At 45.1% G+C, this 72,089-nt stretch overlaps 1 long non-coding RNA gene across 1 annotated transcript; it reads right to left on the bottom strand.

Moving 5' to 3' along the window:
* Positions 1-31,502: 31,502 nt before the first annotated feature.
* LOC138282839 (uncharacterized) lies at positions 31,503-69,812 on the bottom strand. Its single transcript, XR_011201006.1, has 2 exons — positions 69,678-69,812; positions 31,503-32,545 (listed from the first exon to the last, which is right to left on the bottom strand). It is a non-coding gene; the product is annotated as an uncharacterized lncRNA (long non-coding RNA).
* Positions 69,813-72,089: the final 2,277 nt, after the last annotated feature.

Below are 72,089 nucleotides of genomic sequence, written 5' to 3'. Positions count from 1 at the left end.
TCATTTTTTTACACTAAGGAGACATCAGGTAGGCCTTTTCCCCATGCCAGATTTACAAAGTGTTGCAACGCAAGCACCACATTTGTCCTGTGCCAGGCATAATGTGTGCAAGGGGGCCTATCCCAATTGAAGGCCCAGAAAAATGGTGCAGTGAAATTTACGAGATTTCACTGCCCCATTTGTCCTGTCATTTACAGAGACATTCCCATGGTTTCCAATGTGCCTCCTCACGCATTGCTTGATTAGCGCCATAGTTTTAGGTACTAGTCGAGCAATGCACCACAAAAGCATAAAAAATGTTGACGCTATTGTACTAACATGCACCATGGTGCACCATATTGTAAATACAGCTCTACCATGGTGACGTTAAGGCGGGTACAGTGGGTGCAAGGAAAGTGCCACATTATAGTTGATGCGCCACTTTCTTGTAAATATGCCCGTTAGTGTAATAGCAACTCTAAAGGCAGCAGCCAGCAGAGGGCTTTCTGTTTGTGCAGAACCACTTAATACTCTAAAAGTACCAATTGCACTTACACCCTTCGTACACATACACCATTCAGTGATTGTAAGATTGTATAGTATTTTTCTAGTTTTAGTGTTCCTCTAATGTAGGTTTACTCGCTCTACCTCTACATGTAGAAGGACCCCGAATACAAAAGTTTGATGGCTTCAGTCAGGAAGGTTCCTCTTCTAAAAATATGAAGCTGTGACATAACAAAAAGCAAGAATAATGAGTCAAATTATAAACTCAATACATAAAAGAAAATTTTATGCATAGAGAATTCAACTATATACTAACCAAATGCAAGATGAGTGTCTGCAAACATTTTTTAAGCAGAGTAAGAAATTAGGTTATAAGTGGAGGGGGGTGAGAGTCCCACCCAAGTAATAAACACAATCCTTCTCAGGGTGAACCACAAAAGTCACTCAATAAACCGGTGTCTAAACCTCTCCTTGCTTGGCACAAAGGCATTCAGGCATCGCTTAGAGGCAATGTGTATTATGCATCACTCAAGCAGCAATAAGGTGAAAACAGAGCACAGTAAAAGTACTAAACCAATTTAGAAAAATCATTATGTGTGATATCCGATTATTCAATACAACGTCTCAACCATTTGTATATATTGTTAATCTATTTCACAGCCTTGACAAAGTTTAGGAGACGAAACACGTGTCTGCTGTTTGCTGTTTGGACTTGTGTTTGATGTGGTCATTGACTCAACACTGACCTTACATCTTCATCTGTAATAAATATCCGGTGTCACCTGTTCGTTGGACTTCGATTTATTGCTTGAATCAATACTTGGATCCACTACATGGAGTTTTACTTCAGATGTGCCCTGGCCTTTTTTATCACATTGTACAGGCAACCACTCACTGTTTCCAGTGTGTGGTCCTTTGACACCTGAGGTGGCAGGTGTATGGCTAGCCTGGCACCCACAACTAGCTGTTGCTTTAAAAGACTACTATTGATGGGCATTTGATGAAACCTGTGTTGATGTGCGAGCGCCTGTGGCATTTTCCACCGTCTTTCTCTTATACCCTACTAATGACAATCTAATTTACAATTTAGCTGACAGTGGCAGTGTGTCAAATCCTAATGGTGCATGCAAGTATATTCCAAAAATTGAAGCTTACACTAAGAACATTATAGTCCTTGTAGTTCCTAAGTAGAGCTATTCTAATGTTTTACATTGGGAGTGGAAAATTAACGTATGAATTTGAAGGTTTTGGTTGAGGGACCACAGCAAAAGAGTTGGTTGAAAAATGTATCAAATATCTGGTTAGCTTTCACACTTCTGCAGAAATCAACCAATGAAGAAAAAGAAGCAACCAGGAGCATCAAAGAGATATATACCAAAAATATTAAAAATACACTTACAATAACAGATGGAGACCTTATAATGCTGAAAGAAGAATGTATTGAGTTTCAGAATTGGCATCATCTGCTTTTAAAATTATATAGGGATACAATGCAAATTACAAGAAATAGCAGGAACAATATCAACTATTTATAAAATTTGAACCTTATGGAATAGGTGAGCATCAGGGAATGCTGAGTAAATTGGATTCACCTATAGTGTATTCTTGGTACAGCAATTTGAGGTATCTCCATTTATCTGACACGGAAGGCCAAGTTTTCGGTAAACCTAGGTGAAATTTACATTATGCTGGTGTAATTAGAGTAATTATTGTAATTTCACATTAATCTTGTTGCCCAAACTTCCCAAAATGTAAAATATGATGCCATATCACGTTTTTACGTACCATTCGCTGTAAAAAATTGAAACAAGTGTGCTTTTTTGTGGAAAACTGCTTTTAGGTATTTTTTTTGCATATTCTTTAGCTCAAATGCATCCTCACATTCAAAGTGTATTTCACACTATAATACAGTGCTAAATGCCAGTTTAGCATTTGACGGACTTATGCATACTATTGCTGGTTAATTCGTGGATTTGTTATAATACAGATAAATGTTTTGTGGTTTAAGGGTTGTTTCCTTAAAAAAATTATGGGAAGGTATAACCAGCTGGGGAATATTGATCAGAAATCCCATTTTTATTGCGTTGTTTGCTGGACGCAGCATGTATTAGTCCATCGGGTTCTTTTCTAAGATACAAAATGACCAATTTACTCAAGTGCAATTCTACTACTTTGAATGACAGATACACATTGAAGGTGTTCAGTAAGTAAATGACTTCAGAAGAATTCATAGTAATGAACAAATATTCATATCAGAAAAGTAGAAAGATGCTGGTGTTTAAGAGAATCATCTAGGTACTTACTCACTGTGAAAGAAAGAGTTTAATGTTGTGGTTCAGAATTATTTCCACCTCCCGAGGAAGAAAATTGTTATCTTACTGGCTTAATACTAAAAATCTGTCGTAGGCAAACCTTAACAAATTGGCTAGTCTAATTTCACAACTGTTCAAACTTTATATTACACAGTATTGTCAGCAAATGATTGCTGTTCTTTGTAAGTAACCTTAGTTTAAAAGAGATTATACAGATACTAAGGGCAGCTTATCCTCAAGCATTCATTCAGGCTTTACTTGTTTCAAACACAGCAGTACCAGTTGCACCTATAAAGCAGCTGGCAAGGGTATACTAAGCCTTAAACACTCTTTGGGATTCACCTCACAGTCTTCAGGACATTTGACATGTAGTCCTGTTTTCGGATTGACTCCTATAAAAGTAGTGGATAGAACAAATACACCCAGTAGACTAAAGGGTCGTTTTCAGTGAGAATCTCAAAGAACAACTCATGGAACGTACATGAATTGAGCAGAGGTTCTGGTACCATGAAGATATTACCGTTCAGTGGAGCATTTCTGGTTTGAGAAAAGTGCCCTTGGCACACAATTTGGCACTCAAATGTTTCCCTGAGGAATACCAACAAAAAGAAAATGGCCGTCTGAAGGACTGAGAAATACAATAGTGAAAGCCCATTAAGCAATTTTCTGTGATCAAAAGCTATATTCATAGACACAAAACTTAAGCACCAATGGCCAGATGTACTAAACGACTATTCACAAAAAGTAGTTGCACCGAATTTGTACAACCACTCTTTAATTTTGTTATGCAGCGAATAAGCTAATAGGTTGCTCCATTGATAGGCTTCACAGAGTGGCCTGTCGAATTAATACTTAAAAGGCTGCTCTCTATTTATGCCCCTCCCATTCCGCCAGTGATTGGCTACAAATACAGGGATATTGATTGGCCTGCAAAGAACAGCAGTCCGCCATTCCTGTGTTTGCATTCCCAAATGGGAAAGCACCGCATGTTCCTTAAAATGACCGATGCAGTCTAAAAAATAATGTTTCCGGTGGGAAAATCTTTGGGGGCAGGAAGGCTAGGCAGTGGTCCATTGGACCCGTCGCTGCTCCCCCCGAAACTGCCAACATAAATTCACAAAGGGGAAGGTGTTCGGAGGAGACCCTTTTCCCTATGTGAATCAGTCACCACTTCCTATGAGGTGTCAGTAACTAGTTAATGGTTTACAACTTCAACTGTAATTGCAAACCATTGATGCATACCACACCAGCTCCAGAATACCCTTGCAGGGGATGGATGTACAAGTGTACATAACGCGCTAACTCACAGTTAGGAGTGAATGCCACTTTCATGCCCCGTGCTAATTGCGATTCTGTATGAGTTGCTAGAGCCTATGATTTTGTGAGTTACAATTGCTTTTCTGACTTGCAAAATGAGTTTAGTGGATACCGGAAAGTCATATGGTGGTTGCAAATCCTGTGTTTGTCACTGTGAATTGGCTTTGTACATCTGCCCCCTACTCCTCGGCTATTTACCATATACAGCTTATAGTTTAGAAATACAAAAATACAAAATATTCTTAAATTAGTAATATGCAGAGGTAAATGATTGTCAGTCATAACAATCTGGGCCGAAAACAAGGTGGTGATGTGTGTGGCATGGCTTATATGTGTATTGCTATGTGCAATACAGGACTGGTTGTAGGCTAAACTGAACACTGTGCATTACATGTATTGCAATTCCTTGGTGAAAATAACTGCCTAAAAACCAAGCCGCCTGATATTTTCACAAAAAACTATCGAAATTGTGCAGGTAATAAAGTTTGCGCTCTGTCAGCACATATTTCTGAGGCCTGTGTTAACATACGAGTAGGGACATTTTTATTTTCTGGTGCTGTTTCTAAATACACCAGCTGAAACAGGGTTAAAAAAAAAGCTGAGGTGGCCTTGAAGGTAGGGAGAAAAGTAGCAAAAAGCTTCTGCGTACTTCCTGTATTTTGAAAACAAATTACTGTTTGATGTCCTGTATAACAAAACATGAGCCGAGCATTAGCTGATCCCTCTTCACTCCATGTGTGGGACAGGTATATAAGATAGTGATTCAGGGGCAGGGCCAGAGCTAGAGTCATTCTAAGTGGTTACAGGAGTGTTGCTGACACACTTGAGTTATGACTTCAGGCCTGGTAGCACAATAAGGTACGTCGGGAGGCTTTACACGACTATTAGTGTAGACCAATAGTGCAAATAACTGCCCATTCTGGACATATACTGATTTTGAGGTTTGGGGCTGGGATCCATGTGCTACCGGCAGATAAGGGATTCTCTGAGAGGTTTGTGTGAATCTTAACACTATTGTTTACATGAGCATAACTCAAAAAGTAAGGAATGAGAGATGCCTGTCATTTTCCTTTTCTCCCAAAGGTCAAATCAGCCAGGCACAGCTCAAGGGACCATGGAGCTGAATGAGCTCTGGTGACTCCCGTCTGCTCACCCGACTGCCTGTACAGGAGAACACAACAGCCGCCTTGGTTCTAACCAATAGACATGGAGCACGGGCCTTAAGCCAGGCAATGTGTTGTTCAGGCAATGCATAGATCTTTGCTTATGTCTGCTAGACCTCTGTCTCCATGTGAAACTGTGGGAGCAGGGTGAGTCATCTGTGCATCACATTTTTATGTTGTTGGGCAGAGCCAGTGTCCAGCTGGCTGCATGAGGGCCAGTGCTACCCCTCCTCCATCTGGCTATTTGCAAGCCTCCTGATGCTCACGGGGTGGTGGTAGGGGAAGGGCAGGGCAGTGCAATAAGCACCAGTGTGTGGTATAAATTGTGGACGCAAATGGTGAGCACTCGCACCAGAATCTGGGACAGTTAATGCAGGCACTGGTTCTCCCTGATGCCTCACCAATCTTTTCTAGATGACACAGCAGAAGCATTTCCTCTTCCTCCACCAAGGGTCAAGATCATGTTACTGCCCCTCCTCATCTCTGACCAATTGTAGGAGGAGGCAGTTGCTTTTGAGTTCTTTACTTACAGGGAGTGGGGCAGTAAGCATGAAAGTCTTGGTGTCTTTTGGAATGTAGTTCAATGTCTGGTTTACTTTCCGCTAACTCTTCCTTCCTTCTCAGTGTTGCAGTGTCTTAGATAGTGGGATGTGCCGGGCACAGGCAGGAGGAGTAGGCTGTCGCTGGTGGTGAGCCTGGTCTTCCCAGGAACAATGTCATTTGTTTGGACCAATTAGTCATGTATAGTTTAAATCTACTTTCTTCCACACTGACAAAAGGAAATGCAGGTTGCATCAAAGCCATGCTGTGTGCATAATCAGACTTACATACCTGCAGAACTGGAGTGAGAGTATAAGCATCGAGCTGCCTTTTATTTGCAGGGTCAGCTGACTGGTGATGATTGTGAATGAATGGGTGTAGGCAAGTGTAGGGACAGTTCTTCTGGAGAGGGGTGACATGTTCAGATGAGCACTACATGTGATATGAATTAAGATTATGGTAGTGTTTAGCACTGTGGTTTGCAGTTTGTGTCACTACACATTATTATGGGGAGACTGTCTAGCTTTCAGTGTTTATTTTCCTTTGGATTTAAGTGTTGTTTCCCCAGTGTTTTACAAAATAATTTGAAATTAGTGCTTATCAGTGTTTATTCAGCTGCCTAGCCCCTAAAATAGTCAGTCAAAATTGTGTTTTTCTAGTGTTTACAAAATGTGTTTTTTGCAGTGATTTCTATAAAGAACAAAAGAGAAGAATTTCAGGGTATGTAGTGTCTTCCTACTAACAGTGTGTCCAGTGGGCTTATGTTGGGCTATTTTAAGCACAAAAAGTCTGTGTATTGCTGTTGGAAAATGTCCTTCTCTGAATGGCCACCTTAAAGTTGTTGCCTTTTTCCCTCCACTTTTTGCTACCCTGTTTGTTGGCCTTAGGACTTTGAGCCCTTCACCACTGCTGACCACTGTTAAAGTGCATGTGCTTCTTCCCTAAACATAGTAAACTTTGGTGTGTACCCAAATGACACATTTAAGTTACTTGTAAGTACCTTGTAAACTGGTATATCATATAGCCAGGGCCTGTAAATTAAATGCTACTAGTGGGTCTGCAGCACTGATTGTTCCACCCACTTAAGTAGCCCTTTCACATATCTCATGCCTGCCACTGCAGAGCCTATGTGTGCTGTTTGACTGCCACTTTGACTTGGCATTTACAACTACTTGCTAAGCCTTAAACTGCCCTTTGATAACACATACGTTACCCCAAAGGTAAGCCCTGGTAGCCCTAGGGGCAAGGTGCTGTGTACATAAAAGGTAGGGCATGTACATTTAAGTTTTACATGTCCTGGTAGTGAAAAACTCCCAACGTTGTTTTTCACTATTGTGAAGCCTACTCCTTTCATATGCTAGCACTGGGAATTCCTTCATACACTTTTAAACTGTAATCCCTGATTAGAAAGGAGTAGCTGCATCATGTTAGCTGCACCATGCTTCATTTCTGTGGAATTATAATGATAAATCCTCTTTAATGGTAAAGTTGAATTTAACATTACTCTTTTAGAAATGCCACATTTGAAAAGTAGGCATTTATCTGCTCTTACTGCTCTGTGTGCCTTGTAGCCTGTCTCCAATACACATCTGGGGTAGGTGAGTTACACTTTATGCATTCCCTCTATACAGTCACAAACACAGGAAGGCTGGGTGTGACAGGGAACTCATCTCCATTCTGATAGCTCTTCCTGGGCAGGACGAGGTAGGGAAAGCTCACACTTACACCTGAATAGGGAGTGCCTGTCTCCACACAAAGGGCTGAGTACCCCCTACTGATATTCTGGAGCCAGGGATGAGGAAGAAAGGACCTCTGTGCACATAAAAGACCCTTCTTAGAAGCCACCCCCACTTCAAAGACTCTTTTTGATATAAGTGCAGGGCCTCTGACCCTACCAAGACAGATAGTTATGGACCTACAACTGGACTGTGTCAGAAGAACCACTGTGCTGCTTAAATAACTCATCTGCAGGACCTGGAAGGCCTGCCTTTGTCTTCTACTGCCTTGCTGTCTTTAGGATTCTGACTCAGCTGAAGGAGGGCCTTCTACCTGGAGTGTACTCCAAGGACATGATGCATTGTCTCCTGTTGCTTGAGATTCAGGGATATCAAAGTCTCTACCTCTGCTCCTATGCCTGGTTCACTTGAAGTGGACCAAGATACTGGCATCATGGAAATCGATGCATCTCCTGTTTGTGTGTAGCAGAACCGGCCCATCAATGTGGTTGCAGGAGTATAATCGGCGCATTGCTCTCTGAGACAACTTTGCCTTTAGAGCGTGATGCATCGGAACCACGCTTCGCAGCTGCAGCACTCTACAGAGATCAATGCATCCCTCATCTGCATGGAGAAACCCAGCACATTGCACTTCACAACCAACGTATCGCGGCTCCATCTCTTGTCTTTGGAACCGATGCATTGCGATCACTGGATGGGATAGAATGACACATTAGGAAGCCCTGCAAGGACCTGATCGACACATCTCACCACGCTTCTTGCTATAGCAACCAGGACAGGTACTTTGTTCACCGGGACCTGCTGGGGGTCCTGTAGTCGAACTGTGCTCCATCAAGGTCCATCAAGGTCAGCCTGAACTTTTACCGTGCCGCAGAACCAGCACAACCTAAAGTAACCCCTAAATCGGTATTTGCTTCTAATTGCTAGAACTCTTTTATTCTACTAAAATTCATGAATCGACTTCTACTTATTGGATGTTTGTTGTTTTGGTCTTCATTTATTTATTAAATAGATTACTGGCTGTTTGTCTAAACCTGTGTGGATACTTTTTGTGGGGTTTTCATTGTGTTACTGTGTGTGTTGCAGAAATAAGTTACACCTTGCCTCTTTAGATAACCCTGAAGCTTCCAGAGGGTGAGCACAGCTTATTTCTAAGTGTGTATCTAGCTTGCCTAGACAAGAGTGGCAGTTCCTGCTTGTACGTGGTGCATACTCTGAAATCCAGAAACTCCATTTCTAACAGTTGCACTCATACACTTAACTCATTACCCTCTCTCACATCTTATTACCATTCAGAATCACTCTGTCTGGACTCTGATTTACAGGACTAATAATGGATTTGAAAAGTAAGAGTGCTATACGTAAAGGTTTTAATATACAAATTCCTGGGCACAACTGAGGGTCATTTATCTACTCTCTGATTAATATTATGACATTGTAACAGTGATTAATCCTACCAACAGCATAGTCCCTTGTGAAATCCTTACAATGTTGAATTACACAATATTATTATGTAACCCTGCATTCTAAGGCACCCAAAAGTTGAGCATTAAAGTACAGTTGGGTAAAACACCAGGATTAGCCGAAGGTATTACACAAAAATGGGAATGTGGCAGCCATGAAATTTGTTGCTATGAAAAAAGAGACATGTTTTCACTACCATTCCATGTGCATGGTGACAGAACTCTTTTCACAGATACCTTTCACTACATCTTGCGCCGAAAGTTTAAATCCTGGGGTTTTCAGCAGTTGACCTGCTATCAATGCTGATTTATTAGAATGGGGGCAGATTTGCCAAATGGTTTTACCCATTCTGTGCATATTTGCCGAGATTCATATGATGCATCCATTTCACCAATCAGTGAAAGACTTAAAGATTGCCAGAAGATCAAATATGATTGTCCTGTGTATAAAATAATTAGATCAGACCTAAAACATGATTCTAATCCAGGCACAAACTGGTAAAAACAAAAGGCAGAAGAAGCAATACTTTAGCCACATACCTAGACAACAAAGCTCAAACAGAATTATTCAGACTAGTTTTGCGTTCTGCTATTCTGTGTCCCAAGGTTACATCATGTTGGCTGCTACATTCAGGACTCATTCTCTCTCACTTTCTTTGCTTTGAAAGGAATTTTAGTTTGTGGTTGTGCAAGTGTTATCAGTGTTTATATAATTACATTGATGAGGATTGTTTCACGTTTGGTGCAGTTTTGTCCATTATTAAATGTTTTTTAAACCTCACACATGATAATCTTATTATATGATTTATGCCATGTGATAATACCTAATGGAATCCAAATAACAAACAGGGAAGTGAAGTTCAACATTAATTCTATCCTCCTGTTAAAGACACAAAACAACTAATTGGAGACAGAAAATCATGTAACTTCTCTATATGTCAACATCCCATCTGTCATCACTTAGGTGGTGAGAAGAAAATGTTTAGTGATAAAAAACGATCTGGGTAAAACTGCCAAATTCTGCTGTGTAGCAGTTCTCAAATGTACCTCAAGCGTTTCAAGGGTGTTTTCCAAGCGAAATGCAATAATGGTTTCGAATAGTAAAGAATACATTTCTAAAACTCAGTGGCCATAGTTCAAAGCACATGCCCACAAGGTAAAACGCTGTTGCTCAAAGCATTTCACGCATCTTTTGCACTTCATCAGGAGTATGTATACATGAATAGGAACCCCTGAAAGTCCTGAAACAAACTGAACAATGCTCCCTTAACTTCAACATTAATGTGCAACATCCGAGATATACAATCCCTACGCAAGCATTCATTCATTTAATCCAAATACTGCGATAGACCTGCAAAACACTCCAACCACCCTTTTAAAACATGTAACAAATCAACTACGATTAACACAGCTAGTGGATCGTGCCTAGCATGATATAGTTGCATCCTTCTTGTGGTAAATCTTCCCAGAATGTTATAGTTCTGTCTTTATTGCCTCTTTATGACTTCAATAACGCCATACATCGGTTAGAAAAATATGACTCATCGTGGTTTAAAAAGTATTTAAATACAGCCATTGTAAGGGTATAACATCCATATCAGGTGATTGCACTGTGTACCAGGACATCGAGCATTTTATTACCCCATGTACCTTCTCTGCTCTTTCTAGTCAATTAATTTCACAAGACAATATATTGAAAGGAATCGTGACTCATGTTTACAAAGCGTTTGAAAAACAATGTTTTTGAAGTTGTAGATTTGACGCTTATTTTCTCAACTACACAATCTGAACATGTTGCTCAGTTTTTGGGAGGGTCACTAATTGTTAGCTGCTAATTTATATTAGCATGCAATTATGCTGTGTTGAAATATAATGCAATGCCTGTGAGTCTATGTGTGTGTGTTTTTCTTCACTGAAAAAAAGGCTAAAGGGGCGTACATATGCGAAAACGTCGGTTAAAGCAATCATACTGTTATAAACTATCACAAACCACTTACATTAACCAGTTCTAGTTATCTCAAGAAACTGTACTTTTTGTCATTATGATAACTATAACTGCCATGTTTGACTCTTGACTGCTGACTTGAATTCCCCTGCAGCTTTGACTTGCCTTGCCCTCCCAATATTTTGCAACTCCCCCCAGATTATGACTTTTTTGGTCATAGTCTTCAATCAGATAATAATAACTTGAGTTTATCCCTATCTTTGGAAGGAAGCTGTAGTCATTCCCCTTCAAAAGAAGTCAAGTGGGGACCCAGAAGACCTTAAAAAACTTCCCCCATCTCACTATTGCCCACCCCTGCTAAAATGCTAGAAAAATCTATTGAATAAGAGTTGGTTAAGTTTATTTCTGCCCAGGATCTCTTAGATCCACCACAGACTGGCTCAGAAGTGGCCACAGCACAGAGATAGTGCTGGTTACCGCTGCAGATTTAATTCGCTGCCAGGTAGACCAGAGGGTGCTGCCATCTTGGTAATGCTGGACCTGTCGGTGGCATTTGGCACTATGGGCCTGATTACAACTTTGGAGGAGGGTGTTAATCCGTCCCAAATGTGACTGATATCCTGCCCACCGTATTACGAGATCCATAGGATATAATGGACTCGTAATACGGCGGGTGGTATATCCGTCACATTTGGGACAGATTAACACCCTCCTCCAAAGTTGTAATCAGGCCCTATGTCCCTCATTTTAACCCTGGAGGTCTTTTGACCACCAGTGTTAATGTGGCAGTGTCACAGCCAACAGGCTGTTGGTGTATACCGCCACATTATGAGTATTACGGGTTGGCTGCAGCCAACTCGCTCCATCACCACTCATATCTTCATGGCGGTATGAACCTCCGGGCCAGAGATGGGCATCTCCGACCTGGCAGTCCACACATGACCGCCAGTCGTATAATGAGCCGGCCTACCGCCATGGTTTCCGCAGCTGTACCACGGCCATGAAAATCATGGCGGTAGGGCTACCGGTGACAGGGAATTCCTTCCCTGACACCGATAGATGGCTCCACCACCACCCCCAGTAATCACCTACCCCCCCGCCTACCTAGAATTACACCACTCCTCACCCCCCTAGAATCACAGCACCCCAACCCCCATCCCCACCACGCTAGAATCACAGTATCCGCAACCCCCATCCCCGCAATTATGCACACACTCACACGCACAATGCGTGCACCTATGCGCCACCACATCCATACACGCATTCATTCACACTCATCCATACACGCATTCACTCACACATGATCACATGCATACACACTGACATGCAGACACACACTCACCGTGACATTTATACACGCACTCACTCATATGCATACAACCACGCATACACCACAACACTCACAGATGCATAAACACATGCATGCACACATTCATAAACACATGCAGACACCACACACTCACACACAACCCCCCCAATCCTCCACCCCCTCCCGTGATGGACCCCCAACTTACCTTGTCCGGCGAGGTGGTCGTCCGGCAGGGAACGCGAAGGGGTGCTGCTGCTGCCAGTAGTGCCCGGCCAGCAGGACACCGCCAGGCTGTCTTTTTGGTCAAAATGTGCGCCTCGACCACCAGCATGGCTACTGTCGGATTTCCTCCCTTATTGTGGAAGAAATCCTGCAGTAACCATATTATGGCTCGCGGTCTTTTGGCGACCTTGGCATCGGCGGTTTCCTGATGAAACCGCCGATGTCATAATGAGGGCCCATATCTCCCTCCCGCCTTGTTGAAAGACTCCATCAGGTAATCCCACTGCTCTGGACCTCCTCTGTTCCTTTCTGACAGATAAGGTCTAAACAGTCAGTTGTGGAAATTTTAGAGTGGAGGCTTTCAAGCTCCCCTGTGTGGTTCTGCAGGGGTCTTCCCTCAGCCCCACCCTTTTGAATGTGTGTGTCTCCACCTTGCTGAGTTGGTTGGCTTGTTCAGTTTCCAAGTGTTATCCTATGCGGATGACACTCAAATTATTGTTTCTATGGCAGACAACATGCCACCGGTAGCAGATAAGTTTAAACAATGTGTGAATTGCAGTATGTGGATGAAAGACAAAAAAAGGGAGATTCTGTTTTTTGTGGCACTGCATTCGGTGTGGTCCAAACTTAGGTGGCCAGTGACATGTGGTCCTTCACTATATCCGATTGAATCTGCTAACAACTTGGGAGTCATTTTCGATAAGTCTCTCACTTTCAATTTTCAGGTCAGCAGGACAGCAAGCTCCTGCTTCTTCCTTATTATAACCTTGAAGAAAATCTTTGCACTTATCCCTCCTGAACCTTTAAGTAGCAATGTTAATTGCCTTGATAACATCACACTAAGACTATTGCAATGCTTTATATTTGAACACCAATGAGTCCTCAATGGGCAGACGACTGCAGGTCATTCAGAATGCAGCAGCCCACCTTGTTCTGAATGTGCCTAAAAATCTTTCGGTGAGAGAGGGCATTCACTTGCTGCCACTTGGAAAGCGAGTGATATATTAAGCTGTTTGCATGGTCTACCTGGCTCTACACCATCCATGGCCTGTGCCTTTTAGAACAGTATTCCAGTGCTGCACCCCTAAAAGATTGCTCAGATCAGCCTCTCTCACGAAAGTGACTGTCCCCAGATTCTGCAAAATCCAGGTGAGGTGGTCGCTCCTTCTCAGTGGTGGCTGCTCAATTATGGAACACTTTACCTGTGCATATTGCAGCTTGGAGTCTTTTTTGGGGTCCTGAAAGCAACTTAAATCCTGGCTCTTTTCTCCTCCATGAGTGTAGTTCTTGCTCCTTCGGTTGTCTCTTTATTTGCACTAGCACTTTGACATCTTCGGGTTTAGTGTGCTTTACAAATCCCATTCCATAGTGTCATCATGAATGATGTCATTTCAGACTTTTAAAAATTATTTTTTCATGTGGAATTGGATATGATCACATAACCAGGGGCATTACTTCAGGAGGGGTGTTTGGGGTGTTACACCCCCCCTAATAAATGTATTTTCTTATTGATAGTTGGGTACAGATGCTTAAAGTCAGGTATTGTGAGTTGCCGCTCGGGTTTTAGCAGGAATATTTTACATACACACATATAAAACCTGCAGACACACTCTGTTTGAAAGTCGTCCAAAACAATGATTATTTTACAGAATATTGTGTTTTGTCTCTTAGTAATATACTGCATAATAACGTTTTTTCACCACAGTTTTATTGTGCAACTTCATATCAGTTCCAGTGCAAATACTTCCTAGTCTTAAATAGACCATGCGCATGTTTATAATCATTCTGTACATCTCAAATAGTCTTAGCAATCATTCACTTCACTTGAATGGTGCCACAGTAAAATAATGTAATTGAAACGCAAGGCATCAAGAACAGACAGGATTGTGGGTTGCAGCCTTTTATTAGCATGAACGAAATGCTGGGATTTCATCAAGAAGTGGTGCTTCACCATGGCGTTTCTTATGTTTTGAAGCAGGATACTCCGTCCCTGGTTGCGAAGCTGCCCTGCAGGGTTGGGGGTCCTTGAAGATGGAGAAAGTGTGTGGTTATTGATTTAAAGGGGGCATGACCCACTTTAATTTCATATTGAAAAATGGATTATCCTGGTATTATGAAATTCAGACGTGAGAAAGGAAAGGAGGAGAGATATTTATCTCCCTCTGGCTGAAATTAGTGGCTTAAAATGATGAAAGGGGTCAGGGTACTCTGACCCCATGAGGTTCATTAATGAGTGTCTGATTGTCCCCTTATGACTTTAAAAAGGTTTAAACCTTTTTTTGGTCACAATCGGGGAGTCGCAACTCAGTCGCCCTGCTCAGCGCGGCCCCCTCGTGTAAACCTGCGATGAAGTCGCGAACCGTGGCTAGAGCTTAAAAAAAAAATAGATTCACACACTTGCTCACACACTAATGCAAGCACTGTGAGACCCACTCAGACACCCACTCAGACAGTAATACAACCACTAAGAGCTCCACTCAGTCACTCATACACCCAGTCACAGATCCACTCAGATACATATACACCCAGTCAGAGCCCCACTCAATCGTCAAACACCCAGTCACACCCACTGACTCACTCATGCACCCACTTACAGACACAGTGACGCTGATACACCCACTCAAAGACCCATTTACACTCAAACACCCACTCACAGACCCACTCACAGTCTCACACACCCACTCACAGACCCACACAGACACTCATGTACCCACAGAGATGCACTAATCCTCATACACTGAGTCACCTACCCATTAAGACACTCAGAACCCCACTCACAGTCCCACTCAGACACTTATACACCACTCAGAGACCCACTCAGACACTTATACACCCACTAAGAGACCTACTCGGTCACTTATACACCCACTCATAGACCCACAGACACATTCATGCACCCACTCACAGACACAATGACAGTCATACACCCACTCAAAGACCCATTCAGACACCCACTCACAGAAACAGTCACAGTGTCACACACCCACTCACAGACCCACACAGACACAAAGAGTGAGACACACTGACCCTCATATACTCACTCACAGACCCATTACGACACTCAGAAACCCACTCATAGTCCCACTCAGACACTTATACACCCACTCACAAACCCACTCGGTCACTCATACACCCACTCACAGACTCACTAATGCACTCATGCACCCACTCACAGACACATTGACACTCATACACCCACTCAAAGACCCACTCAGACACTTATACACCCACTCAGAGACCCACTAGGTCAGTCATACACCCACTCATGGAACCACTGATGCACTCATGCACCCACTCACAGACACAGTGACACTCATACACCCATTCAGACACACACTCACAGACCCACTTACATTCTCACACACCCACTCACAGACCCACACAGACATTCATGCCTCCACTCCCAGACACTTACTTACCCACTCAGAGACCCACTCAGTCACTCATACACCCACTCACAGGCACAGTAAAACTCATACACCCACTCAAAGACCCATCCAGACACTCAGACACCCACTCCCAGACCCACTCAAAGCTTCGCACACCCACTTACAGACCCACACACTCATGCACCCACAGAGAGAGATGCACTGGCCCTCATGCACCCACTCACAGATCCACTCAGACACATATACACCCACTCACAGATCCACTCAGACCTGTATACACCCACTCAGAGACTCACTCGGTCACTGCTATACCCACTCACAGACCCATTGACACACTCATGCACCAACTCACAGACACAGTAACACTCATACACCCAATCAAAGACCCATTAAGTCAGACACCCGCATACGGTCTCACCCCCCCACTCACAGACCTACACAGACACTCATGCACCCACAGAGACACACTGACCTTCATACACCTACTCACAGACCCATTCAGACACTCAGACACCCACTCACAGCCCCACTGACTCACTGATGCACTCACTAATAGACATACTGACATTCATACATCCACTGAAAGACGCATGAACAATATGTTGGTGTTGCGCATTGAATTTGTGCTATTGGTTTGTGAATCCGCGACTGAGTCACAACTCCGATTTTTTTTTTAACTCAGGTTTTCATTCAAATTTACATAGGTGGTCATTCTAACCCTGGCGGTAAAAACCGCCAGGGCGAATGACTGCGGTAGCACCGCCAACAGGCTGGCGGTGCACCGCTGGGCATTCTGACCGCGGCGGTTCAGCCGCGGCCAGAAACGGAAAGTCGGCGGTGTACCGCCGACTTTCCGCTGCCCTTGAGAATCCTCCATGGCGGCGGAGCGCGCTCTGCTGCCATGGGGATTCTGACACCCCCTCCCGCCATCCTGTTCCTGGCGGGTCTCCCGCCAGGAACAGGATGGCGGTAGGGGGTGCCGCGGGGCCCCTGGGGACCCCTGCAGTGCCCATGCCCATGGCATGGGCACTGCAGGGGCCCCCGTAAGAGGGCCCCACAAAGTATTTCAGTGTCTGCTATGCAGACACTGAAATACGCGACGGGTGCCACTGCACCCGTCGCACCTTCCCAGGTTGATTTGCCCTGGGCTGGCGGGCGGCCTTTTGGCGGCCGCCCGCCAGCCCAGGGCAAATCCCAAAATACCCTCAGCGGTCTTTAGACCGCGGAGCGGTATTTTGGTGGGGGAACTTCGGCGGGCGGCCTCCGCCGCCCACCGAAGTTAGAATCACCCCCATAGTGTTTGCAATATAGGGTGGCTCTAAGAAGAGCCTTTGTGTTTATTATGTGTATATGATTAGCACAAATAAGAGTGGATGCAGACTTTCAAGTTGCTCAGAAACGCTCTGTTGCCTTCATCTGTGAAGTGAGCACCATCTCTTCAATATATCCCATCCATATCAAACAGCAGATTATTATTGTGGAGCGAGCCCATGTTATGGTCTTTGAGTAATGCTGAAACAGTTTTATTAACATGTTTCCTGGGGCTTTGTCTATCTGTGGACAGAATTCAGCTGACCACTTCCATTTTTGCATCTGGCATATGTTAGAGAACACAAAGGCAGTGTGAGGGAAAAGGTGCATTAATTGAACAAACGTATCCTTCATTAGGATTTCCAGTTCTACTCCTGTCAGTGTGCCTAGGTCATTACCACCACAGTGCACAATCATAAGGTGAGATGGTTGGTAATCTCTAATGCTTTGAACTAATGGAAGCAATTGGTGCCACTTTAACCCTCTCTGGCCAATCCAAGAATATATCCACATTAGACAAACCCCGGTCCCTATCAGTACTGCTCTTTCGAGCAAACTCAGTAGCACAAGAAACATAGCTGTGACCTACAATCCATACCCTAGCCAATTTGATGGAAAGGAGCACACAGGAGAAGGCTGCAGCTGAATGAGGCAGTTTGGAAAATGTGAAGTGGTTAAAATGGAGGGACCAGTGGATTTAAAAATGCACAACTTGGATTGGATATTTCATATACTTTGTTTGAAAAAATAGGTTGTGATCAAAAATATAAAGTCAGACAATCACTGATTGGTTTTTGTCTTTTCATAAGCAAGTAATCCCCTTTTGGATACACTTACATTCTGTAATAGTCAACCACACCTTCTACAGCACACGTTCAAGCTAATCTGTGCTGAGAAAAAATACAGTGAACTTTTGAACTACTGGTACAGTAGAGTTTTCTAGAGAGGGTTACTATGGCAGCTGAGAAGAAAGAGTATGGGGTAAGGGGAGCTTTCAAAGCACGCATACAATTTTAAAATAAAAGAGGTTTTGGTATACAAATAACTTGAGCAAAAATAATTTTCCAAATGAGAATTATTAATAAACTTAAAATGTAGCTGAACTGCACCAAATAATAATGGGAAATACATTTTCAAACCCTGGCACATTTTGACTTGTCAGTGCAGCAAGTTAAATGTAAGTACTGCTATGATAAGCAGTGCTTAATTTGTAAATAAAAACGTGCCTGTGCGCTAAGCCTTCCTCTTAAACACGCAGCTGCTGCAATTAAATGTGCGAGCAGAGGCTACTGAGGCAACGGAATCCTGAAGCCATCTCCGGCCCCTTCAATCCATTTACAGGCACTCTCTGCCCCTTCAGCTCGCTTTTTTGTTTTTCTCTTCCTCCATCTTTCCCACATGTGTCTTTTTGTCGCAGTAAATGCTTAAGGCAGAAAAATGGTGCTGGCCCTCAAAAATAAGTGCCGGTGCTCCACACCAGAAACAACAAGCACAAATTAAGCACTGATGATAAGTTAGATGATCAGAAAACACCAGCGACAGCACTACATAATAAGTTAGAACTTGTGAGTATTCCAGAAAAACTACAAGACTTAAATGTATATGAAGCTATCCTAATACAAACTTCACCCATTTCAAGCAATTATACAATTGGAACCAAAATCAGGTACAGTGCATCCAAAAGAGTTATTAGAAGGCGTTAAAGGAAGAGTAGTGTATTTGCCATTAGATTTTTAAAAAATGTTGAAACTGTAGGAATAGACAAAGACAATGAAAAGCCACTTATTATCATGGTAAGTAGAATACCAACTAAAAATAAAACACTTTGGCAAGGCTTAGTTAAAGTAAATAAAGTTAAATAAGCAATGTTATACCTGGTACAAAATAATGTTTATTATAAAAATGTTGATGTGGAAACTGATGTACCAAATCTTGATAATAACAGTTTGCCAGGAAGTGGACAAATAGTAGATCCATCCTGATCAGAGAAAAATTATGAGCACTACAGCATTCATCCGTTACATTCCAAAGAAATCATTGAGGGTGCTATTGATGTTTTCCAAATGAAGCAAGCTAAATGAGCTCCCATGTGTGTGTGGGAAAAAGGCTTAGAGGCTCATTGTCTTCCCCACTTGTTTCCCACTGGAGTAGGAGGTAGGTATGATGACTGACCCATTTAAATACCAGCAGCTGAATACCTATCAACAAGATTATATTCGGAGGATCCAAGATTCAGACAGTGTATCTCATACTTATTTCACCTTTGATTTGATAGTGACTAGTCCGGACTTTCGTATGCAGTAAATCACATTATAAAAACAGGAGTTAATCTTCAAAATATGTGTGCAAGAGATTTTGTAAACAAAGTTTGTGTAAAAGATGAGAATTTAGAATACAACTTGATTAATTTAATGGCATGCCAACATGGTACCTACCAATATTAGTTTCGTCATCATTGAGAACTGAAGTGTATATTGAGAAACATGGGACCACCAATGTGGTTTTTGACATTGAGTTGCACAGAGTAAGCATGGGATGACCTGATTCAATTCTTGAGAGAATCAAACTCTAACCTAAAATATATCAATATAAAGACAGCTGGAGAACTTTGCTCATTAGATCCTGTTAATGTTTGTAGATATTTCAACCACAGGTTCCACGCTATGCTCACTTTTACCTGCAACAAGAGCAATACTCCTCTTGGAAAAGTAAGTGATTTCTTTTTGCGCAAAGAGTACCAAGCAAGAGGTGCTTTCACATTCACATACTACTATGGATAAAAGACGCACCCAAATTTGGAGCAGACAGTGATGAGTCTGTGTTGTCTTTTATAGAACAGTATGTTACATGTGGCATACCAAAACACACTGGTAAAAATGGTCTTAGAGAACAAGTTTTATATTTCCAAACACATAGATGTGGGAAGTACTGTTGTCGTACATACAGGTCCGAAGGACATTTTTTCACAAGCTGTTGGTTTGGATTTCCAAGACCTGTCATTTCAAAAGAAACAGTAAACTGTTTCTTGTCTTCAGTCAGACATACTCTGACACAGAAATCACTAAAGAACACACATAACTTAAAGAGAACCAAAGATTCCAAATATATTAATGACTACAACCCTGTGATTTTAAAAATGTGGAATGCTAATATGGACATACAATTTGCTGCAGACGTCTCCATAACTGCGGCTCAGTATGTCACTTCGTATATCACAAATCAAAAAAAAACTGAGATGTCTGGGTAAGCCTTGGTCTAGCTAGTACAAGAAACAGAGTATTAAAGTTTCCCTTAAATTCAGTGCATAGTGTCAGGAATCCCCAAGGTGCCTCCTACGTTATCTGTCAGCATCCCCAGGGATTAGGGTTAAATCATATCTTTTTTCCTGGTTAAACCTTCATGTTTCTAAGTAAACATAATATGCTGTGTTACACATTTGGTTTTATCATTGCTTGTTTTACCAATGCTTGTTTGCTAATGTTAGCGGGTGTAGACATGTGCTTCTAATTGGGTGTGGTGTAGACATGTGCTTCTAATTGGGTGTGGTCACTCATCCACATGTGGAAAGTCAACTGCTTTCCTGATTGGCTATAAATAGCAGAGTGAAGCATGCCTCCCTGCTTGGCTTTGTTTTGCTTCCTGATCTCAGCATCTGATTTGGCAGTCCAGCCCCTGCTGTCATCCTCGCATTCAGGACTTTTGAGGCAATTCTTTTCTTTGTTTCTGTACCAGCTGACACCAGGCATTCCTCCAGCCCTTCAGAAAAGACTGCAGCTAAGTGATTAGTATTCTCTAGGGAGTTTGTTCTTTGAGCGCCGCGCTTTCCTAGAACAGCTGGTGTATTTCAAACCTCGTATTTTGGCAGAGTGCTTATCCTGAAGAGGAAAATGCATTTCTGAACATTCTACATTATTATTGTAGTTACTTGCCTAAATGTGCTTCAGGAAATCTGCTTGAGCTCAAGTACTACCAATAGTGACAATGCAATTTTAAAAGAGCATTTACGTGACTTTTCTATCTCTAATAGCATAACTCTTGGATTTAAAATGTGTCATTCGTGCCTGTGTTTCAGGTTTGAGGAATTTGCTTTTGAAGGGTTTTTCACACACACAGTGAAACCAAACCAAACTGTGCCACCCTAACTGTTTAAACCCAGAGTGGGCATTTGTATTTCTTGAATTGTTTTTGTTCCTTTTAGTTTAACCCTATGCATGCAGGAAAGTTATACATGATATAATTAGTGCACTTGTTTGTCTTTCTTGTGCATGATAAGTGCAACCACAGTTCTAATTGTAGTGCGCAACAGTGAATCTCTGTGAAGCCAGCCCTAGTGTTGCAGTACTTATTGTTATGGTACTCAGTTTGGATTTTTGGTAATGCAGTGTTAGTAATTGTGTCAACAGTTATTTTTATCCAAGAAAAGTGCTGGAGCATCCAGTGTTCTTCTACTGCTCCCGTGCCCATATCAGAAAGAGAGATTCCGTTTCAAGGAAGTTGAGTGCACTAACTCTACCGTCACTCTATCAACAGTGACCTGCCCCCCGAAGATACAGGGTGCCTGGCTGGACCGGCAAGACGTGGCAGTGTTTTGTCTCTTTCTCTTCCACTCCCCCTTTAGTTTTGAAACACCTGCCGGGGTTTCTGTGTCCCCCAGGAAGTGCCGAGAGGTGTTCCAGGAGGTCGGGGGCATACCATCGCCCCTGCAGACATCCTGCTTTTCAGGTGAGTGGCCCCATCTAGACACGTAGCAGAGTTTCAATCAGAAAGTATAGGCATTGTAAAATGAAATATGTTGGATACATACTATCCAAGAAGAAGTCCACGTCTAGAACACAAGTGCCTTTATGAAATTCTTCAAAACTATAGATATAGAAGTAATGTAAGTTAAAACATAGAAGAAAGGAAATATGCAGTACGTGGATGTAATGGATGTTTAGTGAAACATCGAAAAGAAAACCTAATTAACCACCAAAAACGTAGCTTCCAAACTCCTAAGAAAAGATAATTTTTCTATTTAGCACTTCAACTATTTAAACCTGGGTGTACTGAATTGGAATTACTTAGAGATTATGACTGCTACAAAGATTGTTTTAGTGCTGTCAAAGATAGTATTTAGTGTCCCATGTTCAAAAGCTACTTACAAATGTTAAATGATGAGATACAACAGGAGGAAATGATTGTTGCTAGGGTAGTTAAGATAGTTCTCAAAGCAGCCAAAGTTCAAAATCTTTAAACCAGCATCATCTTGGAAAACCTATTAATGAAAATTAAGGTGCAATAGCTATGAATGAAGTGGAAACTGCCTTGGAACAGACTAGACAGGAATCTGTAAATCTGGAACAGTTAGTTGGACAACTCAACAACAAACAGAAAGAGATTTATATTGAAGTAAAAATACAAAACAGAACATGGATTGCAACATGACAACAAGGAATGCAGTTGCTCATCATTCAAGCCAATACTATTATATATTACTTGTCTGGCTGGTACTGGAAAACACATTTTAATCAAAGTTATCTCTACTTACTTACAGAAAACTGTAGATTCAATCTTATTGTGTGTGGTAAGAGCACCTGCTGGATTAGCTGCACACAGCATCAAAGGATTAACATTACATAGACTACTTATGCTACTGGTTGAACATAATAATAAACTAGAATACCAGAAGTTATCTGTTGAAGCTTGTCATGAGGTAGTAAGAGTTTTGAAGAAAATTAAGTTTTTAATTAATGCTGAGTAAGCATGGTTTCAAATCTAACGCCTGCCTTTGTTCACCTGTGAATGAAACAGATTTTAAAAACTGAATACGACATCTTGTGTGGAGGAAAGCATTTGATTGTTGTTGGACACCTACTACAACTTACTCCTGTAAAAGGACAGCCTGTTTTCAAAACTCTTTCACATGAAGAGACTTGAAACTCATTGGGAAGTATTGTCAATGAAAATATTTGGCAATATTTTCAGTACAAGGAACTTGTTAAAAATATGCATCAAGCCTCTGACATGGATTATAGAAACTTTCTAAAGGACATTAGAGAAGAATTCATTACGAGTTTGGTGGTCCGAGGACCACTATATTGGCAGTTGCGGTCCAACCGCCAACAAGCTGCCGGAGAAGACCACCAAATTATGACATTGGTGGTGGTCCATACAGAATCCTGCCTAAGCAATGCCAGCACTGCCAGTGTGGTCAGACAGCTGCAGTCGATTGGAGCCACCACCCGTCCAGTGGAGACCATGTTTCTGCCTGACTCATTACAAGGTTGCACACTGCCAAGATTTCTGCTGCAGTCGGACCAGCATGGAACACCAGACGGAAACAAACAGTATAAAAGGAGACACTCCCCTCCAGGTAGCCATACTCCTTTGGAGCCGCCATGGACCACAACTAGACTTCATCCCACTGCTCCTGCTTGCATAAAGACAACTGAATCATCACCTATGAGGAAGACAACAACCGTAAGTACACACACTCACCTGTTACATTTATAAAATGTATAAATTTGAACTGTTATATAATATACCAGAGGGAGGGGGTGTGAGGGCTATACTCAAATATAATAATACAGTGACACACTCTCATATACAGCAACAAATACACCCATAGATACACAGCACACACACTGCAGCCAGCACACACACATACCAGACGTCAAAAACACACCTGGCACAGCAGAGGCCCAGCCTCACAAATTCACATACAACATACGAACTCATAACAACAACCCAAAACTGCACAAATATAAACACATGTCAAACACTCACAACCGGCACTGGCCAGGGACTCCACACACATACAACAAAATATACAACCATCTGTGATAAACACACACAGTTACGCCATCATACAACCTAGCAATCGACATACACATCACACACACACACACACAGTACTCTTAAACTATTATGCAATGCACAATACACACAGACTCAGACAGTCTAAACACACAAAGCCACACAGCAATACAACAAACACATATTAACACTAACACAACATACCACCATGACAACAACATTTCAGCTACATACACATACTCATCACACAAAACACACTAAACACAACCTCACAGGCTGCTCAGATAATACCAGAAGCATCAAGCAGCACACACACACAAATACTACCACACGACCATTGCAACCAGGAACAACTCAAACCTAGAAAAGGAAATGCAGGACAACAGTGCAACCAGAAAGCCAACAACTGTAGGCCGGTCCATTGTATGTACACACAGCACCAAAGGCACTAAATGGTGCCCCTGATTGACTCCTGACTGCCATGTAACCTCCAAAGGTAGGGGCATCAAGGGGGCAGGAAGGCACCCCAGGGATCCGTGGGGTGTGGTGGGGAGAGGGGATTTGTGCTTTGGCTTGGGTGGGGGGTTTAGGCTTTAGCTTGGGAGAGGGTTGGATCTTTTAGGGAGAGGTGTACTTCTTTTTGGTGGGGAGGGGCATGGGTGCTGGCAAGAGGGTGTAGGGGAGGCTTTGGAGGTGAAAGGGATGACCTTGGGGAGGGAACCAGTTCTTTTAGGGATGTCACGAGTGGGGAAAAGGTCAAACTCGGAAAGGAAATCTTTTTGTGGCACATGGGGACAGTCATCAGAAGGGGGTTTGGGTTTGGAGGGAGTGGCTGTCTGACGTTTAGGTGTGGATTTCTTGGGTGGGTGTTTGTGGGGGGTGTGCTTGTGGGTGTCTGTTGGGTGAGTGTCTGTTTTTGAGTGAGTGAGGGTGTTTATGTGTCTTGGGCTGAAGGGGGTAGAGGTGCTGGGGGATGCCGTGGTAGGAGGGTGGCTGTCTGTTGGGGTGATGGCTGCAGTTATAGTGGATGTGCTGCACATAGGTGTGTCAGTCGTTATGGTGTCTGTGGGTGTGGTGACTGGGGTGGATGTCTGAGGGTCTGCTGGAGTGCTGTTTGCAGGTAGGATAGGTGTGGTGGCTGGATCACTGAATATTGGTGTGGTGTCTGCAGGTGTGTCAGGTGTTGTGTCTGTGATGCTGGGGGTGGTGGGGGTGTCAGGGCAGGTCGTGACTGTTGGTGTGTCTGCAGGAGGATGTTGTCTGTGTGCAAGCCAGTGGTGCATCTTGTGGTGCTTATGTTTGTCTGCGTTCTCCTTGGATTTTCAGGTGAATGCATACCTGTCTGTTTGTGTGCTTTGGCTCAGTCGGGGAAGGGGGGATTTGGACTGGGAAGAGGAAGGTGGAGGGGGAAGGTAAGCAAGGGGTGACTGGCTGTCTTCGGTGCATAGGCCAGAGCCTGAAATGATCTTGGTAGGCCAGCCAGTACACTGTGAATGCCTTCCAGGAATGCACTACTCTTAGATTTGAGCTGCTAGTCCCTAGATGACATTCACAGTAGTCCACTGACCCATAGAGATCGACCTCAGGAGGTCAATAGCCTCCTCACTGACAGCGGCAGGGCTAACAGGGGCTGGAGCAGAGGTGCCTGTGGCAAAGGAGATGACCACCCTCTTGGAAGGGTGGGCACAGTAAAGGGGTGGGGAGCTACACGGAGGGAGGTGATAGAATGGGGGGTGGCAGACAGAGATGGTACTGGGGTGGCCCCAGATTTGTATGCCACCACTAGGGAGTGGCCACTGGATGAGTATTCTGAAGAAGATGTAATGGATCCCGTCCCCCGTGGCACAGCCCTCGCCTTCCGGGCCACTGGGTCCCTCGCTGTTGGTGTTGTCATGATTGGTGTTCCCATGACCAGAATCTTCCCCACTCGGCTGTGCCCCATCTCCTTCGCCTGTCGATGCTGAAAAACAGAAAGTCAGGTATCATCTTCACAGTCACAAGATAACACTTCCATCATACAGTACTCATAAGTCTCATTACATCCTGTTCACCAACACCCCCCCCCAAGTAGTGTAGTGCCAGTAAAGTGCCAACATCATGTCACAACAAAATATGATGTATGTCCCTCAGAATGAACATTGTTAAACACCAGCTAAGCTACCTAACTGACACCTATAATACCATGACTGAAGTTGACCAATCACACTGACCATGCCATGACAAGGTGACTTTGCCACATGATATAGGTTCACTATCCACAACAACATAGTAAAGCACCAATCAAGCAATAGTTTAGGAATGTGAAATTGCTTATCACTAATCAAATCACATACTCAACACATACAAATATTTTATTCTGATGTCATGTACCAGGCTATAACACATGTTGTAAAGTAAAGACAAGCAAGCCTAGTGTAGACAAGCCATGCACAAATGTACAACTATACACAATGGACATATGCAAACCTGTAAAAACTCAAATTGTCATACATTTCAATTTAAGGTTAAAGAGTCAGAACACATGTCACACACACATGCACCAATAGTGATGTATCAAGGATTGAAAATACAATGTGGACCAAGTCATCCAGGTCATTGGTCTTCTGACTTTATCAGTCAAGTATGGGCCAAGTAAGCTCAGACCTATAGCACACATACAACTACAAGATGTCAAAAAGAGTGTACCACACATATGCACTACTATACTGTGCAGAAAGATGACAATCAGACCCACCTAATCATGCAATTAGTTCATCAATGGGCCACTGACTGAGTGGGTACATCACTACATATACATCAGAAATGGCAGGTCCTACATCTGTCTGTGGAGGATTCTCAGGGCCAAAGCACATATGTTGCTAACATGACAGCAACATACCATAATGCAAGCCTAGATACACTTACAATACTACTCACATGTGTATGTGACCTGACACACCTGTACCACATAGGTGTCATTGCCAACATTAGGTTCCCAAACAGCTAGTAGGCATAACTATTTCCAATGTTGATTCATTACTGAACCGTTCAATTGATACATGATGTTGATACATATCTGTCAAGATTGTAACTGTGACTAGGCTACCATTTCCTATGTGTCATGCCTAAAACAGTGTGCCTACGGACAATGTTGTGTGGCCACTTTACACTAACAAAACATTACCAAGGTAGTAACATTCCTAGCCTCTGATACCAAAGTATGGGTGACCATAGAAATTTTGAAATAACTCAATGGTATCCAATATGCATGTTGTCTACTTGAATATGTCTGACTCTATGTTGCACATAGACAGGAATCTTGAGACACTGCAGAGTACAGAGATCAAGAACCTACACACCTTACCACCATGTCACTGGGAGGATTTACCTGTTGGTGGGTATTAACAATCACCAGAGTAGAAAATTATGTGTAGTGGTACACATATGACAGTCATATGTGCACTATAATATGCTATTGTACTGAGGGGACAACATAGTTGAGTAAATACATTTGTATGTGCACACGTGTGCGCTCTACGGCTATGGTACATCAGTATGTACACAGGAGATCTGTGGCACTTTGCATGTACCACATTGCAGGGCCAACATTCTGTTCCCTCACTCAGTCACCTGGTAAAGGGACAAACATGGGTTAGGTCTGTACTTATCTCCTTGTGGATGCTGTGCTGCCTTCAACTGCCCAGCCATCTCAGGGTAGGCCACCGCCAAAATGTGGGCCATTAGGGGGGTCATGGTCTGACGGGTACCCTGCCCTCGTTGGGAGGACATCCTAAGCTGGGCCTCTGCGGTCTTCCGATCCCAGCATCTCAGGTCCTCCCACCTCTTCTGACAGTGGGCGATCCTCCGGCTGTGGACCCCCAGGGTCTCCACTTTCTTGGTGATGGCACGCCAAATCCCCTTTTTCTGATGGGCATTGACCTGCATGGATGACATATATAGAAAAGTATGTCATATCACATGTACCATACTAAAACAGGCAAGGTTACTAACTAGTTAGTACAACAAGCCAAACACAGACTGTCTGATAGATGAGCATATACATTCAGGTCATATGTGAGGTGGGAACAGGCAGACAATATGCATCTCCAGCACCAGCTGTCTTGTTATCACATATGACTAGGCAGCAAACACATTTGCAAATATGGTATTTCAGGAGGAGTCTGGTATACCAACTCCACTAACCTTATGCAATGGTCACAAGGTGGGTCAGGGAACATACATCGAACACTCTTCACAATGTCTCAGAACTCAAAACCTGTCACCAGATATACATACATGACCAGGAAGTCATCCCATTCTATCACAACTTTGACACAATCAGACTTTAATGACACAATCAGAAATATTGCCTATTAGTGCCCATTAGCCTTTGCTTAGTATAATAAAGTATAGTAGAGCTAATTAAATATTTGTGCACATGGTGCACTTACCTGCTCCTCTGGTGCACCATAGAGCTGTTCATACAGGGGAAGGACCTCCTCCACCAGCTTCTCCAGCTCCTCTGGTGAGAAGGCAGGGGCCCTATCACTGTGGGACATAGCATGATTGTCTCCCAGGGGCTGTTCACAGCAGCTCAAGTCATGGAGGTCTTGCTGGCAGCAGTATCAGGCGTCAAGTGAGAGATCAAGTATGAAATGGAGGTCACATCTGTCACATAAGACACTGTCATTGGCCCAAGACCACCAAAGGCAGCAATGTGTTCCAATGTCAATGTCCACCACAGTAGTATCCGCCTACCTCTATGACGACTTCACCAGCGGACGTAGGTAATTTTCTAATGTCCTGTACAATAGGTCAGGCAGCAGCCATTTTAAGGTCCTTAGATGGTTGGAAAAGTTAAATTAAAGATGCATCAGGAGGTCAGAAACATATTTATGCCATAGTTTTCAGTGCTGGCTTTGAGCAACCATGTATTTAAAATCTGAATAAACAGACATGTTGTAATATTTATAATATGTGAGTAATGTACCATTAGTGGCATAGTCTGCACCATCATGGCAATTAGATAGCTGGTATTAGTATCACTGTCACTGAGACTTTCAGTGACATGCGTATCCGTTTCCAAGTCATTATCGAGGTAAGGGGATGACATTGCAGCAATAAGCCATTATTTCCCTAGGTATGTCCTGTGTACCATGGTTTTACTATTTCACATTGCATGTCCAAGCATCATGTGTGGCATATGTATTTTCACACTTACAATGGACACAATGACCGATTGGCATACCTTCTTATATTACTTCATCTAGTTACCCTGGAATGAGAAAAGCCAGGCAAACTCCAGTGTACCCTCCATTAGCAGACCTGCAAACCATGGAGGATCGACATGTCATCCAGATCTACCACCTGGATAGGCAGACAATCATGGATCTCTGTTGTCAGTTGGAGCCAAATCTGATGCCTAACATTTGTCATCCCAATAGCATTCCACCAACTGTACAAGTCATGTCAGTGCTGCACTTCCTGGCCACAGGCTCCTTTCAAAACACTATGGTCCTAACTGTAGGGATGTCACAGCCTATGTTCTGTTTGGTCTTTAAGGATGTCCTCTCAGCATTGTTGAAACACCTGGACAGCTACATCCGATTTCCACAATGTAAAGATTTGGCTCATGTGAGGGCTGATTTTTATGCTTTGGCACACATCCCACATGTGGCGGGAGCCATTGATGGTACCCAAATAGCATTGGTTCCCCCAAATGGCAATGAACAGGTGTATCGGAACAGGAAGAACTTCCACTCCATAAATATCCAAGTAGTCTGTTTGGCGGATCTCTACATTTCCCAAGTATATGCAAAGTACCTGGGTTCAGTTCATGATGCCTTCATCATGCGGAATAGCAATATCCCACTGCTGATGACACAACAGTACACAGAGAGGGCCTGGCTGGTTGGTAAGTCATATATGTGATGTGTGTCAGTATGGTATGTCTGCTTCCAATTGTAAGGTTGTCAAAGATTTATGTTTGCACACATGTAACAATTCCTTAAAGATGATTCTGGCTACCCAAACTGTCCCTGGTTGTTGACACCAGTGAGGTACCCAAACTCTTCAGGGGACGTTCGCTTCAATGAGGCCTACGGAAGGACAAGGGGTGTCGTGGAGCAGATTTTTGGGCTCCTAAAGTCTAGATTTCATTGCATTGATAAGTCTGGTGGAGCCCTCCCCGATTAACCTGCAAAAGTGTATCAAATCATTGTTGCCTGCTGTATGCTCCACAACTTCACCCTCAGATATCTGATCCAATATATACCAGATGAGGGAGACCCAGCAGTTCCAGCGTGTGAGAATTCAAAAACTCTAAGTGAGGATGACTGTTATGTGGATGAAGTTGGAGACAGCCGGGCAGATCTCATAAATCAGTACCTCAACTGATTGTAGGTATGTGTTGTTCCGTAAAACTTGACATACTTGACTCAGTGGGTTATTGGGGTTTAGAGATGTTTGAGAAGGGTCTTTGTATGACCATCAGACAGCTCATTAGTTGCCTAGCAGTACATAGCTCAGGTGTGCATGCAATATTGTACATGGAGTTGTGACTATCGTGATGATTAATGTTTGTCACACTACACAATCAGTGTTACTATTATATTTGTGACATATCTTTATGGGTCTTCATTACCATTACCTGCTTATACCTTTTATATTCGATTTTTACTTTGCAGATTTATTCACAAGGTCATCTTCATGTGGTCAGTTCTCAATTGTGTCAGAGGCAGGGGGGATTTGCAGGTCTGACATGTGAAGTGAACAAGGATAGATGCAGGTACTGTACGGCATCATATTGGTGGTGTCTGATGTCCATTCCCAGACTGTCAGGACAGTGGGATGGTACAATACTGTTCCACACATTAGACCTGTGTGCTATTTTATCTGGGTCCAATGGTGTCATATGTGTGATCTTGTGTCTCTGCCACATGCCATCCTGTGAAATCCATAACCTCAACCTTCTCATTGGTTTGATGATAATGCTATTTAACTTGTACCTAGCTGTCACTGTTTTTCCTCATTGTTGGCCACTGTGCGTGTGTCAAAACTGACATAGGTGAGTAGCATGCCTACAGATACCTGACCATGATAAGTTGAAGGTTCCATGACTGGGGAAAGTTGTACTGACCTCTGTCTGTATTATGGGGTATGGTCATTTGGGAGGTATGGTATGGGTATGTGATAAGGCTTTAGCTGATGACACACTGAGCCAATCTGTTTGCCTATTTGGATAGACAAAGACTGACAAGTCCCCAACTTCATTAGTCTGTGGGGTACTTGCTATTCACACCTATGTTGAAGCATTAACTTGTGAAGCTGTACTTCACTGTGTGATATGTGGCATGTTGTCAACCTAAGTGCAATAAATGAGATTATTTGTATAATTGTACACATATCTGACCCAGATTCAAAGGAGCCTTGTGAGATGGGACTTAACAGATTTGGTGCATATGTGAATATCGTGTGTAAGCAACAAATTTCACAGTTAACTGTTCAATATAGCTGAAAAAAGACTCTCAAACATGGCGTGTGGTTTAGTTCTGTTTACTTACAAGTGCAAAGGAAAATTAAAGCAATGGGATCAAATCATAAAGTGCAAACAACGACGACGTCAGCCATGGTGGATGTAATCATCAGGGTAACTGCTACAACATTTGGAGTCTCAAGTCCAGTGTCCTTGTGCCATTGGAAAATGGAGCGTGGTTGTAAAACAGTCAACAGGATGTATCTGTGACACACATGGGGAACCAATGAGTAGAGGATCAATTCCTGACAATGGTTGAAGTCTTAGCATCTGCTCCTCCTGGATGTTTCTGTGGACGTCCACGTTTGTGGGGGTGTTGTTCAGCTACAAAGGCTGGGGTGTCTGAGGCATGACCTTCCCCTTGCAGAGCCTCCATTCCATTGGCTGCCAGAGAAGTAGGATGATGCATGGCCAACGGAAGGGGTCTGCTGTTTTGGACATAACCTACTCAGGGTGGTATTAATGTCTCTCAGCACCCCTGTTAGGGATGTCATGTTGGCATTTTGGGCCTCCCACTTATGCATGACTTCCAGTTGGTTGTCCACCTGTAGCTGCTTTATCACCCTCATCATGGCAAGTACCTGGCCCATCACACCTTAGGACTGTTGGTAGGCTCCCAGGACTTGGGAGATGGTGTCCTGGCAAGTTGTATCCCTTGTAGCCTCAGTCCACTGACCCACACCATCCCTCCCATGGACCCTACCCCCACGGCACATTTTGCCCACTCCCACTGGTGCCAGGTCCTTCATTGTCAGGGTTTTCTAGTGGTGGCACCGGTACCTGTACTGGGGGACACGTTATGTTGTAACTGTCCTTAGAACACAGGTTTGGGAGTGAATGGTTGCTTGGGATGTAGATGCAACAAGGCTGAGAGGGGTTGAGGTAGGCAGGGTGAGGTTGACAGTTGTAGACTGACCAGGTGTCCCAGATAGGCCAGTGTTGTCCTCAATGTCCTCACATCCAGGGGTGTTCTCCTCGCTGAAGGCTACATCCAGGGGGAAGTGGCTGTCTCAGGTATCCTCTCCATGGTCACAATGGGTAGGTGATCTGTTGAAGAAGTGGAACAGATTATAATCAATATGCGGTATCAAACTTTGACAGGTAGATATGCTTTGAGCCATGTACAGAAAGGCTTGGCTTGATCCCCTGATATGACAGTGACAGATGCTTTCAAATCTGAGGTACAGCTATATGGGATACAGGAAATTCCTATATCATACACTTTGCTACAGTGTATCAGATTAGCTTGCCAGTTGGATACCTGTTGATAGAATCATATCTTGTCTGCTGTGTAGCTTTATATTGTTCATGTTACCTCACAGTTAGCAGTATTTCAGTATTGAGTCACAGGACAGCTACAGAATGTAAAGTGGAAACTGACCTATCCATCAGCTTAGGAGTAACCATTCTACCTGGCCACATATATTGGGTTACACCTAGTACAGCACACTGCAGATATGTGTGTTTCCCCGAGGTGAGTATTTTTTAATGGGTGATGGGAGGTAAAATGACTATTTCTGCAGAGAACACAGTGTAGCTGTGTGTTGGTGGTACTGGCAGATGCCCATAGCATTGCTGTAATGGCCCTAGACTGTAAACTTGTGGATCATTCAGGTGGTTTTAGTCAATTGTGTAGTTGACATGCAAGGTTATTTTCATTATGGTATACTGTTCTGGTTTTCTTAATGGTGGTACCAGTGTCTGCTGGGAGTTGTAGTGCTGTCACTCCCTGTAATACCGACACCAAACACAGACACTGTGCCCCAGGTGAGTTTAGTTGACATATGGTATGCAGAGAGTGGTATTTGAACAGTTGGACACAAGGGTGGTGAGTGTGTTGGCTGTTAAGATGTCAAAAGTTGATCAGTGAGCAAGCAAGACAGAACTTTAGGGTGATATTTTCAGTGATGTGACTTAACAGACTCTACTCCCCAGATATTCCTGCCAAGCCTTCAGGATGCAGGATGTCCAAGACCTTCTGCTCCCATGATGTGAACATTGGGGGAGAAGGTTGGGGCCTAACTCCATTCTTGAGGACCGCCCGCTGGTGCCTGGCGCCCATGGAACATTCCTTCCCCCCGAGGTCATTCCACCTCTTCCTGATGTCCTCCCTTGTGCGTGGATAGCTGTCTACAGAATTTACCCTGTTGGCTGTTTTTTGCCACATCCCCATTTTCTTGGAAATAGAGGTTTGTTGGACTTGTGCTCCAAATAAGTGTGGCTCTACTCGGATAATTCTGTCCACCATGACCCTCAACTCATCGTCTGTGAAGCTGGGATGTTTTGTGGGGACATAGTAATGGTGGATAACACAATAAGGTAAAAAAATGGGTAATGAAGTGTGGGTGCTATGTTGCGAGTGGGTGATGGGTAGTGTCTGATGTGTGGTGAAAAAATTCTGGGACATATATAATGTGCAGGTGTGGGATGAGTGGTATTTGGAGTGCCGAGGGGGTGCCTATTCTATAGTTCCTTACTTCTCTGTGCTGCCTCTATATTGCTGTGTATGGCGTTTTTGATGCAAAGGATTGGGGGTGTGAAGGGGTGTGTTTAATGGTGCAGTTTGTAGATGTGTCGGGTGTGTGGATGTGTGTCAGGTGTGTGGAATTCAAATTATAGTCATTTATTACTGTGTAGACCGCCGGGGTTTGCACTGCCGTTTTCCCCATGGGAGAACTGCTATTGTGATTTTTGGGTCATAATTGGTTCCAAGGATTTTTGACGGGCTGGCGGTGCTGGTGGTGGAACCGCCTCTTTCCCGCCATCCAGAGTCCTGGCGGTGTCAGAATTGTGGCTAGGTTTAGGCAGTCCTGCCGGTGTTACTCGTAATACGGAGGTCTGTATGACCACCAAAATGGTGGTCTTCTGGCGGCCGCCACCACAGCGCTTTTAGCGTTAGACCACCAAACTTGTAATGAGGCCCATAGTTTCTTTGATGCCTACACTTCAAGAGTGTGCTGTATTTAATGAAGAATTTCTAAAAGTTGAGAATGAAAACATTTTGGAGATTATGCTATTGACAGATTGGAACACCAAGGAGTAACTGTACTGCTGAGTGATAAATTAGACTCTTTGAAAAAATCTGTATTCAGAACTGTTGGACTAGAAAACTGTAGAGTAATTTTAAGATGCAATTTAAATGTTGAAGGATTGGTAAATGGTGCCATGGGTAAAGTTGTTGATTTCACTAATTTTCCTAGTCATGCTGAAGTTAAATTCTTAGCTATAAAGTTTGATCAAATTGGACGATGTCTTGTACGCTTTTTGCTTGTGAAAGATTTGTATGTCTGACTAAAATAGTTTCCAGTTTGTCTTGCGTATGCCGTAACTATCCACAAGTGTCAAGGTTTAAGTGTTGATGCTCCATTTATTAATATTGGAAGTACAGTTTTTAAAGAAGAAATGTCAAATGTAGCATTGTCTCAAGTTCAAACATTATCTGGTTTGTTTCTGGTTGATTTTGATGAGAAGAAGCTTGGTGCAGATGTAGATTGTGTGAGAGTGCAACAGATTAAGAAGTAAATATGCTCCTTATTTAGGACAGTATCCTGTTTATGAAAAACAGGTATTAAGTACTAAGCGGAAACTAACAAAACAATCAGAGAAAATATAAAAAAGACAGAAAGGTGTCAAGAAAAGAAAACTGGAAAAGGATGGCAATATTGCTGGTTACCAATTGGATAACACTAATGGTGTAAACTGCTATGCTAATGTTGTTCTCACTGCTCTTTTTCATCTACCACATGTTGTAAATGCAATCCAAGAAAAACCATGGAACATGTGCATAGCATTATTGCATTGCCTTCAATGCTTATCTCCTGACATAAGTGTAATACATTCTGCTTCAGGGATTCGAGAATTACTAGACAAATATAGTGGATCTGTAAACTCTCAACAAGATGCACAGGAATTTATTATGGTGACCCTGGGAGTTTTAGAAGAAGATGTAAATATTGATGACACATTTGGACTGAGTTATATATGGAACAATGAGTGTGATTATTACTCTTTCTCATCTACAGCTGAAATCCAGTCTGAGCGATTTCTGTACTTAACTCTGTCAGATTCTAAAAGTGTGTCTTTTGATAAACTAATAAAAAAGTGACCAAAGCATGACCTGTCCAAGCTCTAAACCAAATGTATTCTCTACATTACTTATACAGAGGAGTGGTAAATACATTATAGCAATGTTTAAACAATAAGAGAAGATGGAACAAAATTGGACAGCGAGATTACAAACTTCAACGCTGGACAGATATCAATTTCTGGTGGAACATATTGTACATATTGTACTTTGGCTATCATCTTCCATAAAGGTCTTACTATTACATTGGGACATTACACTGTAAATGTAAAGGCTCAAACTGGTGGACAGAGTGCAATGACAGCAGTCTGCAATTTAAACAAAAAATACATTTCAAACTTCCTAATTATTACCTGTTATTTTTTTTCAGTCAATGTTCTAAGAAGGATTTGTGGAAAAAATATGAGAGACAATCTTCTGTCTATGTTGATCAGTACTGCTCAATTTAAATTCAGATTAAGAGCGGTCATGTCTTGAAAAACGTCAAAAATGAAGTGTGGATGAAATGTGCTCAAATCTTTTCTGGTAAAAAACAAACATATGGTTTTCTCTACACATGAATCATCACTGTTTAAGACATCATTCAGCCTATCAGGGGTGATGTCTACAAAACAATGTGGTAAATTCATGTGTGGATTATATTTGTTTGTAGTTTTGTACCAGGTATAATAATAACCAAAATGTTTTTACAATATGGTATTTTGGTTACTCTAGTAAGTGTGGCTTCATTAGATATATAAAAAATTGTAGTGAGTGCAAATCACAGCAGCACTTATTTGTAAGGAAATACTGTGGAGATATGGGGTTGTTTCTACAATCAAATTGATTGTTCCTTCCCCCCCCAATTGTACAATGATGATTATACAGTACTCTGTTTATATTTACTAATAAAGACTGTGAACAGGAAAGAGAGAAAATAAAATGTTTTAGTAAATTGTTATATACTGCTATAGAATAATTAATGTACACCACTTTGTTTTATATCTCCTATATGCATGATACTAACATATTTATATTCTTCTTTTTTGTCAACAGTATTCAGAGACATATATCATCAAAACTTTGAAGATGGTAGAAGTGGCAGACAGTTATGTAACTGTGTTTTTCCTTAGACAGTATTCTTTATCTGCTACCTTCAGTGTGTTTTCTGGTTACTAACCTACACAGTATTTGACACTCACTCAGTGTGTCTTGTAAGAAGTCATATAACTGTACATATATGACTGATACATCCAGTCATTCACTCACTCATTCTGACAAGCATACTATCACTCACTCATACATACGCATATACCACTCATACACTTACTTATTCACACATAGACCCACTCATGCACCTATTTACTTATCCATGCAGCAATGAATAAAACCTCTGACACCTATAAAATCACTAACAGATCCACTTACTCACCAAAGCAGGCACTCCTACACCCTATTGTTTATGCAAACAGCCACTGATGCGCCCTATCACTAACCCATATTCCCACTCATACATCCATTCAGTTACCCATACACCCACTCATGCACCCAGTCACTTACCCATATAGTCACAGGCACACCCAGTCACTCACCCATGCATACACTAATGCAGCCATTCACTTACCCATACATCCAGTCATTCTCCCATTCTCTCACTCATACAGCCACTCATGCACCCACTCACTCACCCATACATTCACTCAAGCACCGTCACTCACTCATACCCTCGGTCATGCACCCAGACACTCACCCACACAGTGACTCATGCATGCATTCACTAAGCATACAGGCACTCACGCACCAACTCACTAACCCATACAACCAATTATGCACCCAGTCATTCACCCATGCAGCCACTCATGCATCCATTCAATCACTCATACAGCCTCTCATACACCCATTTACTCACCCATACAAGCACTCATGCACCCTATCAGTCACCCATACAGCCACTCATGCACCCACTCACCCACACAACCACCAATACACCCAGTACTTCACCCATACAGACACTCATGCATCCATTCACAAACCTATACACCTACTCAGACACCAATTTACTCACCCACACAGACACTCATGCACCCACATACTCACCCATGCAGTCACTCATGCATCCTATAACTTATCCACAGTCACTCTAACAACCATTTACTCCTGAGTACAGCAACTCACACACCCCCTCACCCATTCAACCAATTATACACCCAGTCACTCACCCATACTGACACTAATGTATCCATTCACTCACCCATACAGCCCCTGATACACCCATTCACTCACCTGTACAGCCACTCATGCTCCCATTCACTCACTTTACAGCCACCTATGCACACAGTCACTCACCCATACAGCCAGTCATCCACCCTATCAGACATTCATACAGCCACTAACACACCCACTCACTCACCCACACAACCACTTATGCACCCAGTTACTCACCCATGCAACTAGACATGCATCAATCCACTCACCCATACACCTACTCAGACAACAATTGACTCACACATATTGTCACTCATACACCCATTCACTCACCAATGCACCCATTAATGCACCCTATCACTCACCCATACTGTCACTCATGCACCCATTCACACACACAGCCACTCATGCACACACACCAATCACCCACACAACCAATCTCGCTCCCAGTGACTTACCCACACAGGCACTCATGCATCCATTCAGTTACACATACAGTCCCTCATAGTCCCATTCACTCAACCATACAAGCACTCAGTCAGCCGTTCACTCACCCATATAGACACTCGTGCACCCATTCATTTACCCATACAACAACTCATGCTTCCTATCAGTCATCCATTCAGCCACTCATACACACACTCCCTCCCCCACACAACCACTTATGCACCCAGTCACTCACCCATACAGTCACTCATGCATCCATTCAGTGACCTATACACCTACTAAGATGCCAATTTACTCACCCACACAGTCACTCATGCACCCACTCACTCACCCATACAGTCACTTATGCCTCCTGTCACTTACCCATACCGTTACTCAAGCACCCATTTACTCACACATACAAACACTCACACACCAGCTCACTCACCCATACAAGCAATTACACACCCAGTCATTCACCCATTCAGCCACTCATGCATCCATCAATCCATACTGTCACTCTCGCACCCATTCACTCACCCATACAGCCAATTACACACTCAGTCACTCACCCGTACAAACACTAATGCATCCATTAATTCTCCCATACAGCCCCTCATACACCCATTCACTCACCCATACAGCTACTTACGCACCAAGTCACTCACCCATACAGCCAGTCATGCACCCGATCAGTCATCCATACAGCCACTAATACACCCACTCACTCACTCACTCACACAACCACTTATGCACCCAGTTACTCACACATAGAGTCAGACATGCATCCATTCACTCACCCATACACCTACTCAGGCAGAAATTCACTAGCCCAGGCAGTCACTCATGCACCCACTCACTCACCCATACAGTCACTCATGCATCCCATCACTTGCCCATACAGTCACTCAAGCACTCATTTACTCACACATACAGCCACTCATGCACCCCCTCACTCACTCATACAAGCAATTACACACCCAGCCACTCACCCATACAGACACTCATGCACCCTTTCACTCATCCATACAGCCACTCACATATCCCACTCACTCACCTATAAAACCAATTATGCACCCAGTCACTCACCCATACACACACTAATGCATCCATCCACTCACCATACATCCCCTCAAACACACATTCACTCATCCATACAGCTACTCATGCACCCATTCACTCATCCATACAGTTACTTATGCACCCAGTCACTCACCCATGCAGCCAGTCATGCACCCTATCAGTCATCCATACAGCCACTAATACACCCACTCACTCGCTCACACAACCACTTATGTACCCAGTCACTTACCCATACAGCCAGATAAAGCATTAATTCACTCACCCATGCACTTACTCAGGCAGCAATTCACTTCCCCATGCAGTCACTCGTGTACCCACTTACTCACCCATACAGCCACTCATGCATCCTATCCCTCACCGATACAACCAATTACACACCCAGTCACTCACTCATACAGGCACTCATGCATCCATTCAGTTACCCATACAGCCTCTCGTGTACCCATTCACTCAACCATACAGGCACTCAGTCACCCATTCACTCACCTATAGACACACATGCACCTTTTCACTCAGCCATACAGCCACTTATGCACCCACTCGCTCAGCCATACAGAAACTCATGCATCCTATCACTCATCCATACAGCACCTCAACCACAGAAACACTCACCCATGCAACCACTCGCACACCCACTCAATCACCCATACAGACACTCATGCACCCAGTCACTCACCCATCCAGTCACTCACTCACCCAGTCACTCATCAATACACCCACTCACTCACCTATACAGCCATTCTTGCACCGTTACTCACCCATGCACCCACTCAGATAGCCAATCACTCACCCATACATCCACTCACACATACTGCCATTCATGCACCCACTCACTCACTTAAACAGTCACTCTTGCACCCTACCAGTCACCCATACAGCACTCTTGCACCCTTTCACTCACCCACGCAACCACTCACACACCCACTCATGCAACCAGCCACTAATCTATACAGCCACTCATGCACCCAGTCTCTCACCCATCCAGCCATGTCACTCACCCTCACAGCCATGTATGCACACACTCACCCATACAGCCATTCTTGCACAGTCACTCACACATACAGCCACTCAGATAGCCCATCACCTACCCATACATCCACTCAGACATCATTCACTCAAATATACTGCCATTCATGCACCCACACACTCACCCACCCACCCACTCGTGCTCCATGTTACTCACTCATACAGCCACTCATGCATGCATTAACTCACCCATACAGCCAATCATAAACTTAGTGACTCACTCATACAGACACTTATGCTTCCAGTCACTCACCTGTACCACCACTCACACACCCACGCACTCACCCATATGCCCACTCACACACCCAGCCACTCACTCATCTAGACACTCACTCACCCACTCATTCACTCATACAGCCACTCACACACCCAGTCACTCCTGCACACAGTCACTCATCCATACAACTACTCACACACCCACTCAGTCACAAATATAGCCATTCTTGCACCCAGTCACTCACCAATACACCCACTAACATAGCCAATCACTCACTCATCCACTCACACACCTATTCACTCACCCATGTAGCCACTTGTGCACTCACTCACTCACCGTTAGAACCACTTTTGCAGCCTATCACTCACCCATACCGCCACTCATGCACTCAGTGTCATCTATACAGCCACTCATGCATCCAGTCACTCACCCATCCAGTCAGTCACACACCCAGTCAGTCACCCATACACCCACTCATGAAGCCACTCACTCACCTATGCAACCACTCTTGCACCCAGGCACTCAGATAGCCAATCACCCACCCATACATCCAATCACACATTCATTCACTCACCCATACAGCTACTCATGCACCCACTCACACATACAGCGAATCTTGTGCCATGTCACTCACCAATATAGCCACTCAACCACAGACACACTAACCTATACAACCACTGAGACACCACCTCACTCACCCATACAGCCACTCATGCACCCAGTCACTAACCTATACCACCACTTAGGCACCCAGTCACTCACCCATCCAGCCAGTCACACACCCATTCTCCGCTCATGCACCCACTAACTCACCCATACAGCCCCTCTTGCACCCAGTCACTCACCCATACAGACACTCATATAGCCAATCACTCACACATCCATTCACTCACATACACTGCCATTCATGTACCCACTCACTCAGCCATACAGCCACTCTTGCACCCTTTCACTCACCCATAAACCACTCACACACCCAGTCACTCACCCATACAGCTGGACATCCACCTTCTCAATCAACAATACATTCACTCATGCACCCACTAACTTACCCAAATGTCAAACATATAACATATAATTATTCTTTTTTTACCAATATAATGGTTCTGAAAAAACATTTTTTTGTTTTTCTAAACTTTTTTTCATTTTTTGTGTGTTTTTATAAAACAATTTTGGTATATGTTTGATATTTTTCTATTTCTTTCAAAATAAACAGTAAACCATAGTGATATATAACAAACAGTACAAAAGTCATTTGCAAACAAGAAAAAAACTAGCACTTGTGAGCATTGATGGCGTTGATGATGCTTGATATAGATTGTTCACCCACACACAATGTAGCCTTGTATTTGATGCAATCTTGTTGAAAACCGGCAAACTCAGGTATGGTGATAGGGGACGTAGTAGCCATCATGAATCCAGATGATGTACCTGGTTGTGGATCCTGGTTTGTTCTTGTGACAAGGCTGAGATCTCTTTGCCTCGAAGCTTTTGCAAGCCAAGCGCTATGCATGCTTTCTAGGTGTTTCAACATAGATGACGTCCCACAGGAGTATTTTTGCTCAGATCCCCGAGACAAAACATTCTTGCGCAAAGTCACTTTTCTTGCGATGACCTTCTTTTCTTCCTCTGGAATTTTAAAGAAGGTCCAAACAATACTCTCTCCTTCTTCTTTCTGGGAGGTTCTTCCTCATATGAATGAGTGCTAGGGACATCATCATTTGGTGGTGAACAAGCTGCCATCTTGTACTCTGTCCAAAAATAGGTAAACACCCCAAAAAATAGCCAAAATTGCTGTAAAGAAACACAGGTCTGCTCCAGTTGAAACACACCCAAATGAGGTTTAAAAAAGGGTGGCGCCTTCCTGTAGAAGTAATTGAAGTCTGTTGAACCAATCAAATTGTCTTTTTTGTTGTCAACTGGTGTTCTCAACGGCATCCGTCGTGGGTCCGCGAAATAAAATAAAAAAAAGTTTTAAAAGATATCACTGCATATTTATACCATTTTTTGTAGGATAGTAGTAATCCTGTAATTTTGAAATATATTTAAAAGCTGTAGTTATATAGTAATCCATATTGTTAAAAATACAGTGAATCAACATCTCGTCACATAACCATCACAACTCCCAAAACACCACCAGTAAAACAACTTTTGTATGCAAAATTGTATTTCCAAGACTCTATAAATGAACCTCTTTATGTGATCCATACTTTTGAAATGCATTTCTATATATGTTATAAGAATATAAAAAATATGGTAAAGTTGTGACTGAAGTGCAAATATTTGTGATGGGGATGCAACTCTGATAAGAAATGAAAATAAAAATACAAAAGTATATGTCCATAAAATATGCATATGCATATTTTAAAGCCTCCACAAATACAAAACAATTAAAACATTACAAAAGACCACACATAATAATTTCAAAATATAAAATTTTAAAAAACATGCAAATTAAGTTAAAAAAACAAATGTTACAGAGATCTTATGTTTACAAAATAGAAGTGAAAAGAACATAGACATTAAATAAAAAACAAAATTATTTAGTAGAATTTAAAAAAACCATAGATATTTACTTTAAAAAAACAAAGCTTACAGGGACGTTATTGTTAGGAAATGGAATAAAAATAACTTAGAAATTCACTTAAAAATTCAATGGTTACAAGAATATTATACTTAGGGTTGCATTATTTCCATACAAAACCATAGAAATTCAGCAGTTGCATCCTTGTAACATTTGTTTTTTTCAGTGAATTATAGATATATTCAAAAATTAACTTAAAAAAACAAAAGTTACAGGGATGTTATAGTTAGGTTCTGAATTCACATGCACAAAACCTTAGAAATTCAGCAGTTATAGTTAGAGTTATTTCAAGTAACTATAACTCACGGCATAAGGTAACTATAACTCACCCCCCACCATGCACAGTTTTTCTTCAATAATTTAACTTCTAATGTTTCAGTGATATTTTTATTGGTGTTGTTGGACCAGGCCCTTTTTGCAGGGTCATCCCCAAACTTTATGCCTACTTTCTCCTATTTTTTTCTGACCAGTTTTTATTGGCTTTAGGACTCTGGGCACTTTACCATTGCTAACCAGTGCTAAAGTGCATATGCTCTCCGCATAAATTGTATTGGTGATTTGTTTATCCATGGTTGTCATATTTGATTTACTACTAAATCCCCAGTGAAGTGTACTAAAGGTGCCCAGAGCCTGTAAATCAAATGCTACCAGTAGGCCTGCGGCACTGGTTGTGCCACCCACATGAGTAGCCCTGTAAACATGGCTCAGACCTGCCACTACAGTGCATGTGGGTGCAGTTATAAACTGCCAATTCAGCCTGGCAAGTGTACCCACTTGCCAGCCCACCCCTTCCCTTTTTTACATATAAGGCACCCCTAACGTAGGCCCTAGGTAGCCCCATATGCAGAGTGCAGTTTATGTATAAGGTGGGATGTGTTTTACATGTACTAACAGAGAAATACTGCCAAATTCAGTCTTCAATGTTGCAAGGCCAATCTCTCTCATAGGTAAATATAGGGGCTGCCTTTAAACGTCCTTAAAGTGCAGTTTCCATTTGAGAGCAGATAGAAATATGGAGTTTGGGGTCTCTGAACTCACAATGGAGGTGTGTTTTATATTGTTAGTTTAAAAAGGCCACTTTTAGAAAGTGGGCATTTTCTTGCTTAAACCATTCTATGACTCCTCCTGCTTGTGTATTCCCTGTCTGGGTCAGACTGACAGTTGTGCTGTTTGTGAAACTCCATTAGACAGTGACACAAAGGGAGCTGGGGTGTAGTCTGCATATCCTGATGAGCCATCTTGGCTAGAGTGGAGGGAGGAGTGGTCACTTACACCTGAGTGGGCTGTGCCTGCCCTCACACAATGCAGTCTCCAACCCCCTGGTGTGTGTCTGGAGCCAGGCCTAGGCAAGGCAGGATCCTGTAAAAACAGAGAGTTTTCTTTGAAGTTGGGAAACTTCAAAGGCAGAAAGGGGTATAAGTATTGGACCCAAAACTCCAGACTTTAGATCACTTCAAGGATTCAAGAGGAACCTCTGCCAGGAGAACAGCTGAAGAAGAAGTGCTGCCCCTACCTGTGACTGTTCTTTTTTGGGCCATCATGCAGTTGATGCTTCTGCCTGAGAAAGGGGACAAAGACTTGGCTTTGTGGTATATTCCTGCTTGAGAGGTATCTCGAAGGGCTTGGACTGAGCTTGCACCCTGTTCTGAAGTCTCAGGGCCATCAAGAACTTCCTCTGCCAGCACCTGGACTCTTGATGAAACTCATGCACTGCCAAATGGTGCACTATCCAGTCCCTGGGGCCTTGAAAGAAGAAGCTGGTGGAAAACCTAGAAAAACCAACTGCACCAACTTCGGACGACCCCGGACTGACGGTGTTGCTGATTCCGCAACGCTGCCTGCACCTGAAGCCACGGTCCTTCGGGAGTGTGAGGCCCGATGGGGCAGCAGCCCTATCGAAGTCTGCGACTCTGTGAATCCGAAGTGCCGTGCCACCGACGTCCGTGACACCCGACTGCACCACGCCGTGACCGCCATGTATTGATCCCGCCAGAAGTGCGCAGATCCAGCGCCTCGCACCGACGCCACCTCACCTCCACTGTTTCGCAGCAAGGTCCCGATGCCTCTACGTGACACCTACACTCCACAGCACCAGAACCGACACCACACCGGATCCAATTCCATGCAACGGCTTGTTTCCTCATTTTCACAAGGTACTTTACATGGGGGGTCTGTGACTCTGTTGTTTGGAATGACTCTGTCACTACGCCGTGATATCACCAATTTGAAGCATTTGTGTTTCTAAGCACTATGTTGAAGTTTAATCTTTAAAAATTCATAACATCCAGTCCTAGAACCTGGAGGGTTCCATTAGTGAATGCCAGTAGGGGAGCCTATCCTGTACCAAAGGGCCATCTGCTGAGGGGGACCCCATTGTGTCAGGAGAACTTGGGGGGCAGCTGTCACCTGCGTCCCACAAGTTCTGGTGTCTGGCAGTACCACCCCTAGTGAGAGGGTGCAGAAGTCCAGGCAGAGGGTTGAGAGGGGATTTTGGGCCCCAGTGAAGAACCTGGAGGTTCAGGGGGTCAGCTCTGAGGTCAATGCCCCCCAGGAATGACCTTGGTGATACCACTTCTGGGTTGGGGGATCCAGGCTCAGCCAGATGGGCAGAGGTCATGAGACCGGTGCCAGCCAAACTCTAGTGCAGCCCTTAGGCAAGGTGTTTTCCTTGTGGAGGGTAGGTATGCTCCCCAGGAAGTAGGTATGCTCCCCAGGAAGTCCTGTATTGCCAGGCAGTGGTCCAGTCTGTGGGTAAAGACCCTAGGTGGGAGGGTCAGGTGCAGGGGGTAAACTGTGACCTGTTGGGAGGGGCAGTTTGCCCAATCACCCTCCCCCGGTGTGACATCTAGACGTACTCTCCATGGTGGGGGGTGCAGAACCCTGGTAGTAGGGGCAGGGGAGGGAGAGGTTCACATCTGACCCAAGTTTAATCCAAGGGTACAGACCCTGGGTTAAAGGGCCAGGTTCAGGGTGTCCCCACAGCAGCCCCGCCGAAGTCCGCGACTCCATGAGTCCCGAAGTGCTGTGTCACCGACATCTGTGACACCCGACTTTGCTGCACCACGCAGTGACCGTGACAGTGATATCGATTCCACCGGAAGTGCATGGATCCAGCACCTCACACAGACACTGGCTCATCTCCACCGCTCTGCAGCAAGGACCTGACGCCTCTTCGTTACGCCTCCTGATCCACAGCAGCGGAACCGACACTGAATCGGATCCAGTGATGCTGCGATCCCGAACTCTGTGCACCGGCTTGTTTCCTCATTTTCACAAGGTACTGTACCTTGGGGTATGTGTGAATCCATGACCAGTGCCATTAGCATTGGATTTTTTTTGGTAACGACTCTGTCACGATGGTGTGATATCACCAATTCGAAGCATTTGTGTTTCCTAGCGCTATGTTGAAGTTTAATCTTAAAAAATTAATAACTTGACTTGTGTATGTTGGACTTTTGTTGTTTTGGTCTTGCTTTTTTAAGATAAATATTGGTTATTTTTCTAACCTGGTGTTGAGTCATTTTGTAGTGTTTTCACTGTATTACTGTGTGAGTTGGTACAAATACTTTACACACTGTCTCTGGGTTAAGCCTTTCTGCTTGTGCCAAGCTACCAAGGGGGGTGAGTGGGGGTTAACCGGGTGTGCTTCTTCTTTGCCCTGACTAAAGTTAGGGTCCTTGTTGGACAAGGGTTAAACTGACTGCCAGCTGAAGACCCCATTTCTAAAAGATGTTATAAAGGTTGTCATGGGTGCTGAAATACCTGGGGTAATTAGCAGTGCATGGTGAGGGCGTGAGTAATAGTTACCTTAGGTGATGAGTTATAGTTAATTGAAATATCTCTAACTATAACTGCTAAAAGGTTTTGTGTGAGTAGATTCAGAACTTATAACATCCCTGCAACATTTGTTTTTTTCATTGAATTTCTATGTTTTTTTAACATAATGTAATTTTCATTACTATATGTTAATCCAACCTCAGCCACGCACGGCCCTATAACCACTCAACCCCCAGACCCTGCGGCCAACCCCCTATAACCATCCAACCCCACTCTGGGCCTTTGGCCATGCACAGTGGAAGTTGGCCGCAAGGCCTGTTTCTCTCAGTGTGAGAATAGGTGAGAGAGTGTCTCTAGGTGTGAGAGTGGCTACAAGAGTGTATGTCTGGGTGTGAGAGTGGGTGTGAGAGGGTATATGTGGGTGTAATAGTGTCTGATTGCTTTCCAACACATGAAAGATACATTCTCTTCCACAAAGGTCCCAGCGCAAACCCACTCAACACGCCCGACCTACAGAAAATTGAACCAGATCTCAGAGGAGCAACTCATCAGCACCCTCAGGAACTCCCCACCCCGACACAACAGACACCAAACACCTCAGCCCGCAACCTCCATGAATGGATCACCAACAGCGCCAACACCTTAGCCCCTCCCTGGACGACTTCAGGGAAATACATCTCCAAGAAAGCCAGTTGGTTGAACCCTGCACTCCAGGATTCAAAACGTTCATGCAGGAGGCTGGAGAAGAGGTGGAGAAACAGCAAATCCCCGCAAGACCTGGCCAACTTCAAAGCCACCAAAGATCCCACCACAGCCTCATAAGGTCTTCCAGAAAATCCGCCCTACAGGACCGCATCAACTTCAACACCCACAACACCAAAGAACTCTACAGCGTCATCAAAGAACCCACAAGCCAAGACCACAGACATCCCTCCATCTCAGGATCTCTGTGACAGACTGGCCACCTTCCTCCACCAGAAGATCCAAGACATCTACAACAGTTTCGGACCCCAAGAGTTTCCGAGCCCACCAACAACATCCCTGCCATGACCAGCCAAACCCACACAACTTCTGCATGCCGGGACCCCTCTCACGACGAACGATATCCACTCCATCATGGGCAGCATCCAATTGGAAGCCCGACCAACCCCTGTCCACACTACATCTTCAACAAGGCGAGCGCCTTGATCACGCCTGAACTCTGCAAGACCATCAACAACTCCCTAGAGTCATCAACCTACACGGAAGACTGGAAGCCTGCCTAGATTTGCCCACTTCTGAAAAAACCCACAACAGACCCATCTCACTGCTACCCTTCCCAGCGAAAGTCACTGAGAAGGCAATCAACACTCAGCTACGCCAACACATCAAAGACAACAACATCCTGGACACCTCCCAATCAGGATTCAGAACCAACCACAGCACGGAAACCGACCTGCTCGCAGCCACAGATGACATCTTCTCCGTCCTCGACCATGGACAAATAGCAGCCCTCATCCTATTAGACCTCTCAGCCGCCTTCAATACAGTGTCCCACCGTACACTATGTGCCAGACAACATGGGGCAGGCATATGCGGCAAGGCCCTTCAATGGATACACTCCTTCCAAACAGGCAGGAACCAGAAAGTCAGGCTCCTTCCAAACAGGCAGGAACCAGAAAGTCAGGCTTCCGCCACACCTATCAGAACCCACTGACATCAGCTGCGGAGCACCCCAAGGATCATCACTGAGCCCCACACTGTTCAATGTCTACATGAGCCCACTCGCCCCCATAATCAAGAACTATGGCATAAGCTTTGTCTCCTACGCTGTTGACACTTAGCTGATCCTCTCCCTGACCGAGAACCCCTTAACAGCCATGAAGAATTTCAGAGACTGGATGGAAACAGTCACCACCTGGATCAGAGAGAGGTGCCTAAAGCTGAACTCCGACAAAACAGAGATCCTCATCTTGGGACCATACCCGTCAGCTTGGGAAGGCTTCTGGTGGCCCTTTACACTCGGCAGCCCCCCACCCCTACAAACCTTGCTAGAAACCTCAGCATCATCCTCGACTCAATGCTCACCATGACCAGGCAGGTCAACTCCATCCCCTCCGCCTGTTACCACACCCTCCGACTACTCTGAGGGATTTTCAGATGGATTACAATCGACTACTTGAAAACTGTGACACACACCCTACTCACAAGCAGACTCGACTACGGCAATGCCCTCTAAGCTGGAACTTCCAAGAAGAACATAAACAAGCTGAACAAATTCAGAACGCTGCCGCCAGACTCGTCCATTGAAATCCCCTGCTGAGAACACATCACAGAACACCCAAAGAACCTCCACTGGCTCACCGTCATGAAGAGGATCAACTTTAAACTCATTGTACACACCCTCAGAGCCCTCCACAACAACTGACTCATCTATCTCAACCACCGCATCACCAGATACTCCCCTTCCAGACCTCTCCATTCTTCCAACAGTCACTCACCAATGTACCCCACATAAAGAAGTCCTGGGCTGGAGGAAGATCATTCTCATACCTGGCAGCTAAAGGTCGGAACATCTTACCACCTCACCTCACTGCCTCAGTTCAAGAAAGACCTCAAGACCTGGCTCTTCAACTGATTTCTGAGGGCCCTCACTAGTGCCTTTAGACCCTATGTGTGAGTAGTGAGCTCTAGAAATGATTTAGTGATTGATGATTGATAGCATTTAAGGTAATTTTTCAATATGGAATTGCAGAGTAAAAACACTTGCTTTGCCTTCGCCACACCCAAGAGTTAGGATCATTTGTCCTTTCCAGAAGAGGACCTTCAACTGGGGCACCTGGTACATTTATATTTGTAAGTGCTTCCTGTTGAGGTTTAATTTCTATAAAATGAGCATCATGACCTGAAAGGAAGCTCAGCTACTCGTTTGTTCAACAGGAGCCATAGTTTTGCACAAAATACCTATCCAGCTAGAGCACTTTCTACTCAATAGATAGTTTTTACTACCTCGATGGTTCAAGGTCCAGTGTGGGGGAAGGAGTGTACCCCCCCACATGTAATTTAAAGTTAGTCCAGGGGAGGTGGCAGTCCCCAGGGCTATGAGGGAGGCTGTAGTGGTCTTCCCCATTTCAAATTAATGTTTTGCCCTAAGGAGGTGGTGTCCCTGGGACACAGGCGGGCGTGCGGACCCCCTACATATTCCTCTGATATCACCCCAGGGAGGTGGCAGTCCCTGAGGCGAATACAGGCCCTAGGAGAGGGGCCCCCTGCACCCCCACCCTCTTTCAATCCCCCAATGCCCTTGGGACCTGGCCCACCCCTGGGCACATTTTCTTTAAAAGGGCGATAGACCACCCTTTTTTCAAAAAATGTCAGGAAAATACACGGATCTGGGTCTGTGGATTTTTCCAACATTTAAAAAAAATGCTTTTTATCGTTGGCGGGGTCCGTGAGGGACCCCCAGACCAAGGCTAGGTGCTCAGAGCAACCAAACTCTGTCCCCTTTTCCTATTTTTTCAATATTTTTGAGGGACTCTGCTGAAGCTGAGTCACAAGATGGCTGCCAACACTTCCTTGTTGAAGTGTTGGCAGCCAATCATATATCAGAATGGGGACAGTTGGATCTGCGGAGCATCTGCTGAGGATCAGGGTCCCTAGATATCTATATTTTTTGATACTCTAACATCTTCAAAACTACTGAAGGGATTTACACCAAATCACAAAAAGCGTGCTTTCTGGACTAAGAGCTAGCTTTCTGCCAAATGTGGTGGGATTCCGTCTAGCAGTTAAGGCTGTAGTTGTGTAGTCAGAAATTTGAAAAATCCCATTGATGTAGAATAGGGAAAAGTGTTTTGGGACCCCCCTTTTTTCTTGGCCCCTACTTGATGGATCACCCCGAAACCTTTAACACAGCAGCTGAAATGACTAAAGTATATGTTTTGAAAATTTTGCAAAGATTCGTCAAGCAGCGCCAAAGTTATTGGCAAAACAAAAAAAGTTCTGTCTGTGGAAAAAATGGTCCTAGCTATAACTACCTACTGGCAACCTCCAATAGGTAATATGTATGTATATGTGCATACATATATATGTAGGTATGTGTGAGTGTGAAGATAGATAGATAGATAGATAGATAGATAGATAGATAGATAGATAGATAGATAGATAGATAGATAGATAGATAATATATATATGTATATAAATCTTGAGAGACTCTTCCAATTCCAGAGAAGCATGACCACTCGTAAGTGAGGCACATAAGGGTTTTCTTCAACTGCAGCTTCTGCTGAAATGTTTGACCTGGTCCATGTAGCAACTGTATGAGCCTCAGATACAAGCCCATGCTCCACAGAGATACAGATCCAGGCAGGAGGAGTTAGAATAGCTAGTAACACTGCATCAGTGGCACTACTCAATGTAAATGCACTGGCTCCTGGGTCAGCAGAGATTTGGGCAGCTTTTGCACAAAGCTACTCACCGTTTTGAGGATGAAAGGTCTCAGCCCAGAGGATTCCACCATGCACTTAGTCGGTCATGCCCACAGACTTCACAGCCAACCACAACCATACTCAGATTGTAATTGTATTGTAATAGTATTTATATAGCGCTTACTACCCCTGATGAGGTGTCAAAGCGCTTTTCGGCGAGTAGCACGCTACTCCCAAACCCAAAAGGAATTAGTGGTGGATTAGTATAGGGAACTATGAGTACAGTTTTAGTATTACTATGAGTTAATTTCAGCCTCAAATGTGCACACACACACACTCTCTAGTGTCCCAGACATAATGGAGCGAACACCTCAGTTAGTGGGAGGTTGAACCGAGGCCAGTAGACATTTTCCCCTCAGGCAGAGATGCCATGTGACCCCCACTACAATATCCATGGCCACCACTTTTAGTCTTTTATAGCTGAGGAAGAGTGGAACCCTCAGAGCCGAGCTTAGGGTCTCATGATCATTTAATTGAAGAGCTCTCAACTCATGATGTCGAGCTCAGTGAGGAAAAACAGAAAAGACACAAAGCAGGCCATTCAGTGAATATTCGGTCCCAAAACCCACACAAAGCCACTTCCAATCAGGCATCAAAACAATCATACACCCACGAGTCTACGCCAAATCTTCGCCCCTCCAACTCTTTCCGGATCTTCAAAACGGACCTTCAGACTCTTGTCTTCCAAATATATTTTTCTCAATAATCACTCCTCCCTAAGTAAGCTCCCAAACTCTGCTGCGGGCTGAGAAGCAAAACATAATTGCTCCTGATACTTGCACAATTATCACTATTGCCTCATGTAATGTAACGTTTGTTTTGTAACAGGCTCACTTGTAATTCTTCTCCTCTTGTATCTTTACTTTGCCTATTGTGAAGCGCTCTGACACCTTCGGGTAAAGTCCGCGCTATATAAAAACGCATTAAATAAATAAATAAATAAATTAAGGTGCGCCTAGCCTCCTGCATCCTTGTGTACACTTCCCCTCCAGTAAAGAACATGGGGGCATCTGCCCGACTTCTCCTCTACATCCGCTTTGTCTGGGGCACCTCCAGTTTCTTTTCCCTGCAGGCATCTCCTCCCCTCCTCCCGCCTTCCGATGGAATGTTCTCCCCCTGGCTCCACGGCTGGAACATCTTAGCACACCTTCCAAACAGCCCTCAAGAATGCAGCAACACCGGCAGGACTAGCGAGGAAACGTCCCCACAGAGATGCCCATCAGGGCGCCGTTAATGCGCGAAGATTTGAGCACTAGGGCACTGGGAATTATAAACGCAGAAAGAACTTCACACCAGTGAATTCAATGGGCCTGTAGTCTGAACCAGACGCCCGAAGTGCCGTGTTTACTGGTAGCTGTGTGTTTACGAAAGGAGCGCAAGTTTATGATCCTGTAGTTAATGGCGGGAGCGTGTCCTTATCCTGCTCGTTTGGTCATTCTAGGATACACTGCGAAAGCACTAAATATCGTCCCTTGCCTGGAGAAAGGAAGGTCAGTGCTGCTTTCTGCCGACGCCAGGACACGTGACTTCAAAGCGCTGCCAGGGGTGAGGGGAAGGGGTTCATTGGTGCCACTCCATGAATTAAATCTACTTCACGTGATCCGTGGACGGATGTGTGCATACTGGGCGTGCACAGAAATGCATTTCATATTTTAATTAAAACACTCCAGTTTACTTAACCTTTGTACCTTTGGTTGATAACTAAAAAGAGGGGGCTTGTTTGGTGAGTCACATTCAGCAGGTGCAGTTTTAGCTTGTTTTTTTCTGTGCCTGGACTGAAATGCTCTGAGGCTGATTTAGAGCTTGACCAGTGAAGGTAAGCCCATCCGCAATGGCAGAGTACTTTACTCCCGCCCAGTGCTTGAAATGAAAATTGTGAGTACCTGCTTATTTCTGAGAAGTGTCGGTACTCTCCAATTATAAGTATTACGTTTTTCTCGAGAAGTGCAGGTACTCTCCCTCAAAAAAATAAAAAAGTGCTGGTAATCCGTACCGGACAGTACCGGCCCATTTAAAGCACTGCCCCTGCCACACTGAGGGTCCTCCACCCACTAAATAAAAATGTGTCCTCCAGCCCTTAGGACAACTCTATTCATTGACCGAAACCAGCGTCACAGTGGTTTCTGACAATGTATTGAAAGTTTGATGGACGGTGCCATCAAAATGCAGTACCTTCCGTTAAACTTTTAACATGTTTTTGTTCTTTCAAAAACAAAATTCCAAAGCTGGATTTTATTTTTCAAAAGAAAAAAAGCTCATGACTCGCCCACACCATGGGAGTTTCCTTACATGGCGTGGGTGTACTGTACATGTTTTTACCAGCGGCAGCTCCTCCGCAAAGGCAGAGGAGCGTCGCCCCACTGCCTTATGCAGTGAAGAAAAGGAAAAAATAAAATGATGACAACGCAACATTATTATAAATTTTTTTTCTTCAGGAGCATGGTTGAGGCGGGGCTGGGCTGAGGGGAGATATTTGCACATAAGTGCGCATGACGCTTTGGCCGACTGTCTTGAGCCGGCGAAACAGTCATGCACACTTTGCATTTCTCCTCCCGGCTGTATTAAACAGCCAGGAGGAGAAAGTGCACCGGGCACTGCTCCCTGTCTGAGTGCCGAAGCAGGGAGCTCAGACTAATCACAACGCTGCTGTCATGCTGTTGACTGCAGCGTCATGATTGCAGGGGAGTCTGGAAGCCCTGTGCTTCCTAGGGTCCGAGGAGAACATAAAAGGTAGACTTAAAAAAAAATGTTATGTTTTTTTTTTATACTACCTGCCCCGCCACCCCTGTTGACAAGTGGCAGCCACTGGTATTTACTGTCCCTTACTGTCAGGATTTTCATGGAGGCTAAGGGAGAGTAAAAACTGGCCATTTCCCTGCCCACTCTAAATTGGGCGGGTGGTCAAAGGGTGAAGCCTCCGACGTCCCTTTCTCCGTGGGCCAGTGGAGGACAATGAGTGACGGAGACAGAGTACTCTCCGTTGCTGACATACATAATGTCTGCCAGGCTTTAAGTCAGTCGGGTGGAACTTCAGTTTGGCAGAGAGGGTAATGCCTCGCTATTGTGATGGAATACCCTCTAAACTAAACTCCAAAAGAGACCCCCTGCTCATTTACATGTAGGCAGGGGCTCGTCAGTTACTAACAACTGCTACTCATTCTGGTAAGGTAGTGCCCCTAAGCAAAAGAAAATCAGAAGGAATTAGTGGAGCAGAACAGCACCTGCCACAAAAATTGGATAACAAGAAACTTCCATTTCTTGGCACAGAATTAGAAATAAAGGGTCTTATTACGAGTTTGGCGGACGGGATTACTTCGACACAATGTGACGGATATCCCATCCACAGTACTGCAAGTTCAATAGGATATAATGGAGCTTGTAATACAGCGAACAGGATATCCGTCACATCTGTGATGGATAATCCCCTCCGCCAAACCCGTAATGAGGGTTAGCCCATTGACATAACTCTATCAAAATCATTCTCATCACCTTAAGTGGACTCTACTTATTTCTGGTTTGGCATGCAGGACAGTTGCATATCGGACAATTGGAGATGCCATCTACCTCTTAAATAGGGTTTAAGGCACAGTGTGGGTAGTGAGCCATTCAATGTATGGCTTGGAGAATGAGCTAGGTTAGGGTCTGACAGTGTAGGTGACTTATAGTCAGTGCTTTAAATGGGCAGGTACTGTCTGGTACTATCTGCACTTCTTTCATTTCATTATTGTGCGCAATGGTGTGCCCAGCCGATTCTCAGCCTGTCAATATTAATGAGTCGGGTGGTGTGTGTCCCTCATTAGTAAATCATTTGTTAGGAAAAGGGTGAGTGCTCGCAGTTCAATCAAATCACCGTATTGCACTGCCGACGGCCTCTACTTAAATCAGGCCCGGGAAGGTTACACCTCAGAAATATCCTCCTTAACTGAAAAAAAGTGTGCAATTAACTTCAAAAAAATGACAACATGTCCAGTGACATGTGCATCAGAAGAGGTGACACTGGTGAAGGTAATAATAATAATACGCATAATGTGTTGCACCAGGGAGGACGTCCTGCAGGTAATGGAGTTCAGCATGATATTTGACTCAAACTCTTAGGGGGAAAAAGTTCAAATTTCAGACACAGAGAAGCCCTCTCCTTGGCCGAATACTTTTCATGCATTTGCCTGGTCAGGATTTCCTCTTTTTGATTTAGGGCCTCATTACTAGTATGGGGGTCCTAAGACTGCCATACTCGCGTTGGTGGTACGACTGCCAGGTTAAGATCCTGGCAGTTAGACCACTAGGAGACTACAGCCACTGCCAGGATCATTGATCCTGACAGGTTTGCAGCACTGAAAGTCGTGGTCAAGCACAGCAGTACTGATGTCAACACCGTAGTGCTCATCACGACTTGTCTTTCCGCCATCATTTTCATTGTGGGTCACCATCATCAAAAGGCTGGCGCAAAGGCAGGAATGGGGCCACAAGGGAGGCCCTGCACTGCCCATGATCAGGTCATAGGCTGTGCAGGGGCCCCCCCCGTCAGTGCACTCGGAAGGCTCACTGTCTGCAATGGCAGACAGTGCGCATTCCAAATGTGCTGCCGGCACTGACTGTGTGGTGGCATTTCCCTCAGCTCTCAAGGAGAGCCAAAGCCAATGCTGGCAGGGAACTCATAATATGGCGGTCGAGAGACCACCGGCTTTGCAGCTGCCTTTACACTGTCATAGTGGCGATCCAACGGTCGGACCGCCACCATCGTAAAGAGGCCCTTAGTTTCTGTTATGAAGCAAAGAATCCTCCAGTGGGGTAAGACTGCATGTTTTATATGGGTAGGTTGTACCGAAGTTGAATGAGCTTGTCATATGAGCCTGCTGATCATGTTTTTTTAGCAGAAATAAAGTCTGAGGGGGACAACTTGAAAAGTTTGCGTCCTGAGGTCACATCTTGAGCAGATTGACTTGGGTGGTTGGTCTCAATCCTATGGAGTTCTGGAAGCCCAAAATTGTTCTAAGTACCAGTTTTCACAAATTATTAGTCCAGTAAGTCACAACCAAGGGCTGCAGGACCTTCGGAACAGAACTTATTTCAGCAGAGGCCACCAGCAGTGTTAAGTCCAGGTCCCTGGTCGGGGCTGTTCAGGAAAAAGGCTCTTGCAGCTTTTTGTGTCCCTGTAGCCACTCCGGAAGACAGCCATCTGACCCTTAAAGTCAATTTCTCTGTTCTGGCTATAACTGGGAGCAGGTTCAGCCCTTCAAGTTTACCTGAAGAACTCAAACAGCCAGTGCAGTGCTTCTTCGGTTATTTTAAAGATCCATGAATGTAAAATTAGCCTCCAGGAAGGGGAAATATAACTTTCTAAAATTTACTATTTATTAAGCAAATTCTAACTTCACCATAAATAATAAAACTAGTGTTTGAACCATTTCTCTAGCTTGTCCCAAACTTGAGGTAGCAACATTAATGTGTGAATCTGTACTTTACATTTTCTCATAGGACAGTTAGATTCTTCAATAGTAAAACTAGCTTTTGGGGGCTTGTCATTGTGTGGACATGGTAACATAAAATTTCGACGTGTCCCACTTTTAACTACCATGCACCCTTTCTTGTGGGCTTCATTGCTTACACAGGGTTAACTTATTTAAAAGAAATGTGTTTACCCTGACAAAACGGTTATTTTGACAGGGCAAGCTTCAGATTTAAACTGCAGCAGTCAGGCTACGTTTGTAGGCCTGAAGCCATGTTTTCCTTTGTCATGCAAATGGATGGCACATTAAGGCCCTCATTATGACATTGGCGGTAAGTGCCGCTTACCGCCATGCTGACTGCCGCCAACGTACCGCGACCGCAGTGGTTTACCACTACGCATATTTTGACCCACACATAGAAATCCATCACTATACAGACACACACACAAGTCCGCCAGCCCAAAGGTCTGTGATAAAATGGCGGTCCCAACCCACACTGTTACGCCAACAGAAATATACCCACAGCATTATAACCCAGGAATCACTGTGACAGACATTCAACCGCGGTAAACCATTGGCGGTACAGACCGCAGCGCTCAAAATACACACACACACACAAAACAACACCACATTGGACAATTCAAAATACACACACCTGACACACATACACACACCACACCCACACACCCACACCAATATAAAACACACACACACTACCCACAACCGTTTACGAAAGCAAAAATGACAACTGAGAGAGAGACAAGCCAGGAGCACCCACTGAATCAGAGCCACAAAACACCATCACCCATTCACCATCCACGCACCTCACAGCACTCTCCCCAACACATCACCCCACACACCCTCACACACACCATTTACACTACACCCATGGCAACACAAAGACACCCCAGGTTCTCAGAGGAGGAGCTAATAGTCAAAGTGGAGGAAATCATCCGGGTAGAGCCACAGCTATTCGGATCACAGGTGCAGCAGATGTCCATTGCTAGGAAGATGGAGCTATGGCGGAGAGTCGTGGACTGGATCAACGCCGTGGGGCAGCACCCAAGAACAAGGGATGACATCAGGAAGAGGTGGAACGACCTACAGGGGAAGGTGCGTTCTGTGGTAGCAAGACACCAGATGGCTTTACAGAGGACTGGTGGTGGACCCCCACTGCCTCCCCCACAATTAACAACATGGGAGGAGCAAGTCTTGGCGATCACGCATCCTGAGGGCCTGGCAGGAGTAGCAGGAGGACTGGACTCTGGTAAGTCAAATCTTTACTACTTCCCCCCCCCCACCTGCATGCCATCACAAACCCCCACCCTTACCCTGACTTCCATCACTCCACCACCTCACATATACCCCACCATCACAACCCACCCCTCCCAATACCAAGCCCTGCATGCTACACCAATGCATGGACCCCCATCACAGACCTGCATGGACACCCATCACCACAGCATCCACACTAGTGCACTAGTGACAAACACTTAGCCAACCAAATCACAACTCGCACAAGCCAAAGCTGCCTTGATAATAACAACCATAGAGGGAAACATACCCATGCACAAGATGTCACACGCAGAAACAATAATTCTGCATTTACACCCCCACAGGATACCCACACAATGTCACCGGAGAGGAGGTGCCAGCAACATCCAGCCCCCCCACAGAAGAGGCCCACAGTGATGACAGCAGCTCTGCACGCTTGGATCAGGATGACTAACCTGGCCCATCAGGGACCTCTGGACAGTCGGTGACCAAGCCACATTCCCAAACCACCACAGAGCCTCCCCCTCAGGAAACACCACCACAGCACCCACCCAGAGGGCCCATCCCTCTGTCCCCAGGACACGTCAATCAGCTGCGTGTCCACCACTACAGGGACCCCAGGCAACCCCATAAACACAGGAGGATCAGGGACCTGGGGTCAGTGGCAGGGGGCACACGGTTCAGGGGACAGAGGCACAGGACAACAGGGACACTGGGAGGACTGCTGTGCGACAGGAGGAGGACAGGCCCAGGGAACCAACTCTCCACAAGGCACTCACCAACATCCTGGGAGCATACCACCAATCTCAGTAGACCATGGGCCAGATACTGGCCAAGCTTCAGGAGACCCAGCTGCTGCAGGAGGGACAGTGCCTGGGGATCAGGGAGGATCTGAGAGACATCCACACCACCCTGGTCACCATTGCAGGGGTACTGGCAGACATGGCCAACACCATGAGGGAGGCAGTGGCACACCAACAGGCCCCTGACACTAGCCACACCGATGAACAGCCCTCCACCTCCGCTGAAGCTAGTGGACAAGAGGCCCCACCACTGGAACAACAGGCCACTGGCACCCCACCCCCTGCAGAAGGAGAACCACATGCAAAAGGTCCCTGCAATCCAGGCAGAAGCCAGAGAACATTGCCAAGACCCCCGCCAGGAAATAAGACTCCCCTGAATGTCACCCTTGGTCCCACTCTGTCACCATGTCCACCTTGAACTGCCATTGCTCCAATTCCTATGCTGCATTCTATCCTGGACATTCTTCCACCATAAACCCAGCCCATTGCAATACCTCCTACACTTATTTTCACAGAAATAAACACCCTTAGAACTAATACAAGTATGGAGTCTGTCAAATGATTGAAATATGTATTATTTTAACAAGCTGTAAACATTACAATTCAAATGTACAGTTACATATACATAGGTATGACCTGTAGTTCTGTTGTCCACATCTTTTCCTCTGCCTCCTCTTCGTCACCGTCCACAGGCTCCACCGCTACCACATGACCATCTCCAGCCTCATCCTCCTGCAGATAAAGCACCTGGCATCTCAAGGCCAGGTTGTGCAACATGCAACGATGATCTGGCACACCTTCTTGGGTGAGTAGTACAGTGATCCACCTGTCAGATGGAGGCACTGGAATCTGGCCTTCAGGAGGCCAAAGGTGCGCTCAATGATCCTCCTTTTTTGCCCATTTGCCTCATTGCAATGTTCCTCTGCCCTTGTCCTGGCATTGCTCACTGGGGTCAGTAGCCATGAAAGGTTGGGGTAACCAGAGTCACCTGCAAATATCGAGGTATACCTGTTAGCCAGACACTCACCCTAAGGGCCAGCCAAGCAACCCATATACCTACATCAACTGTGTGGGGACCATGGGCTCCCCTATCAGCCACACCCAGTTCCTGGAGTTGATACATCACATATGGGATGCTGCTATTCCTCAAGATAAAGGCATCATGCACAGAGCCCGGATACTTTGCATTGACATGGGAGATGTACTGGTCCACCAAACACACCATCTGCACATTCAGAGAGTGAAAGCTCTTCCGATTTCTGAACACCTGTTCATTTCTCCGGGGGGGGGGACAAAGGCAATATGTGTACCATCAGTAACACCAATGATGTTGGGGATATGTCCCATTGCATAGAAGTCAGCCTTCACTGTGGCCAAATCCTCCACCTGGGGGAATGCGATGTAGCTGTGCATGTGTTTCTTCAGGGCAGACAACACTCTGGTCAGCACGTTTGAGAACATAGGCTGTGACATCCCTGATGCCATGGCCACTGCCGCTTGGAAGGAACCACTTGCCAAGAAATGGAGCACTGGCAGGACCTGCACTAGATGGGGGATACCTGTGGGGTGGCGGATAGCTGAAATCAGGTCCGGCTCCAATTTGGCACACAGCTCTTGGATTGTGGCCCTATCAAGTCTGTAGGTTAGGATAATGTGCCTGTCCTCCATTATCGCCAGGTCCACCAGGGGTCTGTACACGGGGGTATGTCTCCTTCTCCTATTCATCCTCAGCGGTTGAACTCTAGGGTGAGAAACGGTGAGCAGATGGTCATATTCAAACATATACTCAGATTAATATGCTTTTCTTTTTTTCCAGAAACAGTATGTGAACGTGTTAGTTCGTTGATGTGCCTATGTCTGCTGTGACGCAGTTAGGTGCCATGGCCTGTGTCTCCCTGAAATGGTGGCCTCCTGACCTGTGAGAAGGGACAAGTGGAAATGATGTAATTCCGCTGGCGCTGTGCGCCGTTGCAGGAGGCGGTCGATGACCGCCGTGCAACACCGCATTGGTTATCATTAGGGTCTATGGGTTCCAAGAGCCAATGGTGATGTACATCGGCGGTGACGGTACGCACCACTGCGGACGTGACCGCCATTTTGTATCTGTTCACTCACTTGCTACCTGACCTTCATTAGGAGAGGACCTACACTGCAAGTGATGCTGTGACCTGTGTCTGGAAGAGACCATGGCTCGAGTGTCTGAGGAAAGGGCCCCTGCCTTCACTTTGAAGGAGTTGGAGAGACTTGTGGATGGGGTCCTACCCCAGTACCGTTTACTTTATGGTCCTCCAGACCAACAGGTGAGTACACTGTGAGGACGATGCGTGGGGCATGAATGTATGGAGTGCTGTGTGTGTAAGCCTCATGTTGGGGGGGGGCTGAGTGGTCCTGGGCAGAGTGCTGTATATATGGTGGTCAATGTATACACGTAAGGGGATGGGAGGGATATGTTGGACCATAAGTATAACAGTCTGGACAGTATGAATAATGCCTTTTTTGCTGTATCTCTTTCTGCAGCTCAGTGCCCATCAGAAAAAGGGTATTTGGCGTGCCATCGCCAAGGAGGTGCGGACCTTGGGGGTCTTTGACAGGCAGAGCACCCACTGCCGCAAACGGTGGGTGGACCTGCACCGCTGGGCAAGGAAGATGGCGGAGGCCCAGCTGGGGCTGGCCTCCCAATGAGGAAGGGGTGCCCGTCATACTCTGACCCCCCCTGATGTTCCGCATCCTGGTAGTGGCCTATCCGGAGTTGGATGGGCGCTTGAATGCATCACAGCAGCCACAAGGGGGTGAGTACAGATTCAGAAGCATGAGTTTGCACGCGTTAAGGTGTTACCTGGGTGGGGGATGTGGGCTGTGGGTGCCCCTAGGCCCGGGCGAACATGGCAGGGTAGGTTCCATAATGGGCAAGCTCAGATGCACTCCAACCCCAATAATGTTAGTGGGCATCTACTACTTGGCAGGGTACTGTGGGTTTCAGGTGTGCAGTTAATGGCGTTAGGCATTGTACCCCATGACCTGGTGACTAGCATTGTAACTGGAATTGCATGGCCTAGTGCATAGCGCTGTTCCCTGTGAGTTGTGTACGCCAACGCTAGTGTTGTTGCTGGCATTGACCGAGTGTATCCTCTGTCTCTTCCCCCGCTTTTTGGTTTGTCACCCTGTCCTTGTGTGCATCAGCATCATCTGCGGGAGGAGCAGAGGCACCAGCGACAGAAGTAGCTGCATCCCACATGGGCTTGGAGGTGGAATCCACCGACGGTGAGGGCACCAGTGGGACGGAGGGCGAGGAGAGCACCACGATGGAGACAGGAGGGGACAGTACTGACAGCGACACCTCCTCCGATGGAAGCTCCCTGGCGGTGGCGGACACCTCTGTGCCCACCCCAACTACAGGTACAGCCGCTACCCATGTACCATCACCGCCCTCCCAGCAGCCCCTCAGCAAGTTTCCTGTGCCCACTCACCCAGGAGGGTGGGCATCTCCTTCACCCCAGGCACCTCAGGCCCTGCCCCAGTCAGCCCTGCTGCCCTCAGTGAGGAGGCTATTGACCTCCTGAGATCCCTCTCTGTTGCACAGTCCCCCATACTGAATGCCATCCAGGGTCTAGCAGGGCATTTGCAACAAACAAATGCTTACCTGGAGGGAATTCAATCTGGTGTGGTGGCCCAACAGAGAGCATTCCAAACTCTGACCAACTCACTGATGGCAGCCATTGTCCCTGTCTACAGCCTCCCACCTCAAACTTCCTCTACCCAGTCCCGTCCCCTCAACCCCAGCCTATCCCAAGCACCCCTTCAGACCTGCATGCACTCAAATCAACACACAGAAGTGGCTCAGGCAAACACAAGCACCACACTTCATCCCACAGGCACTCACACAAGCACCATCCAGATGCAGACACACCAACATCCACTGTCTCCACTGTGTCCCCCTCCTCCTCCTCTTCCACCTCCCTCCCAGTAGCGTCTCCACTCACACCTGCGTGCACTACATCCTCATCCACTACTTCCATCACCAACACCTCTATCACAACACGCCCCTCACTGGCAGTCACCACCCCCACATCCATGCACACATCCCCTGTGTCCTCTCCCACTGTGTCTGTGCCCCCTCCTCCCAAAGTACACAAACGCAGTCACTCAGATACCCACAGCCATCCACCTCACAACAGCATCCAGCCCATGCACCTGCACCCAAACACAGCAGGCAGATACCTCCTACAACCACTCCCTCTTCCTCCACTCCCAAACCTTCACCCTCTTCCTGCCCCAGTGTCCCTAAGAAGCTTTTCCTCGCCACCCTTGACCTATTCCCTGCCCCTCCCCCCTGTCCTTCACTTCAGGGCAGGGTGGCCAGAACCCAGCCCAGCACCTCAGCCACCCAGTCCAAGGCCACTGTAGTTTCTGCAGCTACTGCAGGTGTGAGAGGCTCCAAGGAGGCACCCATCATTACAGCCAATGTGCCTGCACCACCTGCCCAGGGCAAGAAGGGGCCGCAAGCTAGCAAGGGCAAGAAGGGGACACCAGCCAGCAAGGGGAAGGAGGCACCACCGGTCAGCAAGGGGAAGGAGGCACCACCAGCCAGCAAGGGGAGGAAGGGAACACCAGCTGGCAGAAGCAAGGAGGTACCACCATCTGCCAAGGGCAGGAAGGGGACAACAGCTGCCAAAGCCAATGTGAAAGGGACTGACACCACAGGCAAGATAGATCTGGTGCCTGGGGCTGGAGCGGCATCTGGGCAAACAACACCAGCCATGGCACTTCAGCCATCCGAGGCTGCAAGGGAAGGGCTGGAGCCTCCCCCCACCACTGACAGCACCGCCACCTGACCACCGCCAGCACCACCACCTGCACTGCCAGCAGCACCAAGGCCAGCAGCAGCAGCCCCAGTGAGCAGCCGTCCGAGGCTGCAGGGGAAGGTCTGGAGCCTCTACCCACCACTGACAGTACCACCACCTGCACCACCGCCAGCACCGCCACCTGCACTGCCAGCAGCACCACTGCCAGCAGCAGCAGCCCCAGTGGGCAGACGTCCGAGGCTGCAGGGGAAGGGCTAGAGCCTCCCTCCACCATTGACAACACCACCACCATCCCCCCAACTGCCATCCACTGAACAGCCGTCTGCGCCGGCAAGCAGTGTGTAGTCGTGACTACATGGGCTGTAGTGCGTCCTGGCCCCTGCAACACCTGTAGGTGTGACACTCAGGTGAGAGACCATGACCTTGCACCATCCAGGATGAAGCACACTGGGCACAAGGCCCCCCTCCAGAACCAGTGGAAAAAGGTATCCACTCACCCCCTCCTTGCCAGGATGAAGCACACCGGGCACAAAGCCCCCTCCAGAACCAGTGGAGAAGCCATCCACTCACCCCCTCCTTGCCAGGATGAAGCACACTGGGCATAAAGTCCCCTCCAGGACCAGTGGAAGAAGGCATCCACTCACCCCCTCCTTGCCAGGATGAAGCACACTGAGCAGAAAGCCCCCTCCAGAACCAGTGGAAGAAGGCATCAACTCACCTCCTCCTTCCCAGGATGAAGCACACTGGGCACAAAGCCCCCTTCAGAACCAGTGGAAGAAGGCATCCACTCACCCCCTCCTTGCCAGGATGAAGCACACTTGGCACAAAGCCGCCTCCAGAACCAGTGGAGAAGCCATCCACTTGAGAGACTGTAGCCTTACACTCCCCAGGACCAAGCAGTGGGCAGACCACCCACTAGAGATACTGTGGTTTGCACTCCCCAGGACCAGGCCGTGGGCAGACCACCCACTTGAGAGACTGTGGCTTTGCACACCCCAGGACCAAGCAGTGGGCAGACCACCCACTAGAGACACTGTAACTTTGCACTCACCTGGAACAAGCAGTGGGCAGACCACCCACTAGAGAGACTATGGCTTTGCACTCCCCAGGACCAAGCAGTGGGCAGACCACCCACTTGAGAGACTGTGGCTTTGAACTCCCCAGGACCAAGCAGTGGGTAGACCACTCACTAGAGAGACTGTGGCTTTGCACTCCCCAGGACAGAGTGCTGGGCATGTGGCCCCCTCCAGGAGCAGTGGTGTTGTACCATCTTCGAGCTGAGGTGTCCCACCTTCCCCTTCCCCCACAGGTGCCTGTGTATTTTCAACCTGATGCCCCAGCAGTGTTCTCTCCGAATTGAGGCAAGGATCAAGTGGGACCTTGGCCTATGTGATATGGCCCTGTGGTCCATGGACATTATGGACTGGGAAGTGTCCCTCCATTTGCATATATTGTAGATACTGTTTTGTGCTTTGAGGACATATTTCTAGAACATTATATTATTACATTGGCTTTACTCACTTCCTTTTGTCCTTGCGTTATTCCTGAGGGGTACGGGGTGGATATGTAATGTTGTTGCATCTGTTTGTGTGTATGGTGTTGGGGTGGGGGTGTTGTGTGTTGCGTGTTTTTATCACTCTCTTTTTCCTCCCCCCCTCCCTTGTGTGCTAGGTGCGGTACTCACCGTGGTCGTCTTCACCGCTGTTGGTATTCCTGGAGTAGGAGGAGGTAAACCAGCATGTATAACACCTGTAGTTCAGGCTCCATGGCGTTGTGGTACTTCCTTGAGTGTCCAGAGGTGAGTCGTTTCCCTTTTGTGTACTGTTTCCGCCGTGCTTTTGATGGCGTTGGTACCGCCCCGGAAAAGCTGGCGGATTGGCTTGTTGTAATAGTGTGGGCAGTACATTTCTTCCGTCTGGCTGCTGGTGGTTATCGCCGCAGTGCTTGTTGTTAAAGTGGCTGTTTGTGTTGGCGGTTTCTGCTGTGGTCATAATTAAAAAAAATTACGGCCGGCCTGTTGGCGGTATTACCACGGCTTTATCACCAACTGCCAGGGTTGTAATGAGGGCCAATATCTTCTAGTCCGGATCCTGAATTAAATACTTTCGATGCCATAGGCCCTCTAACAGGATGGGCCCCAAAGACCGAAATGTCAATTCCTGCTTGTTGAAGTAACCATCTAGCCCATCTGGGAAAGTCACGAGGACACAGGCCCAAAAGGTTTCTTCAGCGAAATCAATAACTGTCCAGTCGGATTCCTACGAAACTCATGAATGATATCCTCATATACTTTTAGACATTTAACCATACATAATTTCGAATTATCTCTAAAACTTGGATAAGAAATACATGTAGAATTGGATGTTGTATGTTTAGTGATTAGAAAAGAGACTCCTGTAAGAGTAAATACTCTATCTGCAATGTCCAGTGCTTTAACGTCTGACACTCTCCTGCATTAAATAAGACAAAGTAACATAGCTAATTTTGCTGCCAATTGTTTCCTGGATAAATCTTCATTAGATGGCCAAGCTGCAAGAAATTTCAAAATTATATTAGCATCCCACAAAACCGAATACTTAGGTTGGGGGTGATGGACCAATCGAATGCTGCGTAGAAGTTTACATATCAGCAGATGTTCACCAACTGGTTTACCATCAATTCTAGGATGTTTAGCTAAAATAGCTGACCTAAAATTATTAACTGTTCTATAGGCTAATCCTTGAGTAGCTTAATGTGACAAAAAAAACGCAATCATTTGCACAGAGGCCCCCAAGGGATCCACGTCCCTTTGACCGCACCAATCCAACCATTGCTTCAAAGTGAAAGTGTATCTTTTATGTGAGCTAGGGGCCAAGGATTGGGCGAGAAAGAATTCTCTAAGAAGTCACTAAGACCATCTCCGTCTTCTGTCGAAGGACCTGGGAGAGAACTTGGTGAATCACTGAAAAAGGAGGAAACGCATATGCCAATTCCTCCGTCCAAGACTGAAGGAAGGCGTCTGAACTGAGAGCTTGCGGATCTGGTCTCCAACTGTAAAAGCGTGGAAGATGTGCATTCAGACGTGACACAAACAGGTCTATTGAAAAGGGACCCCACAGAAGGTTGAGAAACTGAAAAACTCTCGGATGCAACCTCCAGTTAAGGACATCCCTAAGATATCGGGAGATCCAATTTGCCATCACGTTCACCTTGCCCGGAATATACTCCACTGTGACAGATATCTGGTGAGCCAGACAAAAGTGCCAAAAGTCCTTTGCGATTTCTACTAGCATCTTGGAGTGGGTTCCCCCAGTTTGTTTATATACCTGACGGTGGAAATGTTGTCCATTTTCAAAAGAATACAACATTGTGTTTTGACTGGAGACAGTGTCCTCACTGCAAAAGAGCCTGCTAGAAGTTCTAGACAGTTGATGTGCATTCGAAGTTCCTCCGGGGACCACCGTCCCCCTTTCTCCATCTGTCCACATCTGTCTCCCCAGCCCCATCTGCTGGCATCTGACTCTATGACAATCTCCGGAACAGAGGCAAATATCGCTCTGCTGTTCCAGGCATCCATATGAGTCAACCAGCATTGAATTTTGGTCCGGGCTTCTTGGGACAGGATTACCTGTTCCGAATAGAAAATACCCCTGCAAAGATGCAATATCTTCATTCTCTGAAGGGCCGGATAATGAAGGGGGCCCGGAAAAATGGCTTGAATAGAAGAAGCAAGGAGGCCCACCAATCGGGCAAGAACCCTCAAGGAAATCGAAGGAACAGACAATGCTCTCCTCAATTCCTTCTTGAAGGCCAATCTCTTCGTTAAGGGAAGTTTCAACTGAGCTGAAATTGAGTCTATCTTGAACACCAAGAAATCTATCTGTTGGGTTGGAACCAACTGGGATTTTTCCATGTTTATGATGAAGCCCAGATCCCGGAGCAGCTAAACTGTCCATGAAAGATGGAGGAGAATTAGACTTTTTACCTGTGCCATGACTATAATATAATTGAGGTAAATTATAAGGGGAACACCTTTTTCCCAGAGCCATTGCACAACTGGGCGCATAATCTTGGTGATATACAAAGGAGCTGAGGACAGACCGAAGGGAAGAGCGGAGAACTCGTAACACTTTGTTTCCAGGAGAACTGAAGAAAACATCGATGAGGTGCGAAAATGGGAATGGTGAAGTAGGCGTCCTTGAGATCTAATCAGACCATCCAATCTTCTTCCAACAAAAGGTCTTGAAGGAGGTAAATGCCCTCCATCTTGAAATGTCAATAGACAATCCATGAGTTGAAGAGGCGAAGATTGAGTACTAACCGGGAAGCCCCTCCCTTCATTTGGACCAAAAAGATTGTGCTGATGAACCCCCTGGGGTGAGGAAGAGAAGGTACGATTGAAGCTTTCTGAAGCAAAGCTTCGACCTCCTGATCTATAAAAGAACTCACATGTTGGGAAAAAAGGAGAGGAGGGGGAATGGAAGACTGTTCGGGATTTGAATAAAATTCCAGATAATATCCCTGTATTGTTTCTAATACCCAAACATCTTGTGTGATGTAAGACCAATTGTGTACAAACAGGCGCACTCTGCCCTCCAGAATTACTTCCCCAGCAAGAAGAAGAGTTACCTGATTGAGCGGTGTTTTCGTTATATTGTCCTCCTCTGTGAGGTCCTCTGGGATTACGACTTCTGTATCCTCGTCCTCTCGACGGGTAGAAGTTGGTGTTAGATTGGAAGCCTAAGGAACCTCTTTCTCTGTAGTATGGTCTGGAAGCCTGAGGGCTGAAACGGCCTGACGTTCAACCTCCAAAATGTTCGGCCCTGCAAAAGAAGCCACTATTGAACACCTTTTTAATAGAAGTTTGGGCTTTGTCCAGGGTTGAGAAGGTGGCCACATATTTGGCCAAGTCTTTGACTAATCTATCTCCAAACAGAAGTCCATTAGCTGGAGGACCTGCATCTGACGGACCTAACTCTGCCAATTTCAGGTAAATGCGAAGCAGGAGAGATTTTCTACGTTCTATGGAAATGGAAAAATTGGCATTTCCTAAGAGACAAAATGCTCATTCGGCCCATGCCAACAGGATCTCAAGATTTATTCTCTCCTGCATCTAAAATCTTTGTAAGAGGCCCAGAAACATCTAGGAACTTATCCTGGCAACCTCTCCAGGCTCTTTCAATACCTTTCTTGGGGTCTTTTGGGTACTTTTTGAAGAAGGTTACCATATGCAGATCAAGCTACAGAGTCTCCGCAACCTTACTAGGTAGTGCTGGGCGAGGGCACTCAGATCGAAGGGTGATACGGATGTCTTTTTCAAAACCTTTTCGCAGTCTAGACTGCACATAATAGTCTAGACTGCCACCTCCTGACATGGAACTCATTCCGTGGATCTAGGGTGTACAATAGCATCAGGATCAAATGGATTTTTTTTTCCAGATGGTGGCATCGCTGAATCATCGGCGTGATGAGCCTCACATTTGTGCTTACCCTCGGGTTTATCTTGTACAGGAGACACGTCCGAATCAGAAGAATCAGAGTCAGAAGAATACTGACTAGTTTGGACGGAGGAAGTTGCGCGGTTTTTGAATGCCCCATATTCATGATCACTTAGGACCCTGTTAACGGTCTGATTTAGAAGGTCATTGGATGACCGGCCAGGCTCATTAACATTGACCTCTACCGGGGTGGGGTTCCCCAAGCCTGCCCCAAAGCGTCTAACGCCAAAATTGAATATAGGTTGTGCAAAAGAACGTTGTGCTTTTGCCAAAGCTTTATTAACTGAGTCCTGCATGTGGAAGTCTAAAGCCTCCACAAGATGCTCTTCCATGTGCTGGGCATAATGATCAGCATCATATTCTCATATTGATCATCATCCATGTATTTGGCCATGCTTCTCTATGCACAATAATAAATCAGAAGTCCCAGAAGCACAGATATCGTTATTGGGGGGAAAACCCAAGTGCTTCACACAAATGTGAACTTTAGCCGGTAATATGAAGAGGAGGGAGGCACCAGTTACAAACCTTTTTCCCTCGAGCCTTGCTCTGCCGTATTTTTTGCAGCCCCTCCGGGCTCAAACCTGAAGGCACGCTGATAAAGGTCTCCGCCGTTTAGATCAGAAAGGGGAAAATCCAACTTCACTCGCTGGAAAAATGCACTCACACCGAGAAAACGCATCTGAGCGCATGCGCGAGTCCAGCGAGTGAAGCGGTTTAGAGGAAAGACCGCACGACCTTCAGGCCTCCTCACCAGCGGGGCCAAACCAATTACAAGTGCCCTTGAGCGTGAAATACTGCACAATGAAATAAATAGCTGAACCACTTGTCAAAATACAAAGGCAAATAGTAAACAAAACCTATTTAAAGCACATATCGGCACGAGGCTGCGCTTTACAGTAAGGACATTATTTGCATACAGAAACAAATCGTAAGTGAAAGTACTTAGCTCTGTGCTGCAGCAGCAAAGAAAGAGGACGGACTCTGCGGATTATGCAGATATACAGGAGAGTAGACCCTGATTTGGAGTAATATCGAGGCTGTGGTCTCATGGGAAATGTAGTTTGAGTTTTTATTGGCTGCTGTGTGTTGACAGTAAATAAAGAGATAGCATAATCAGAAGCCTCCGGTCCTGACATAGAATTACAAACACTTCTGGGATGTAGTGAAATACAGGGGATCTTAGATGGAATCAGTCATTTGATGGACATTCAATGAACAAATAAATATATACTATTAAAATGAAGAAGTCACATATTAAGCTACATTTATCCTCACAATAAAAACAAGGCTTACTTGAATTCTATGCATATATTGTTTTTCATTACCCATTTATAAGCGAAAACATGCCACATAATTACAAATTCACTTGTAAACCAGCAAAAAGCCCGGTATAAATTAGTGTGATCAGATTGGAAGGTGCGAAGGACTTTAGGGTATATTTCCTGTTGTACAAATTGCAAAATGTCACTTATATTTGTAACTACTCTTTGAGTGAACACTTTATTTTTATTTTTAGTGAGAATGAGTAAAGAAAGGCTTGCGCAATAAAACCATCTGACCTGGTTAAATAGGAAGAATGTTTGGAAGCGTGCTGTACCAATGCCGAGCATCAAAGAGAGAAAAGTGAGCTGGTCTTTTGACTTTGATGGTTAATGTAAATCCATTCTTATTAAAGAGCTTCGGTACTTGACAACTTCACAATCCTGCCTGTATCACTTCCTCTCAGTTCCATTATCTGCTAAAACACAATCATTAGAAAAGTAGTAAATGTCGATATTAAGTCCTGTGTCATAAAGCTGAACCTTTGTTGTAGCGTTTATTAACTGGCCTGTGATGTTAAAATCAACATTAACAGTTTATCTTATCCTGTGATAAAGTTTTGCACTTAGCCCAAGTCTCCTGGCAACAATAAAACTTTACACACTCCTAATCTAAATCAAGGTTACATTATCCCCACACCAGAAATATTGTGATCAGATGACATTTAATGGCTGGTCTGTATCCCACCCATTCTTCTGGTTTCTCCTTTTTGTTCCTGGGTGGACTTCTTAGGTAGATCCTTTCCTATGACTAGTTGTACAACAGTTGCTCCTTTGTTGCTCCTGGGTAGACTTCACTGAGCTTATACCATGGTTGGTGATATAATGATTTGTCTTCTTCTACCCCAGTGGACTCCTCACAGGATAAACTAAGTCTAGTTATATAATGGTTGCTCCTCCGGGGGCTCCACAGAGCATATATTATGGCTGATGGTTTGATATTTACTCTTTTTTCACTCTTGGGCGGACCTTAGAGCAGAAAATATTGCTGTCCGTATAGCCACCTTTACTAGGGATTGAACCCTGTCACTCTCTGATGGATTTTTCGGATCATTTACCATGAGTTCCCAGACTCCTTTGCTGCTCCAGGTACACTCCACATAAGCGTGGCTTATTGTATAATGGCTTATTCTGTGGATTGCTTACATATCATCCTGGTTAAACTCATGAGAGCATATATCATGGGATCCTCAGTGGACTCATCATAGCATAAATAATGGTTGTTGTGAAATAGTGACTACTCTGCAACTGCAGGTAGAGTCATCAATTCCATGGCTGGCCGGCCATTTGTATGTGCTATTCTCTGTTGATTCAGGGTGGAATCTTCAGGAATCGAATATGGCTAGTTTTTCAATGGCTGCTCCTTCAATAACTGCTCCTTTGTTACTTTTGGTTGGCCTCCTCAGTGCTGATATATTGGTTGATATTTAATACACTTTCCTATTGATTGATCCTGTATGGTCAACAAAGATTTTGTGCCTTTTCTGGATCCTGTTTTTGCTGGACTTATGAAGCTATACACATTACTCCTGCTAAACAGGAGTAAAGTGCCTGTTCCCTTAAAACATGGTTACATTGACTTACACCTGATTAACATATTTAACTTGCCTATAGGTTC

Source organism: Pleurodeles waltl, chromosome 2_2 (assembly GCF_031143425.1).
Source record: "Pleurodeles waltl isolate 20211129_DDA chromosome 2_2, aPleWal1.hap1.20221129, whole genome shotgun sequence".
Classification (NCBI taxonomy): domain Eukaryota; kingdom Metazoa; phylum Chordata; class Amphibia; order Caudata; family Salamandridae; genus Pleurodeles; species Pleurodeles waltl.
This window is presented reverse-complemented; position numbering and strand designations above follow the sequence as displayed.